Consider the following 72089-nt stretch of genomic DNA (forward strand, 5'->3'; position numbering starts at 1 on the left):
AGTCCAGGATGGGGTTATTTTAGCTCCAGTGTTTATATCATTAATACTGGGCAGAAGACCTGGACTGAGAGCAGACAGAACTGCAGAGAGACAGGAGCAGACCTGGTGATCATAACCAGCAGAGAGGAACAGGTGTGTGTGTGTGTGTGTGTCTGTGTCTGTGTGCATGTGGGTGCTTGAGGAAGACACAGAGACACAGAAAGGAACAGGTGTGTTTGTGTGTGAGAGAGAGTGCGTGACTTATTTATTCTAATTTTTCTAATTTATTTTTAATTTTACTACAAACATTGACAGGATTTTGTTACTAAACTGCGGGGTGGTGGAAAAGCTTGGATTGGTCTGAGTAACAAAGACAGCGAGAACAAGTGGAAGTGGGTGGACGATACACCACTGATCACTGGGTAAGAAATCATTGAACCAATAATTTGTTTATCATACAGTTACTAACTCTTCATTAGTCTGAGAAACACAGCAGATCCTCTGATTCTCTCCTTCAGGTTCTGGGCAAGCAGAGAACCAAACAATGCTGCAGGAGATGAGGATTGTGTTATAACTAGTGTAAGATCTGATCCTGTGGGGTACTGGGTTGATGATCCCTGTAATAGACAATATAATTGGATCTGTGAGAAGACAATCTCTGACTGAATTTCTGTGTGTGAATGAAAAGCAGTAAATTGAATGTACATGTGTATCTGTGTGTGTGAGTGTGTTGTGTCTGTAAAATCCTCATTACTGTTAATAACTCTGTAACCATCACGGTGTCACCTGTTTATCTTTCAGAGATTATTTTTCATTCAGGTTTGTTTATGAAACGCTACAGATTCTACAGTAGTGACGTGTACAAACACCAGAGCTGTGGGGTTTCATTTGGGATTTAACTGCATTTGGACGACTTTACAGTCATTCGTGTGCCAACATGGCCACCAGATTAATTTACGTTAAATCTAATTTAGGTGTTGCAACAAAATAAATGAATAAAAATTAAAATAACTAAAGTTTTCTTTTATATAGTCGACCTTGTGAAGTTGCGGTTTAGAGTTAATGGCCTCAGTCGTTCTGATATTTTTCCTTTAGAATCTAACTAATAATTGTTCACGGAAACCCCCGGAAATATCATCTGCCATTTTTAATTGCTTTTTTGTGTCAATATATAATATTTTATGCACTTTAACTCTAAACTATTAAGAACAATATAATAAACTAATTTTGTAACATAAATATTAATGTAAATTTAGCTAAATTTACATATAAAATATAATACTGTATTATTTTTTAGTTCTGTAGAGAGAACACAAAGCAACTGTAGAGGAAAATGTGGCTTGTGATAGTGAATTATAATCATATGTAGCCAGGTGGGAATAGTACATGTAATTTCTATGTCCGCCACTAGATGGCACTGCCATTTGGGGGGCACACTTGGGGATACGGAGCGGTACCGGTGAATAAGAAAAAACACAGGAAGACAGACCGTCGGCTGCAGCAATTGAAGCACTTTATGTTTCAGGTGCATCTGATTGTTTTATCAGGTAAATATGCTGGAAAGTGTGCCTGTTGCATCAAAATCTTTCGTTGACAATGTTAAAGAGTGTGTTATAAAGAAATAGTGTTGGATGTTAGTGGCTACTATTGTTGTTTATGTTGGATGCCAACAGATCTGTCCGGAAATGTTTACAGTGTGACTCGTGAAGAAGTCTGCCAACAGATAACCTGTGCTTAAGTGGATGCATGAAAAGTCAGTATTTCGGGAAGATTTTGCATTCATTGGTATAAAGTAAATTTTATACGAACACTGTGATATGTAAGAGTGTTGACAGTGGAATGTGTCATTTCTGTTGTGTTATCAGGAAGAGCCACCACAGTTATTTTTGTATGTTTTAAATGAACAGCATTTGTTTTTTCTTTTCTTTTAATGGTTTGGTGCTAGCAATTTTGGTTAGTTTCCAATTTGAAATGTATTTGTACTAGGAGCTGAGGCTCAGTTGCTACGCCTCTCAGGTTGTGATTGTGCGTATACAGTAGGGGAGGATTCCTAGAGACTATCATTTTATTTTTATGAAACCCCAATTTTTATTTTCAGAATAAAAAACCCCAAAAGACATTTCTGTGTTCTGTGCTGGTTCATTTTCGCCAGGCTACACATATTTACCCTACAGTACTGATAAAGAAAAAAAAACATGGTATACAAAAAGAAAAACTCTGGCATACAGTACATAGGGGTAACATCTGTATTTTACATTTTAGCACTGAAGGAGACACAGCAGTACAGTACTGTACAGTATACAGGTTTACCTTTGCATTTTTTAAAGGTAATGTATTCGGCTGAGTTTAAAATAAAATAAAGTGTTTGGGAAGCATATTTAGGGTTTAAACTCTAAATCTAGTAATTTACAGGCTTTTTTTTTTTTACCTTGCCCAAAATTTTTTACTTTTTTTTTTTTTTTTACAATTGGCAGGTGCCCTCAGAATGTAACTCCTGCAAATTTCAGGGGTCACCTGTATATTGTTTTGCCTGTAGCACTGATTCTGCACATACACACAGCATTTAGACGTGTATTATATGTAACAGGTAATAATAATGTAATGGGTATATATAACACCGTAATCAATATCAATATGGGCTGGTCCGACTTTCTTGAAATTAATTAAATACATTGAGTCCAGTTTATACAAAACTAATAACAGTCTGCTGTATTACACAAACAGTAAATTAGCAAATTCTCAAGGTAAAGATAAATGAATGAGTGACTTGACACAACACATGAATGTGATAAAGACAATTCAATTTAAGTTCAGAAAAAAAAAAATGAAAGTGTCCAAAAATCTGTCCCCTTGGGTATTCACAGGTGTGGTGCAAATGTGCAAATCTTTTGCACCACACCTGCGAATACCAAAGAAGATAGATTTTTTAAACCAGTTTCTTGATGATTCCTGACCTTGCAAACCAATTCCATCTTAGCTCTGCATGTCTGTTTTGGCTGCTTTAAGAACCTTGGTAAAGTGGCTCCACCTCCCAATAATTGTACTTATGTACAAATGTTTAAAGTGACGTAGGAATCTACAGTTGTTGCAGACATTCCTGCCAGGCATCACTGTGGTAGGCAATTGGACTCCTTGGACTTTACAGTTGCTCTGTGTGTTGGTCAATCTACTGAGATTGAACACTTTTGACCATTCAAACAAACAGTACCTGTCCGTTGTGCTTCTAGATGTCTCTATGCATCTCAGATGTCTCTACGCATCTTAGTTCTCTGTGTGGGAGTTGTGACTTTTAATACCGTCTGTACTCTCAGAAGAATCCTAAAACAACTTCACTTTATAAACACTAACTAAGACTAGAAGTTAAGTCTCTGTGAATGTGACTGACGCGCTAATTTCTTTTGTGTGAATCAAATTAAAAGTGCTGCTGCCAGTACAGGAAGCCAGAGGAAGTTACGGATCAAAGAAGGGGCATCAGAGGCATCAGTGGTCAACGTGGTCAAAGTGTGAAGAAGTTTGAGATGCAGCTCTATATACTGTAGAAGATCCTATTTAAGTCTAGCAGTTATGATATTGTGGCATGGGCGGGGTTTCGACTGGCAACCATCATGCCTTGCGGGAGGGGTTGTTGTGTGTTCACCCTGTTGGGGAAAGGTGTTTGGGGTGGTGGCTTCGGCCATGTTGTGTGTGTGTGGGTGTGAGGTGTGTGTTCTATTGAATGTTAGTGATTTATGCTGCGGTTAAATTGGATGTGGTTCTTTGGGAAAAGTGTTGCTAATGCTATACAGTGCTGTGCTTAATAAAGTACTCCCAGCCACTTGCATTAGGCAGCAAGATGGCTCACTTGTCTCTCCAAGTTACTTCTTAGCGGTTACAAAACGCTACATTGGTGTCAGAAGTGGGATGAAGAGTAACGGGTTGGAGCGCACCCCGGAGGACATCCGAAGAATCCAAACCGGCCGCCGAGTAGCATGGCTCCATGGCGCCACAACTGCCTTCCTACAACGGCGCCATCGAACCCCCACGCGTTCCTCGCCCAGGTGGAGCTAGCCGCTGACTTCGTGGGCTGGTCCCCAGCAGAAATAGCCAACCGGGTGGCCCTTTCGCTGGAGGGCGACGCGCTCCGGGTGCTGGAAGACCTACGGGCTGATGAGCGCAAGGACTGGGCAAAGCTGCGGGAGTGGCGCGGGTGACCGTAAGGAGGCAGCGTGCGAGGAGCTGGAGATCCGCGAGCGGCGCGCCTCCGAGCCACTGGGGGAGTTCGCCATGGACCTAAGATGTCTCACGCGCCCGGGCTACCCGGAATTCAAACACGACAAGCAGGAAGAGCTAGCTCGTCATGCGTTTCTTTGGGGACTCCGACCGCCGCGGCTCCGCAAACACATCCAGTTAGCTGCACCGGCTTCCCTGTCTGAGGCGCTGTGCGAGGCCGAGCGCGCTGAGCCCATAATGGGAGAACACCACGGTGAAAAAGCCGAGCGATCTCCCGCGGCTCGGGGTTGCTTGGTAGGTGAGGGCTACCCGTCGCGGCTAGGCGTCAAACAAGCCTCAGATTTTGTGACGACGCCGAGGCCAGGGACACAAGCATGCTATCAGCTACTTCAGCTGCGCGTTGTCTGGACCGGAGAGGAATTACTGTGTCACGCGGCGTGAGCTGCTAGTGGTCGTCGCGGTTCTTAAACATTTTAGACGTATTTATATGGGCAATCCTTCTTGCTGCAGACCGATCACGCAGACCGATCACGCTTCGCTAGCTGACAATTTTATTTGTACAAAGTATAAACTGTTATATAGCGTATCTCTGTATGTGTTTATTGTTATTGAAGTTCTGGGTTATTTCGGTAATTTAAACACATTGTTGGGTACCTTATGTTGGGTCATATGAGATGTAGTGGGTCATTTACAAATGAACACCTGGTTTGGTTATTTTGATTCAACAATTGGTTTATTCATTATTCTTTCATTTCTCCAAATGGCAGCCTGCAAAATGTTCGAAATATTACTGTTTTTGTGTCACAGGTGTATATATATATATATATATATATATATATATATATACACAGGTATACATATATATATATATATATATATATATATATATATATATGTTTTAAAAGTTGTTTAGGCAAGAATGCATGTGTATACAGCTCAAAACCTGCATCAATTATTAAAGATAGCGTCTATTTAGAAAAAATGCCCCAGCGATTTCGGAGCTTCAGAAAATCTCCCGGCGTTCTGCGCATAACACCAGGCCAACTCATGTCGGAAAGAATAAACGTTTTCTAAATGTGGGCTATTGTTTTTTTTGTTTTTTTTGTTACTTATAATATTTGTTAGTTTAATTTAAATGAGGTTTGGGCTCAGGACTTCGATTCAGCATCGTGATCTTCCTCTTTAATTCCCAACGTAGTCTCATCAGCGCTCAGCCGCACGTATAAAGTTTTACAGAGCGCACAGGCAGAAGGAGACTAATGATTATAAATGCGTCAGGAAAAACAGCAAGCAGATATATTTTTTCATGTCTGTGAGGCGAGTATACACAGAGTTTCGGTTAATTTTCTGACGCGCTTAAGTTCACAGAAAACAATACAGAACAGTGTAGCTTGGGATCTGTTGGGTTGCAGTGGATTTTACTAAGCGCTGTGAGTGCGACGCGCGCACAACAACGCGAAAGTGCGGCATGCAAGCAAGTCAAATAGAACACGGCCCAGGGACTTCAAAGAAGAAAGAGCTGGGAGGGGCCAGTCCTGCCATCCGCGGAGAGCAAAGTCAGCGCGAACGGAAGGAGGCAGGATCTGCTGTCAACGCGGGCCCATGTTGCCACTCTGTCCGCTGCTTACTGCATTAATGTTATCAAATCAAATGTTTCCTAAACTTTCTTTAAAAGCATACCACAAAATTAAATTTATGTTAGGATAAACTACACCAATAAATAAATGATGGTAGGGGAATGAGAATAATCATAGATTACTGTTACTGAAACAGCAAATTCTTATGCATTAATAACACAAGAATCATTTCCTTATTCCTCCGGCTTAAATATTACACAATCAATACAAATTATTGTTTGCTTGTTCCTGTTAATGTTGTAATAAAGATATATATTTTACAAAATTAACTTTTTAGAAAAGCGCTTGCGGGTGTGATTTACAGTACTCCCCACCGACAGCCAATCTAAACATGTTATAAATGTAAAGAGCTGGTAAACTCGGCACCCATTCTAGTCAAGGCCTTCACTTTTACCAAGTCTCCAAAGAACCTTATCATTTTCTCTGAGACTATGGTTTTTCTAAACGGTAAGAAGAAACACTTCTCCCTGTTTGATAATATTCAAGGTTATTTACAATAAGAACCTAATAAACATGTAGAACAGTTTGAGAAAAATTTACTTCTATTTTCTGTTGACTTTTCAAAACAGTTGTAAATTTACAAGTACTTTTTACTTTCAACTAATTGTTAAATTCATATTTTTTTTATTACTGAGTAAGATTGCTCGTAGGATCTTGTTACAAATTAACACAAACTTACCAGGTAATTAATTTTGTCTCATAGATGTGTGTAGTAAAATAAAACTTGTTGATAGGTTACTGTGTGAGTGTTTTACATGTTTACTGATCTTTTAGAAAATGAAATTGTTGTAATTTCCGACGACGAGGTTGAAATTACGGGGAGATGGAATTAAGTGTTTCACATATATTTTGCTTTTATATACAAATGTCGCCATTAAAAACGCACGTTTCGAGAAAAGGGATTCCGCGAAGCTGTGAAAACGCCCTTCATTACCTGTAGGGGGCAGTCGTTTTTCAGTCTGAAGTATTGTGTGTCTACTGAAGCCGAAAATGTGTTCTCTCTCTTAGGCACCCATTGAAAGCAAGCGACAGAGCTCATAAACGTGTCGAGCTCAAACTGTAAATAATGATATGCATTTATTCTTTATTTTCTTCTCTCCTTCAATAATGATACTTCGTTGACTGCGTTTTCTCTATTCAGTATTATAATTATTATTATTAGTAGTGCTCCGAATTTATTATTGTTATTATTTTTATTATTATTGTAACGCACCCGCGCATTGTGCAAAAAGACTACAAAGATGTATGATATGTTAGCCTAAAACATTATTGTTTTATTGTGTTTATGCGCTTTAAATATACACTAAACAATAAACAATGTCTTGTGAAAAGTGACAGTGAGTTGCGCATGCGGCTTTTTGATCAAAAGGCTGATAAACGCGTGCGCAGATATGAGCAGATTTATCGATAAAACAACAGACATGAAATGAAAAAAAAAAATTTACTACTCTCTGAATACGATGCGACAGCACACAGAATCCCTGGGCTTTGACTGCACTTTATTCGTTAGTACTGTAGTAGTACACTAAAAAAAATGCTGGGTTTCTGTAAACACATTATTGGGTTGTTTATGCTGGATCAAAATTCTGTGTTATTTCGGGCACTTTAATTACACTATTGGGGTGCTTTTGCTATGAATACTAAAAGTGCTGCATGAATAAAAAAAATAATAAAAACTTCTCCGTTTTGTCCCTAGATCTTTTGTTCTGGTGTTTATGCAGTAAACCCATGGGTAAACACGATGATTTAAGGATTTAATTAAACACAAATATATACTCAGCAAAAAAGAAACCTCCTTTGACTTTCAACTGTTTTTACTTTCAGTAAACTTAATGTGTAAATATTTGTATGAAGACTAAAAAAGTCAACACCATAAGACATAAACTAAAAATGTTTCACAATGTGTCCCTGAATGAGGGGGGCTCAAAATCAAAAGTACCAGTCAGTATCTGGTGTGGCCACCAGCTGCTTGAAGTACTGCAGTGCATCTCCTCCTCATGGACTGCCTATTGCGGACAGTCTGAGCACTGATGGAGGGATTGTGTGTTCCTGGTGTGACTCGGGCAGTTGTTGTGGCCATCCTGTACCTGTCACGCAGGTGTGATAATCGGATGTACCGATCCTGTGCAGGTGTTGTTACACGTGGTCTTCCACTGCGAGGATGATCAGCTGTCCTTCGTGTCTCCTTGTAGCGCTGTCTTAGGCGTCTCACAGTGCGGACATGGCAATTTATTGCCCTAGCCACATCAGCAGTCCTCCTTGGCCTCCCTGCAGCATGCCTAATGCACGTTCACGCAGATGAGCAGGGACCCTGGGCATCTTTCTTCGGGTGTTTTTCACAGTCCGTAGACAAGTCTCTTTAGTGTCCTGCTTTTTTAGAACTGTGACCTTGAATGCCTACTTTCTGTTAGCTGTTAAGGTCTTAACGACCATTCCACAGGTGCATGGTAATTAATTGATTATGAATATATTATTGAACATGCATGGAAAACATTGTTTAAACCCTTTACAATGAAGATCTGTAAAGTTATTTGGATTTTTACAACATTATTGTTGAAATACACAGTCCTGAAAAAGGGACGTTTCTTTTTTGACTGAGTATATATAGTATATATATATATATATATATATATATATATATATATACAGTTACTCGGATTACGAGTAACGTGGTTTACGAGTGTTCCAGGAGGCGAGCAAAGATTTTTAATAAATTTTGACTTAAAAAACGAGCGTTGTCATGGTTTACAAGCTCCGAGTATCATTTATAACGCATGCGCTTCTTATTTTAACACTGAGCATCGCGTCATCACAACTAAGCCAACGGTTTTTCTCTCTCTTGCGCTACGGGTATTCATCTCCCCTGCTGGGACTTAGTGCTTGTCTCTTACTGGTATAATCAACATTTGTGCACGCGTGTACTGTTAACTATAACACTGTGACTATGTGTGTGTGAAACATATTTTATTATGTGTTCGGAAGCGCGTGTACTGTTTCTTATAACACACGTGTGTGCGCGCGAGTAAGGCAAATGAAATTCTCAAAACAGAGGTTTAAAATCTATTTTCTTTCTCATCGGGTGTGTGTGTGTGCGCGCGTGCGAGCGTAATTAGACACTGTGCCGACTGTGTGTGTGTGTGTGTGTGTGTGTGTGTGAAACCCTCATTCACAAACACACGCGCGCACAGAAATGAAGGCAAAAGACACACACTCTGCTCTCCGGAGAAACTCCGTCGCAAATATTTTTTGAGGTAAGGTGCTGGGTCATTTGTTTGTTTGTTTTACTTTACAGCAGCAGATGTTTATGTTAACAGTGTAGCGGGAGAGAGACGTTGATTTATGACCCCTGTTTACGGAAGTGTAGTCCAGTGCGGGAGATGCATTATGGGTAATGCAGTCCGGTGTGTGTGAACGCGAATGTGAGATTTAAGTTAGGATATTGAGCCTGAGTTTTGTTTTTCAGTAGTTTTTTTAGTTGGATTAAATGCAGGAAAATTTGTAATATAACCTAACAATGCAGAAAATAAAAGAACGGGCATTGACGAGTTTGTCCATCTCATCATTACACGAGCATGAATTAACGGGCTGTTACGCTGTCGCGAGCAACATTAAAAAAGGCGGAGAAGCTTTAATAATTTAGGAGAAATCAACAGTCTTTCCGTTAATGTGTGTGTGAGTGTGTTTAAACGAGACAAGAAAGTTTTAATGTGTAAGATGAGGAAAGAGAGACAGGAGGGGCTGAAAGCAAGAGTCTCCACTTACTCTAGCCTCACACACACACACATGCGCACACACATACACAGCTCCTGCATGCACAAAGGGAAACGCTTATCTGCCGGAATTTTTTTTTTATTTTTTGGAAAGGTAACATGCAGGTTAATTTGTTTTATTTTTACTTAATATTTTGTATTAATTATTTTTATGCATTAATTTTTTGGGCTGTAAAACGAATAATTTAAGTTTCCAATATTTCTTATGGGAAAATTAAATTTGGTTTACGAGCGTTTTGGAATACGAGCCCACTTCCGGAACGAATTATGCTCGTAATCCGAGGTTCCACTGTATATATATAAGTGGCATTTTAATTCAAATCCAACATTTTTATGGTTAGTGTTTGGTGCAAGGGCGTCAACTCGCACGTTCTGCGACATTCCATTGTCATTCATACTGCCGTAGTTTTAGAGCCCTAAAAAAGCATTCGCCGCTAGTTAGTAAGTAAGTAAGCAAATAAAAGATAAATGAATAAATATCTTTAAATGGTACTTCAGCGTAGTAAAAGTACCATATATATACAGTGGTTACTTAAGCGGAATGTCTATGACTGCTGCGCACTCTGTCGCGACTAAACGGCAACAGCCAAAATGAATCAGTCGCAATTCAAAGTAATTTGTGAAATGACCACCAGGTGGTGAAAAGGGACATTTTGCAAAACGGCTGCAATTAATTTTGTTTAGACAGACTCTCTGTTTCTATCTGTCTATTGTTATTATTAAAGAAAACAGCACAAACAACAGCTCAAGGGCTTGTAAAGACATTTTTATTTTTAACGGTAAAAATGACAATTTTGGAGTCAGTGGTCCGAGCACAACGTAATAATCTTTGTATGATAAAATTACTTAAATTATGAATTATTTTAGCAGTTTATGTCCAGCATTTAATAATTATTTAATTATTAATAATTAAAGCTGCTCACACACGTGCGCTTTCACTTACAGTAAAAAAACAATGTAGTGTTTAATCAGCAAGTATATGTCGCCTCTCTTTATGATAGATCAATATTCTGACCGAAACAAAGCTGCTCTGTCGGCTCATATTGAGAGCATTTTAATCAAAGGGGAGATAAAAAGTAAAAGTGTGTACCAAGAACATAGCACAATGCATGTGTGTAAATGGCTAAAATGTGGTTGTGAATAAACCTTTTACTGAATGTAAAATGTTCGCGTGAACCCGCGGCACGCGTGTGCACTCTTTTCCTTTGCTCTTTTAGTTTTGATCTAAAGTCAGATGAACGCGCGCGCAGATATGAGGGATTTATAAGAGATTTATCTTTCCCAGAAGTACAACAAACACACATTTATACATGTTAATTAATCGCTGTCATTGCGGCACTGTGCAAAACGCACGCCGATGTAAGCCACTTTATTTCAGATGGTTGTGTATCAAGCGATTAAAAACAATACAAGGCGTGTTATGATAAGGAAACTTTTTATCTCTTCCATTCCAGTAATTAAAAAATGGTAAAAATGTCAATTTTGGAATCCACAGACGCTTAGTGGTCCGGTGCACAACGTAATCTACATTCTACATGTAGTCTTTGCCGTGCTGTGTGGCCCGATGTGAGCCGACTTATCTCAGTCATAATATACAAATATGTTTTAGCTGTGTAGTGGACCTCACGCGGACAACCTCTCGCGGGCGAGCCTTTCTCTAAATATGCCGTTTTAACAGGGGTGGGGATAAGAAACACCACACCAGCAGAAGTACTGTAGACTAATGATTATAAATGCGTCGGGGAAAACAGCAAGGAAACTGACTGGCCATTTTAATAATTCATTGATAAGTTGATGTCTTTTTGTTTCGGCTATGAGTGGATGCGCTCTAGTAATCCATGTTTTATTCGAATTACATAAGCTGATTTTTTTCTCAATAAGTTTATATAAAAGCAGACATTTTGCTTTCTGTAAGTATATATTTTTTTACGTCTGTGAGGCGAGTATACACTGAGTTTCGGTTAATTTTCTGACGCGCTCAAGTTCACAGAAACCGATACAGAATAGCGCTGTATCCCTGTTTGCTTTTATTATTTTACATCATAACGTTTTCTCGTCATTGTGCGTGCACTTAAATAAAAGTAAAGTCTTATAAAGGCTATGTAGCTTATATAGGTTTATAATATAATTTTTGCCCATTAATCTGACAACACCTGTGACTCACCCACGTTTTCTGAAACACACACCCAGAGTTTTCTGGCTACACGAGTGTTACACAAGATAAAATATAAAGGCTCATTTACTTTGCTTAAATTCGATGGTACTAAGAAACGCCTTTATTTAATTTAGGTTCTAAATTTGTACTGTAATTTTAGTACTGTGATAATAAATTCGTTTCATGTTTCACTTGTATTTTATAAGGTTTTTGCCAGCAGCGATACAGCGCAACAGGGGTGCTGGGATGTGAAAATGTAATTTGTTATTTTTTTTTTATTATTTATTAAAGAACATTATGATGATCATAACAGCCTACTGCATTTAATTCTTATAATAATGCAAAAACACATCGACATCTGCTGACACAGTAGGACATCCTGACAATGTTAGAATTTGTATGGTAATTTATTTTCGTTTATTTCAGGTAATAAATCTACCACAAATTTAAAGAACAAACAAAATAAAATGCACGTGCAAAGGGTTTCTGTACTCATAACCTTTTAGCGCAGTCAGTCATCCAGGCTATGTCATATGTCACTGTGCGCGAGGGATAGATGAACCCGGGCAAGGACGTAGGGGATACACGACAGAAGAAATGTGATGGCTAGGGTTGCTAGAATGTGATGACTGCTGGTTTCGGGTTGCTGGTAGGAACCACCAGCAACCTGAAACCAGCAGTCAGAAGAAACCAGCAGTCCTGCAGGGCGATGGTTGAGCGGGAAACCAACACTAAGAATCCAATGAAAGACTCTGTTCTTTCCTCTACCAACATGCAAGACAGCTGTCAGTCTGTGTACATGCAAATTCCCTTAAACCATTTCATCAGAGTATTTTACATAATCACCATATTAACCATGGGTAACTACATACAATGCTATCACCTTTACAGTCAATATCAGTAGCATTAGCACGCGATTATGCTAATCGCGATCAGCTTCAGTTAGCATTATTTTCTAGTACCAACTCTGACAAACAAACTATAAAAATGTACATAATATCTGTAAACTTACTCGGAGCTGAAATATGTCTGTTACCACTCGGTAAATTCTGCATCCACCTTGTTAAACGACACATTCATCATCCTTTAAAACACACAACATGTGCCTCGCCACTGGTCTAATCTCCACAGGTATTTCATTAACATGGCCTTGAACTCTCTTCACAGGGTTTTCTTCAAATCACGCCTCTCTGCACTAGGATTGGTCAGAACGATATTACACAACCAATGCAACTCTGTGCAAACTATGATGGACAGCTTACTTCACTTGTGGTAGGTTGCCAAATAATCATTCTTCTTAAGTGCTAACCGAATAACAAGGCATATACAGTAGTTTTGGATTTTGTTTTTTCTTAATAATAAAAACCTTTACTTAACTGCATGATGTGTTTACTTGTGTTATCTTTGACTAATATTTAAATTTGTTTGATGATCGAAAACAAAATGTGACAAACATGCAAAAAAAAAAAGAAATTAAAAAGGAGGGGAAACACTTTTTCTGTACATTTATATATTCATAGCAGATTGAATTCTGTCATTTAAACTAGTTAACATATTCCTGCAGTAGATCTGGAATAAACTTTGGGTCTCTCTTTGTAACTTAAATAGACACTCTTAGGGAAATCATGAGGGATACAGAGCTGCTGTATGTAAGGGATCAAAGGACAAACTAGTCTTACAGACACATCACAGGATTGAATGTAACTATAAATGTATTGAAAAAAACATCCTTTCCTTCACCATTTGATCGAAAAAGTAGCTGTAAATCAGAATTAAAGGGTTTTATAGTCAATTTACATCATGTCCCTCACTCTAGGAGCAAAAACAATATAAAATATCTCAATTCAGCCTTGCTTGAGTTTAGGTTTCTGCTGATTTAGACACAGAGATGGACTCTTAAATACAACCATCTCAATGATAGTGCTTTCATCATCACAGATCTAAACAGCTGTAATGAAATACAATAAAATACATAAACATTCTCCGTGCACTTTGTGTTACTGAATAATTTCTGACAAAAAACCAACACACAGAGACTTTTTCATCTTTCCGAACTTGCTCACGCACCATTAGGGGCGGAGTAACACACTCGGAGGAAAGCGCTAGCCAGTCCTTTCTGCATGCGCAAGCTCACAGACGCCCCTGATTGGCTGTAGAGCCGTGATTAATGTGGGAGCGCAGGTACTTCTCATCCCGCCCCCCTGAGAGAGCTCGGCCAATCAGCTTTCTCTGTGCCTCTGAAAACAGCATCACCCGGGGTTCAAACCAGCGATCTCCGGATGATAGGGCAAGCACTTAACCACTGCGCCACTTGGAGGCCTGTAAAATCGTTTTTTATTATAAATTAATAAACTTCACTGATGTTTCACACAGATCCAGTGTTGTTTCTCAGAGCAGTTATTGTCATTTTGATCACTATAAATCACAACACAGTCCTAATCTCCTACATCATTTGGTTTCCCTTTAGAACATAAAACCCAACGAATCAGAATCAGACTCAAATGTGAGAGGATGCAAGTTAAATCTTGATGCTCCAATTTTTAAATAGGGCTTACAGATTGTCTCATTTAAGTGTGGACATTTAACTGTTGAGCACAAATGTAATGAAAATCTCTATACATATCTACTAAAATCACAAAATGTCCTCAGGCATCCATCTCTCTCCCTCTGTATACCGACTCTCTTACATTTACATTTGGGCATTTGGCAGATGCTCTTATCCAGATATCTAATGCATTATTACTCAGGTTGTTGTAACTGGTCTGTAACTGGTCCTTTATTCAGGTTGGCAGCCAGCAAGAGAACACACAGCAGCAGCACACACACTGCCATCAGTGTGTAACATTTTCTCCACGCAGTGCTTCCGGGAACAAAAATAAATTTTTTGTCTCTCATAGCAGGAACATTGCATTACAGTTTAGTTTCAACAGACTCATGAATATCAAACACTTTCAGCAGTGAGATGGAGAATATTATTCTTTTAAGCCTTGTTAATTAATGCCAATAATAATATTAATTTAAAAAAATCAGACAGAGATAAAATAAAAATAAATCAAACATAACAAGACATTGCTATGAACAGAAATCCTGACCTGAACCGGAGAACAGTGAGACATGATGTCAGGATATGAATGCTATTAAGACACGAAGTCCAAAGCAGCTATAGCTGCTTGCCACTAGGGGGCAACTTTGACATGTTACTGTTAGTCCCTGACAATAAAGGATGTAGGACACTATATGGGGCGAAGGGGTGGCAAAATGTCAGGGTGGGTGTCATGAAAGGGAGTTATATGGGGAGTTAGCATGCATGTATTGATTACTGATTTTAAATTTTTTACCTTAATCATTCAATCCAAAATGTTATTTTACTCAGTAAAATTGTGTTTTATTGCATTAGAATTTACAGTGGCTTGCAAAAGTTTTCGGCCCCCTTGAACTTTTCCACATTTTGTCACATTACAGCCACAAACATGATGAATTTTATTTGAATTTCATGTTAAAGACCAATACAAAGTGGTGTACAAGTGAGAGGTGGAACAAAAATCATACATGATTCCAAACATTTTTTACAAATAAATAACTGAAAAGTGGGGTGTGCGTAATTATTCAGCCCCCTGAGTCAATACTTTGTAGAACCACCTTTTGCTCCAATTACAGCTGCCAGTCTTTTAGGGTATGTCTCTACCAGCTTTGCACATCTAGAGACTGAAATCCTTGCCCATTCTTCTTTGCAAAACAGCTCCAGCTCAGTCAGATTAGATGGACAGCGTTTGTGAACAGCAGTTTTCAGATCTTGCCACATATTCTCGATTGGATTTAGATCTGGACTTTGACTGGGCCATTCTATCACATGGATATTGTATGTTTTAAACCATTTCATTGTTGCCCTGGCTTTATGTTTAGGGTCGTTGTCCTGCTGGAAGGTGAACTTCCGCCCCAGTCTCAAGTCTTTTGCAGACTCCAAGAGGTTTTCTTCCAAGATGGATGGAGCCCTGTATTTGGCTCCATCCATCTTCCCATCAACTCTGACCAGCTTCCCTGTCCCTGCTGAAGAGAAGCACCCTCAGGGCATGATGCTGCCACCACCATATTTGACAGTGGGGATGGTGTGTTCAGAGTCACGTGTTAGTTAGTTTTCCGCCACTTATAGCATTTTGCATTTTGGCAAAAAAGTTCCATTTTGGTCTCATCTGACCAGAGCACCTTCTTCCACATGTTTGCTGTGTCCCCCACATGGCTTGTGGCAAACTGCAAACGGGACTTCTTATGGTTTTCTGTTAACAATGGCTTTCTTTTTGCCACACTTCCATAAAGGCCAACTTTGTGCAGTGCATGACTAATAGTTGTCCTATGGACAGATTCCCCCACCTGAGCTGTAGATCTCTGCAGCTCGTCCAAAGTCACCATGGGCCTCTTGGCTGCATTTCTGATCAGTGCTCTCCTTGTTTGGCCTGTGAGTTTAGGTGGACGGCCTTGTCTTGGTAGGTTTACAGTTGTGCCATACTCCTTCCATTTCAACAGTGCTCCGTGGGATGTTCAAGGCTTTGGAAATCTTTTTGTAGCCTAAGCCTGCTTTAAATTTCTCTAACTTTTTATCCCTGACCTGTCTGGTGTGTTTTTTGGACTTCATGGTGTTGTTGATTCCAATATTCTCTTAGACAACCTATGAGGCCGTCACAGAGCAGCTGTATTTGTACTTATATTAGACTACACACAGGTGCACTCTATTTAGTCATTAGCACTCATCAGGCAATGTCTATGGGCAACTGACTGCACTCAGACCAAAGGGGGCTGAATAATTACGTATACCCCACTTTGCAGTTATTTATTTGTAAAAAATGTTTGGAATCATGTATGATTTTTGTTCCACATCTCAAGTGTACACCACTTTGTATTGGTCTTTCGCGTGGAATTCCAATAAAATTGATTAATTTTTGTGGCTGTAATGTGACAAAATGTATAAAAGTTCAAGGAGGCCAAATACTTTTGCAAGCCACTGTATATGAACAGAAAATAAACTGGAATTACAGCAGGATCATCTGTCTCCCTGTTTAATTCAAAACCAAATTAACAAATCCGAAAACAAAATAACAAAACCAACAATAAAACTCACGCCACCCCCTCCCCCCAAAAATAAATAAATAAATAAATAAATAAAATAAACTTGGGTTTTGTTATTTGGTTTTGAATTTGTTAATTTGTTTTTCGTTTTGTTAATTTGTTTTGCACTTCAGGGCCACCGTAGGGATGACCTCAACTTTCGGTTTCAAAAACGGAGGTAACTTTCTGGGTATGTATGTAACCATAGCAACTTATTCTCTGAAGATGAGCTGCTCGGTAGCAGGTTATGTTCCAGGGTAAGTTTGTTTCAGAAGGTTATTAAGCATGGCATGCCCTTTTGATGACGATCCTGTGGAAGTGGAGGCACAAATTATACAAGTTTTTTTCCGCCAGGAGAGAGTTATAAGACCACATATTGATGTCTTTTCATTCCCTAAAAACATTCTGTGCATAGCACTTCAGTTTTTTTGCATCAGGGCATTTTTTTGTACAATGTGGGCGATGCAAAGCATTTGGGAAAAGCAACTGTGTGTACAGCCGGTCGCACAGTATGTCTGGTACCTAAACGCTTCTTACACACATTTGTACAGTTCCTTGGCCATAAACCACTGTGTGTTATTAAAGAGGAATTCCACAGAGTAGTAGGTTTGTCCTTTGTATAAAATTTTCAGGGTTTCCAAACGTAATTGGGTGCATTAATGGCACCAAAGTACAAAATGTTTCTGTTGGTGTATATATATATTTTTTTATTAATACTAATTTGTGGTGTTTAATGTTTTGTACATCTTTTCAAATTGAGACCTCATTTGTAAGTTACTGCAGTGTTTTTATTAAATATAAAATAAAAATCTCCATTTTATCCCATTTGTCTTATGCTTCCTTTCTTCACAGAATTCCGTTGACCATGGTTAATTATAATTAACCGAGGGTATTTAATTAAAATAATGAGAGGGGGGTGTTTTAATAAAACGACGTCTATCCGACATGAATCAGACTTTTGGCAGATGTATGAACATCTGATTAACATTGTCTAAAGAGCGAATCAGAGTCGTTTTAATTCATTTACATCTTAAATACGTAGGCTAAGCGTCGTTCTAACTTTGGGCACGGACGTCTCGCGACATCTGCCAGATAAGCAAACACCCTCTGCCAGACATCTGCCAGATGAAAAAGACGACGTCGCATAGACGTCTCCGCGACGGGTGCGTGCTATCTGAGAAGAAACTGATTTTCATACTCACTTTTTATTAGTCCAGGCCAAACTAGCTACCTGTCTCACATGTACAAACCAAATGAAATGTAGTGGCACACTGAAGCTCCAAGTGACACTTTGACACTCTCGTTGACCTCCAGAGCGCATGTCGGTGTCTTTCAAAGAGGCATACGACACTATTTTCGTATACGACAAAGAGGTATACGACATACGACACTCAGAAGAAGTGCAGCCATTGGTAACCAGGCAACCATTGTCTTACCAAAGGGCTTTCCCAAAAGATGTCATTTCTAAAACAGCGCACCATACAATCAGCAACGCCGTGGATGTTCACCTGGCGGTGGTGTTAGTGTTATTGCTGATCGGTGTAAATGGTAGACAACATGGAAATATAAAGGTCTCATGTGTGATTAGCTATCAAAAACAATTAATGTACTTAAATCCCCTTTCTACTTTTATTTAAGTTTAAACACTTAAATCAGTCTCCATGAAAACACAATAATGAGGGGGAAAATGCTTGTGCTTTTTTCATTTTTATATTTGCTGGGGCTTAAACAAGCACATTAGATTTTTTTCCCTAATATGACCTCACATACCACAGCTGTCTAATCTTTTTCAGAAAGGGCTGGTGTGTGTGTACAGGTTTTCATTCCAACCAAGTGAACTGTTCTTTGCTTAACAGTCTTCATAATACAAGTCCCTTTGTACCGTAGTGCTGACAGTAAATATGCCTTCCATGAGTGTAAAAATGTTTGTTCTATTTTCCTGTGTCAGAAAAAAGTAACTATAGAAATAATTTAACATCTTCTGCATGTCAATTAATTCATGGAAATTAAGTGCAAAGCAAATATACAATGTTTGCTTCAATATAAAACGGCAGTGTTATTTACTGCATATAACTGCAGGTCTTTAACAAGAACATACACACTATGTGTGAAAGTTGCAGCTCAAATGTCTTCACACTTTGACCAGAAGAAGCAGCCGATGCTACTCGTCTTGTCTCTGTTTTAACTTCCTCTGTCATTCTTTACTGGCAGCAGCACGTTTACTTCCATGTACAGAGCACAAAGCCTCAGACTGTCAGTCACGTCTAGACAGAGACCCGGTCATGTAATGTTTTAGTGAGTCTTATATAGATTAGAGATGTTTCAGTGCACGTCTAAGCAGGATGAGATGGTATCAGTTATCTATGAGTTTGTAGACAATGTTAAAGACCATGACCCCGACACAGAGGAAGAAAACGCTGACACACTAAGACGCGTAGAAACACAACACACAGGTACTGTTTTTTACTGTTTGCAAGGCCAAAAATATTAATATAGATGCAATAATTCAGATGTTTCTGTGTGTTTCTGAGTAAGTGAAGGTGATAAGGAAATGCCATTTGCTGTTGTCTCTCTTTTATTCTTGTCTTCGGCCCTGTCATGGCACTGACCAATGTGTTCAACTTTTCTGTTTCTATTTCAAGTTCAGTGGGGTTTTATTGTCATTTTTTTAATAAAATGTTTTCTCTATATAATGTATAAACTGTGGTAAGAAATGTCATTTATCCAGGACAGTGGTGCAATACCTAATGGACTCCATGAAATGCAAACAGACATGAGTGTGAGATGAATGCAGGAAAATAAATATAAAGAACATGGCAATAATACACAGGACATGAAAACACAGAACTGTAAACTATTTATTCATGTAACATCTTTAGATCTGTAGCAGTAATATGCAAAGTACTCCATAAAGTGCTTGATCCAGATTTGTGTGCAGTGGTATTGTGTCAGGCTGGTTAGGTGTTTAAACTAACTCAGGATGTTGAGTAATGTGACTGTCTCAGGGAAGTAATTGTTGAGGAATCTGCTGGTGGTGGTATGGATGCCCCTGTATCTTCTGCCAGATTGCAGGACATGAGATAAGTGAGTTTTTTAAAGGCTTCCATTGCAGTGGTTGCTGTATGGGAGATCAGTTGTGTTTAGAGAGACATCAGTCCTCTTTTCAGGTCTTCTCACTTTCCGCTGCAGAGTCTTGTACTCAAGTTGTCAAACTTTGTGTGTGTCACTTTTTTAGCCTCCAGCCTCGATAGAAATTGGAGGCAATACTTGTTTGCTTGTTTGTTTGTGTGTATGTGTATGTGTGTGTGAAAAAGAGTGTGTGTGTGTGTGTGAATGTAAGGGGTGGTCGATACTAACAGATTGCGGTTCTACTAACATTTGTAGATGTTTGTAACAAACAAATCACGGAAGCTCATATGTATGTATAAAGTTTTTTTTTTTGTTTTTTTTTTTAAGGTCACTGGTGGTCGTATAAGCATTTCAATGCATATCGTACTGTGTATTACTGTGTATGTGACAAATAAAATTTGAATTGTATTGTACAAAAAATAGACACGGTAGTGCACCAGATACCGATATTTACAATAATATTGATATTTTCAGTGTTTCCTCACTGGTTTTAATGGATCAGTCTGGGAGCACGATGATAGAAAATTGCTGTCCTGTAAAGCTGTCCTGATGGTGAATAATCCTAATTTTGGAAAATCCTCAACAAAACAGAGTTCAGAATTCCAAGAAAGTGCAAAACAGCTCCGACACAAAATGGCATCCAGGATTCCCCTCGTGATTTAAAGGTGCAGAGACAACACTGTCACATTTCACATACCAGTAATATACAGCTTGGGTTTTTGCAAATTGTGAAAAGGAATTGTGGATAACCGTCTCCCATGCTCGGTCTCAACCGTAAAGTCAAGTGGTTTGGTATGCCTTTTATTCTATATTCATGTCAAAGGTATATAAGACTCACTTTGTCACACTTAACCCTGATGTTGTGTTCGTTTGTGGCTCACACCTATGATGTTCCCGGTCACTTTTGACCGGAGCACTTTGTTTTATTATAAATCCACAGGAATACATTATGTGGTGATATGTATTACATTTTTTTTATCAACTTCAGCTCTTGAGAACATTTCATATTTCAAACTTGTATTTGCTGGGTATGTAATTATACACTAATTGTAGTCTTTGTCACTAACAGGGTGTTGTGGCAGGTGTTGAACGCCGTGGGCGGAAGGAGCAGGCATAGAGGCAGAGGGGTTGTGTAATCAAAAAGAGTCTTTTAATGGTGGCTAAACACAAAGTATAAATAAAGACACAAAGGAACAAACAAACTCAAACAATACTTAACTCTGTGCTAACAGGGGCTCTCTGGCAAGACACAGACCGGAGGACAAACACACGCCCTGTGGCGGGACACAGGCAGAGGGAGGACAAACATAACAGGACACACAGACTATGCGTGGAGCTGAGACTGGACACTAGAGGGAGACACGTAGAGACACACTAGAGGGAGACACGTAGAGACACACTAGAGGGAGACACGTAGAGACACACTAGAGGGAGACACGTAGAGACACACTAGAGGGAGACACGTAGAGACACACTAGAGGGAGACACGTAGAGACACACTAGAGGGAGACACGTAGAGACACACTAGAGGGAGACACGTAGAGACACACTAGAGGGAGACACGTAGAGACACACTAGAGGGAGACACGTAGAGACACACTAGAGGGAGACACGTAGAGACACACTAGAGGGAGACACGTAGAGACACACTAGAGGGAGACACGTAGAGACACACTAGAGGGAGACACGTAGAGACACACTAGAGGGAGACACGTAGAGACACACTAGAGGGAGACACGTAGAGACACACTAGAGGGAGACACGTAGAGACACACTAGAGGGAGACACGTAGAGACACACTAGAGGGAGACACGTAGAGACACACTAGAGGGAGACACGTAGAGACACACTAGAGGGAGACACGTAGAGACACACTAGAGGGAGACACGTAGAGACACACTAGAGGGAGACACGTAGAGACACACTAGAGGGAGACACGTAGAGACGGGACGAGGGCTAAAGACATGGCAATCAGCTAGGCATGGCTTTTAGCCAAACATGGTTAAGCTGTGCTTAACCATGGCAGTTAGCTACACATACACCTAGCTAAGCATGTCTTTAGCCCCAACATGCACTAAGCTACACTTACCTAATAGCTTAACACACACTAGGGAATGGGGGCACAGAAACACAGACAGAGGATACCCAGTGGCCAGACGAGGTGGCCCTCCAAGACTAAGCGAGGCGGCACTAACAAGCTAGTCGGTACTCCAAAGCTAGGAGGGGCGGCACTCTAAAGCTAGGCGCACTGGGACACTAGGGGGATAGGAAACACAGGACAGCTAGAGACACAGAGGGGCTATGGCTAGAAGCATGCTAGTTACTGTAACTCAACATAGATTTTAGCTAAACACGCTCCTAGCCAAACACACACCTAACTACTTACCTGACTCTAGCTAAACACACAAGAAGACAGTACTTACATACATTTAAGACAGGACTGAATCAGCTCCACTAACACAGACACACAAAACATACATAGAAACATTGCCAATAAGAGAGCCCAAGTCAACACAACTAAAATCAAAATAAACTAAACAAAAACAAACTAAAACTAAATGCCCACACAAGTGACAGTGGTGATACCAAACATGCTCGACCCAGTTTCCCAGTCTAAACATCTATTTATAGATGGATTGATGGCTACCTCGGTTCAGGTGTGCACTCGCATCACCTGACCGTGGTGCCTGCTGGGAAACTGAGTCAGCCAACAAAAACTACAAAATGAAAAACAGTGACCTCTAGTGGCGGACCCTTACAGTCTTACCCATGTAGGCCTTATTTACCTTATTTTTACATGCTATTTAACATAATTATTTATTTTAATAATAAAATGAAGTAATTTAATCACAATATTCCGCTGTATTTATTTAAAATTAAGAAAAAATCTAAACTGTATTCCGTTCATTTGTGTTCACGTACACGGGGTGCTGGACAAACGAGTGTCTAGTATGTAGTCACGTAAATTTTTAAAAAGCATGTGAAGCATCTAATTGGATTTTTCAAATCATCCTTGGGGTGCAGCACTGTGTGCCCTGAACCCTGCCACTTTCTTTCTTAGCGAATCAATATTGTTTTTAAATATTTGGGCTCATGTGATTGGACTATTCTCAATGAGTCTTATTAACGGTCAGCAGATTGTTAGTTAATGTATTAAATAGTGATTGATGTGAAAGCTAGATAAATATGAGAGAAAATGTTGTAATTTCTTTGCTAAAATACCCCTTTGCAAGGCGAAGAGCCTGGACCAGATCGACCTGATCTTCTACTTAAAGGGGTCATAGGGGCCTACATGCACTTTTTTAAGCTGTTTGGACTGAACTGTGTGTTAGGAGAGTGTGTACACAACCACTCTACGATGTTAAAGAGCTGCCCAGTGATTTTCTTTTCATTTATTAAAATAACATGCCCCTTCTGAAATCAGGCCAATCGCAAATGCCTTGCAGTGTGACGCCACACCAAAAGAGGCCGCTCCTACTATAGTTGATTGACACTGGGGTTTTAGCAAAGACCCGCCCCGAGTGAGAAGAAGCTGTCGGCCATTGTTTTTTTTCGCCGCTGGAGCAAAATGTCGCCTAAGCGAGTGTGGTGTACAGTTGTTGGGTGTAATAGCGAACACAGCAGTCGTCATTCACTACCGACATCTGAGCCGCTGAGGACCCTGTCTTGGGCCCAAGTCTCCCGGAATAGGCTCCAGGTCCCCCGCGACCCTGAATACAGGATTAAGCGGTAATGACAACAAGTGAGTGAGTGAGTGAAAATATGGCTTATTGCAGTAAAATTTACGATATACTGTATTTACGATAAAAAGGAAAACATTATTTTGTTTTCATCAATTCAAGCATTATGAATATGACATTAAGCATTATGGATGTAACATATAAACTCTCAGAGAAGGTATTTGTTACCAATATACTGAACCATCAGTTTATATTTTACTAAATCCTTGTTAAAAGAGTTTAAAAATCAAAATAATATCTGTCCAGACTTTTTTAAAATAGAAAACTAGTTCATATGCACTAGGTTTATATTTTTACGAATGGTGAAATAAACATGTCTTACGGATGTGACAGAATATTCTTTGTAAGATTTCTTTAAATTAAAATGCACAACCAAAAGCATTAATCGGCTATACCCAAATAATGAATGGATGCCTCTTCAAAGAACCAAAAATAGTTAGTTTATTTTAATTTTCTCGTGCCCATTCATGAGGAATATATACCGTTGCGATGTACTGTTACGATGTACTGTTACGATGTACCGTTACGATGACATTCCTGAAAAAGGCACTTACCTGACGATAAAAAATCATGCACTTAAAATAAAACAACTGCTTTAAAAATTTGAAGAGAGACATCACATAAGAATTTAAACCACCAGATGTTGACATCTGTGTTATTATAGTAAAGTAAAAAAACTTTGATTAAAAATTTTTAACTCGAAGATTGTTTCGCAGAATTGCCTTCAATACATATCTCATTAAAAATCATCACAGTGCGCCTGTGATAGGCATGCGCCTAATTCATATCTCACTTCAAAGCTCACTAGGTAGGCACCCTCGCCTTTTGCAGGTGTGCGAAGGGGCAGGGCTGCCGGAATGCGCATTGGCTGGTGATTATACCACACTAATTGGTCCCGGGCTTCTCCCTGCGCTATAAATACAGCGGCTGGGGGGTGCAGCACGGGAAGTTACTGAGCAGAGTCGTGCGCAGGGAAACCGGGAAAGAGTGGCACGTGAACGGGGCAATAAAACATGCCCCAGGGAAGTCGTGAATGGTATTCCGCCCGTCAATCACCACGGCGAGGACAGCCGCGAACATGCACCATTCTGCCCGCCACCATCGCCCACCAGACTTACACGTACACACCTTTCCTTCCCTTTTTCCCTCCCTCCCTCCATTAATCCCTTCCTTCCCTTGTATCCTAAATAAAATTACACTTTTTCCATAAGACCTCACCTCGTGTTTGTGTTTGTTGTGGCCCATGTGCCAAACACATTACAAAAAAACCCATACAAAAGTCCACCCTAACATTTGTATATTTAATTTTAAGAATTGAAATATTGTTTTGCTGTCTTCATTTAAAAAAAAATACATGGGACCATGCTGACGTCCAAGTTTTGAACATATTTAGATGGGTTTTGATAATTTGATTTAGGTTTGTATTCATCAATTAGTATAAAAGTACTCTTAATAGTTTCTTAACAGTAAAACCTGTTTCATGCTTAGCAAGTTCTATCTCTTCTCACTCTCAGCAAGTGTGATAAAATGAGGTTTACACCGAATTGCTGAATTAATTCACTGTGGTTATTTATGATAAAAAACAGCATATTTAATGGTTTTTCCTTAGTTTAAATAGTTTCCTGTCTGCTTTGTGAAATAATTGTAAGTTTTAACTGTAATTGTTACAACATAAACCTTTAAATTAGACAGTTCTGAGCTGTAAAAAAGATGGTTATGAGCCATAATTGTTACAATGTAAACCCTGGAATTTGATGGGTAAAAAACCAACATAAACATGTTAATTAGACAGTTATAAACCGTAAAAACAACAATTAAAGCCCGTAGAATATACAGTATAATGAGTACAATCTCATACAACCAATAACGTTGCTACCGGATTTTTTACTTTAAAGTTCTGACAACCACAGCAGATGTTTTTTATCGTAAAATTTACGGTTTATTTTTTCAGTGTAGGGGAGAACCTGTATAAAAAAACATAATCAAATATAATACAAATTTGTATGTCTCTAAACCGATATTACATTGTCTGTCCAAAACTATGTAAACACCTGACCATCACAACAATATTTAGTATTTTCCTATTATGTTGGCACAACATTTTGGAAGCAAACAACTGTATAGAATGTCTCTGTATGCTTTAGCATCGCAATCTTTATTCACTGGAACTAAGAAGTCCAACCCTGTTTGAATATGACAGTTCCCCTGTGCATCAATGCACGCTCCATGAAGACAAGATGTGTTAAGGTTGGAGTGGAAGAAGTTGAGTGTCATGATCTCAACCAAAGTGAATCCACCTTCGGGATGAACTGGACCACTGACAGAAGCTCAAGCCTTCTTGGCGTAATATTGAAAAACTGTGAATTGCTGTGAAGTTGATATACTCTAATGTATTTTTCTACATTGTACCAAAACAACAACTAAGGCTAAAATATGACGGCCCTATGTAAAGGCACAGAATAGCTCAAGATGTAATATGGTGGCTGGTGGCCACAAATAATTACTATTATTATACTGTAAAAAAAATAGCTTTACAGTATGATTTGAGGGTTGACAGAAACATTCAGAGAGAATTGCTGTCAGGGATCTGGAGGGCGCTCTGTACCCATAGTGTGTTCAGTTTATCTTGGTCTTTATGTTTGGCGCTTGGGACTTTTATGTTGACATTTATTCATTGCTTCCAATTTCATATCTGTTCACAGATGTTCAGAATGTTCTTGATTAGCTGCTTTAAGCCTCTGTTTGTTCTAGTGTCTTTGTCTTACATTTGGTATGTTGTTGTCGCAATATAGTTCTGTTCTGTTCTTAGTGTTATTGCTGATCTGGTTTTTCATCGTAATTTGATTTATTCTTGTCTTGTTTTGGTTTTGGAAGTGACCCTGTCGTAGGCGTGCAGCTCATAATAGCAGTAGCTCCTCCGCAACATTTTTTGAGCATAGAAAGAAAATAGCCCAATTTCACATCAACACACCCCAGTAAACCATAATCTTCATGTATGGCTACCCACTGCTCAGTATTATTTACAATCTATAATGACAACTGGGCTGAATGCTCTTGTGGGTGATTGAACACTAATCTCCACAGCAACAATCTAAAATCTTGTGGAAAGCTTTTTGATAGTTTATGATAACAGAAAGGGTGGAGCTGCATCTGGAATGAGATGTTCAACAATCACACACCACACCATTCCTTTGCTCCCTGCACTGGCTTCCTGTAGCTGCCCGCATCAAATTCAAAATGCTGATGCTTGACTACAAAGCTAAAAATGGCCCAGCACCCACTTACCTCTCTGCTCTAATTACACCACGTTCCCTCCGATCCTCCAGCACTGCTCGCCTCATCCCACCATCTCTCAGGGATCTAGGGCGGCATTCATCCAGGCTCTTCTCTGTTCTGGCACCTAGGTGGTGGAATGAACTTCCTGTAGATGTCCGTACAGCTGAGACTTTGACTATATTTAAACAACGACTCAAGACGCATCTGTTTCTCCAGTTCTTGGACTAACCCCCCCACCCAAAAAAAAAAAAAAAACTCTTCCCAGTTGTGTTGGACTAATGGCACTTAGTTATTAACCTAGTTAACCCAGTGTAAGTATGTATCCAATGATGTAAACTTTAAAGCACTTCTGCATAAAAGCATCTGCCAAATGCCTAAATGAAAATGTAAAATGTAAACAATCACATACTGCATGAGCGTGTTGGTCAGGTGTCTATAGGTGTCTGGCCTGATGCTAAGCAAAGTTACTCTTACTACCACAAACCTTTGGTTTTCTATAGACAATCATTCAATATTTCTTTACTACTATGTCAATTTGTCAGTATTAAAACATATTGTCATGTTTCACAGACTTAAACTTTGGATTCCTTTAGCAGCTTCTCTTTTTATTAGTCTCTTTAAAGTTAATAAAACAAAAACAACACACCAGGAAAAAAATAAACCCTAACAGTTTTAAAGTTAAAATAATAAAGATATGAAGCCCCCTTTTCATGCCTATGTATGATGTACATCTTGTTCTATGTGGTTGTTTCCATGAAGTATTTTTGACATAGCGATGTGTGAAAGAGGGCGGAGTTAATGCTGATCTTAGACCAGTGGTACTTCTGTTTTGCAACATCACAGCATATCTGCATAAAAGTTCTGAAAAAGTAAATCAACAAATAATTTTAGATCTACTGCAGGAATGTGTTGACTAATTTATATGACAGAATTTAACCTGCTATAAATACAGTATATACTGTAAATCAATCTTAAAAGCAGCAGGTGAAAAGCTTAACAGGTTTACTTTATTATAATATGAGTAACCAAAGTATGATAAATTGGTGCAATGTAACATTGTAAGATCGTTTTAACACTACCATGTATTTTTGGTATGTGTTTAACTACTATCCTTTAAAAAGAGCCTCTAATATATGAGTAAATATTGCAGCTCAAATGTCTTCACGCTTTGACCACAAGAAGCCTCAGATGTTCCTCGTCTAATGTGTAACTTCCTTTACTGTCAGCAGTACAGTCAATCCAGTGTACAGTAGGAAGGAAGTGCAGCAGTTCACTCGTGCTCACACAGAGACGCAGTAATTTAGTGTTTTAGTTGGTTTTACAAAGATTAGAAATGCTTCAGTGTTCTTCTAACAAAATGGAGATGGTGGTGGATATCTATGAGAGTGTGGATGCTTTTAGAGTTCACGATCCTGACCCTGAAGACCCTGACACAAAGGGGGACCCAGACACAGATCCTCACACACGTAAGTGTTTAGGTTTGCATAAGAGATTGGATTAGAGATGTGTAAGTGTGTTTCTGAGTGGGTGGAGATGATGGTTGCTATCGAGAAGGGTGCAGATCCTATAAAAGAAGGAGGAGAATCTGTGCAGGGTTAGCTCAGTGGTTAGACTGAACGGAAGATCATAGATTCAAACCCCAGCACCACCCAATTCCTATTGTTGGACCCTTGAGCAAGGCTCTTAAGCCTCAACTGCCCAAATGTGATAGTTGGTCTGGTTACAGGCATCTGCCACATGTTGTAAATGTAAGCAGATAAATATCTGGCTTTTAGGTTGAGAAAAGAGTCACTATTGGAATTTCAAATGATTATTCATTTGCTCTCAGTAACTAATTGTAGCTCTGACAGAAAGGAAATTAATAAGCCTATAACTAATCCGCATGTAGCATTCCCGGCTGAACATAAGCACTTTAAAAAATTCAAATTCAAATTCAAATTTCATTTGTCACATACACAGTCATACACAGTACGATATGCAGTGAAATGCTTTACTCTCTAGACTGATGTTTAGAAAAGGTTTTAATATCCAAAACACCGTAAGAGCTGAATAAAAACAAAACAAACAAACAAACAATAGACATTTGCCTGTAAATGGTATGAATCATCACCAATGTTAAGAATAAACATATACAATAATGTATACGTATTTACTATAAATTACATGAGAATGTCACTCCTTTTAATATACATTAAATTATATCCTTACTACTGTACAATATTTTAAATAGACTTATTTTAACACTGATAATGTATTTTTAAATGTATATAAAGCATTTACAACAACAAAAACAAAATATTTTAAACACTGACAACCTCTCCTTTAGAGTGCAATTAAGAAACCAATGACGAATATTATATATTATAAGAAATATACCAATGACGAAATTAACCATAACCTATAAACAATATTACAGCCAAAAACTGTACCTTGTGCCCTTTATCAGTCATGAGTTGAGAGATAGGAGAAAGCCTTAAATCAAGCAAGTTAACAAAGCTTCTTTGTGCACACCAGCCAGATGCTTATAAAGTGTAAGGTATGCTTAAAGTGACATTGACAAAAAGCGCCACTGCACTTCCCTTCATGAACTTCAAAGTAAAAGTCTGTGATATAAAATGCAAACGCAAATGTAAAACAAATAAGAATAAAGTGTCCATATTAGAATTAACATCAAGGAAGAAACAAAACACAACCATTAAAGAGTTTCTCTTATACATTTGATTAAATAAAAACCTTCCCTGTAGAACTTTTATAAGCCATCTATAGAAACACTGCCCTATATTGCTGGAGCTGAAGGTGACGTCCCACTTCTGTGTTTGGGGGGTTTAATGGTCAGTTACACCGAATGATAATATATCATTAATTAGCCACTTGCACTGAAGGAAAAACAGATTGAGTGAATTCTCTGTATTCTATTTTTAATTCAGGTCCAGTCAGATAATGTAAAAACAGACTCAACTGTTAACACAAACAGAGTGAATGCAGGAAAAATACTGTAAAAGTAAATCAGTTTATAGCTTTATGTTTATGGTTATGATTTAGACAATGCATTTAGGGATGTGTGTGTGTGTGAGATTTCTTCTTTTTTTTTGGATGTATGTGAATCTGAACCCACTCTGATGCCATAAACCAATCAGTTCCCATGATTAGTAATACAGATGATGCACCATATTGTGGCCTAGGCGGGGCAGCGGCTGACGATCATCAATCCTTGCGGTGTCAAACCCCTGGGGCCTGATGTATAAACGTTGCGTACGCCCAAAATGGGCATAGAAATATGCGTACGCATTTTTCCACGCACATATCGGGATTTATAAAAAATAAACTTGGCGTAAATAAGTGCGCACCGTAAGGATGCTCTTGACCGTGCGTACGCACTCTTTTAAAAGAGTATGTGTTTTGGCGACACCAACTGGCCCAAATAGCAATAACTATTTAAAATAGTCATCACCCAATTAATCAAATTGCATCAACCTGAATTATCATTATCAGCATTCTTAACCAAGTGCAAATACTTTGAATTTATTTTTTTTAATGAATGGGCTATAAAAAGGTATGTGCGTATATAACATATCATCATAATGGATGCTCTAGCGCTGTTAGAAGACCTTGCTAATGACGCTCTACGGAGGGAGCGTGTTTTCAGAGACCGTGAAGATTTCCTTGCTCATGATGATGATTGGCTCATGAGCCGATTTCGATTTCCAAGAGCCATTCTCTTGGAATTGTGTTCTGAATTACGGTCAGTATTGGAAAGACCCTCGCGGAGAAACCACGCGCTGTGTGTTCAAGTACAAGTGGTGTTGTCTTTTTAAGTTATTTTTTATTTGCATATGAATAAACAGGAAAATCGACTGTTTTAATAAACGTATCTTAAGGACAGCTGCATCTATTGCTAGATTTGTCACTTGGATATTTTAGGACTTTCCACTTCCGCGGAATTTGAATTGGTTAATTTAAATTATCCACAATAAAAAAGAAGAATTTTAAACAGACAAAAACTTATATAATGTGTAGATAAATCAATTACTTACCATCGTCACTGCGAATCACATCCGTATCACTTTGGAATTCTGGAAGAACTCCACTTAATCCTGTTTCCCCTATAATCGCGCCCACCCTTACATCAAAGGCTGAGAGGTCAGTGATTCCTTGACCACCACCAGTTGTTACGACACTGCGCCTGTGTGCACATATTCTTTTTTTTAACGACTACTTTTAAGTCTGACCATTTTTTTTGGTCTCTTGGACTGTGCGAGGCACCGATGTAACAGCATTGACTGCTTCTGTTATACTTGCTCCCATTCTACCATCTTTCTTTTATTTGAAATTCCCGCAGAGAGCCCACCAAATAAAACTTTTTTCGGCCCTCCACCTCAGACAGCAGTACCTCCATCTCGCAGTCGGTGAAGTTCCTTTTTTTTTTGCTTTTCGTTTCTGTTTTTCCATTTTTAGCCAACGGATCAATGACAATTATCGGTCGTATTAATATGCAGGGAGATCATACATATTCAAAATAGGCGGTCTTAACCTCCAAACATGGTTATTTCAGGAGGAGATTGGGGTAAGCTATAAGCACGTGCTCCTGCGCACAATATTCAGATAATTGTGATTTATAAAGCGAACCTTGCGCAGGTTCTGGCGTACGTACGGTTTTATAAATCTGAAAACTTTTGTGCGTACGCAAATTCTGCCTTATGTGCGTACGCACATTTTAAGGATGAAATCTACGCAAAGTTTTATACATGAGGCCCCTGGTCTGATCATTAAGTTTTTCATTTTCTTTTCTTTCTTCTTCCTTCCTCTTTCCCCCGTGTTGTTTACATGTCTATTCAAGCACATGGCGTTTGTTTTTTATACTTCGCCATGTGCCCGCGTCTCTGACATCACCACCTTCCCTCCCACTTCCTCTTTATCACTCTATCAAGATGATTGCACTCACCTGTTCCCCTCGTGTTCGTTGTAATCACTCGCCCTATTTATTCCTTCTTTTTACGTTGTTCCGTGTCGCTAACCATATCGCTTGCCCATTTCATGTCCTGTCTAGTTTGTTTTGGCTCCAAGCCAGTATCATCCGGGACTGCTTTTTCACTTTTTTTTGTGTGCGTTGCGTTGCGCTGCGGTTTTCCGTCCCGAAGCCGGCCTGCTCTCGCCCTTCTTCGCGGCCGTGCAGTTCAGCGGGCTTCGGCCCTATCGCCCCTGCTGGCCACCGACGGAACTACAGCCACGTCTCCCGGACAAGGCCTTTTTCCTCTTCCGAGTGGTTTTTGTTTGTTTTTTGTTTTCCCTCTTTTGGGACGTCAGTGCTCCGGGTTTTCCTTTTACTTAAGAAAAAGAACCGCGCAGCTGGTCACAGTTTTTATTTCTATTTTCATAATTTTGTTTTGCTTTATTATTTAAAAAGGAAAAAAAAATAATAAGGGATTGGAGGAGACCTGCACTTGTGTCCGTCCACCCTGTTGGGGAAGGTTGTTTGGGCTAATGGCTTCGGCCGTGTTTGTGTGTGTTGAGTGTGTGTGACCTGTTGAATGTGCTCTGGTTCATGCTAAGGCTGAATTGGGCCTGGTTCTGAAGTAAATGTGTTTTCCATGCTGTATGTGTACTGTGCTGTGAGGAAATAAAGCACTCCCAGCCATTTGCATTGGGAAGCAATCAAGCCAACTCGTCACTCCAAGATCGTTTCCGGCGGTAAAACACTACAATATAATGTTTGTTTGTCAACTGACTGTGTGTCTGTCAGTCATCCATTAGGGTTTATAATGTAACTATAATGTTAGAAACAGACATAACAAACACTTTGCATATACAGTCTGTGTATCAGCTTCGCACAACCTGCGCATCTCACGTCTCATGGACTAAAAGTGAGTTTACTATGGGTAAAATACAAAACACACATTTCAAAACATGACAAACATGCGTATGTGGCCATTCACCATTAGGAGGAGCCACGGCATGGAGCAGATGTTACCTTAAAATAATTTTTTTTTTTAGATAATTTATAAAGTAAAATGGATTTCATAGGTAAATAAATATTTTAATGGAAAACAAAACCTTAAAGAACAACAAATGTTACCTCAGATGTGTTAGTTTTTCTGAAAAAAGTTTCTAAAATGACATCGTACTTACACATACCCTTTACGCTTAACAGATCTTTTATACACATGGAGGTTCAGCAACAGACACCGTAAACAATTTCCTCAAATACAGTATCTTGCTAAAAGTTTATAAAAAAAAAGACTATGTAGTCAAAATTGAAAAGCATATAAACTTTATTATTCACATTTAGCTACTGTAAATACATTTTATTTATTTTATTTCTGTAAAATAGTTATATAAAAACACTTTTAAACTCGGAGCACTCCCTTTCGCGTGTACTGTACACCTGAATTCACTCATTACAGGCTGAACGCTTACACTCTACTAATGTCCACGCCCAATCCTCAGCCTAGTGTACCAGTTAGGGTGCCTCCGCATAGCTGATTGTTACACGAACAGCAATCTTAAAGAAACATGCACAATATTATCAGTCAGTATCACAGTAGTTCCAAAAACGCTACTTGGCTTAAAAAAAAAAAAATAGGGGCAATAGTTTACTCTCTTTTTAGCTGTACATAACCTTACAGGACTACATTTACAAAAAACGACTGTGTAGTCAAAATTGCAATGCATATAAAGATTTAATATTCACATTTAGTTAACCCGAACTTTTAAAATAAAGGCATTATGACACAGGGCAAAACCATAAAAAAAAACAAAAAAACATTGACTTTAACTTAGATTTTAAGAAAGGTTTGTAACAGAAGTTTACCACCTCATTGTGCATTTTTCTTTAACATACCCTCTTGTTACATCCCCACAAACACACACACAAGCATAGAAGAAAACAAGACAAAACCATAAATGACATCATGTCACATGGGGCTGTGTGTGGGCTTTGGGTAAGGCATAATCGCAGAGGTGAGTACTTAGAAAGTCTTTAATAAGGAAAACTTATAAGAACTTTAAATTTGTAAAAATTTAGAAATTTAGTGTAAAAAAAAAGTAACAAAGACTCAGGGTGTGTAAATATGCATAAAATGAGACTTATTAAAGTGTCCTGTGCAATGGTCCAAAAATGAATATATAAATATGTAAGTATAGGTGTGCATGAATGTGTTCAAAGTGTTCATGAATGTCCAGTCAATTTTGTATGTTAAAAAGATTGTATTAGTCCTGCACTGTAAATTCCAATAGCTTTGCTGACTCGCATATAAATAGTAAACTTTACCCAAAAAATTTAAACTATACTTTTTACAAGGTTTTGTTGAGTTACACTTAATTGCAGGGTGAGTAAAACAATTTATTTAACAGTTTAAGTGATGCTTACTTGCAGCACATACTGTAAGTAGCAACAAAGGAAGCAATGACGTTATTGTACCAGTGAGAGGCAGCAGTGCAACCAAGAATAATGAAGTAAAAAAAGGAGGAAGAAGAAGCAAGACTTGTGAGAGCATGCGTAATAGAATTTGTTGCTGCTCAGCTTGTAAACGGGTGAATTGGCGCCAATTTTCAGATGTTGAAAGAAGCAGCAGGAAGATTTTAACATCTGAAGCTTCGTTACGGTTTTAAGTTACATGTTAGGTTAAAATGTGTAAGAATAGTAATGATTTGGGTTAGATTTCAATTGTTCCTGACAGTGGATATTGATCGAAGTGTTAAATCTGTTGGTTTCAAATGTTACAGTCAGGTCAGTGCTTATTGTATCAGGGTCTATATGTATTTTATGTCAAATTGTAAATAGATTTATTTTACAATTAAATGGTTTGTATTTTATTTTAAAAATGTTAAAAATTGTAAAACCTAAAGTAAATATTTGAAGTAATTTTCTACCCCAATGTAAACCTAGGTGGACCATCCCTGTGCCTGTCAGTTCTTAAGATAAATAAATTGACCCTTGAATTGTCACTGCCTTAGTGTATTTGTCAAGGTGTAAGTGGATTCCTTTGTGAAATTGCGAACCACTTCTCAGTGTTTTATACGTAATAAACAATTGATGCACTTAAGTTATCGGAGTAATGTTTACTTTTTTTTTTTTTAAGGCAATCGGTTTGCATGGTTTTAATAAGTAAACTGGGTTGCTTTTAAAGTAAATTTAACTTAGAAATTCAAGTTGAATGCAGAAAATGTCAAGTTATATCAACTTGCATAAACCAGTAGTTTGGAATACATACAAAGTATCTTTCACTTGAAATTCTATAGTTGTTAAAAATAGTCATTCTGAGTAACCTGTACTAAAGATGAGTACATCTAAAGTAAGCAATCAAGTACAGTGGTGTGAAAAACTATTTGCCCCTTCCTGATTCCTTATTCTTTTGCATGTTTGTCACACTTAAATGTTTCTGTTCATCAAAAACCATTAACTATTAGTCAAAGATAACATAATTGAACACAAAATGCAGTTTTTAAATGAAGGTTTACGTTATTAAGGGAGAAAAAAAACTCCAAATCTACATGGCCCTGTGTGAAAAAGTGATTGCCCCCCTTGTTAAAAAATAGTTTAACTGTGTTCAATTTCTGTAGTCACCCCCAGGCCTGATTACTGCCACACCTGTTTCAGTCAAAAAAAATCACTTAAATAGGAGCTACCTGACACAGAGAAGTAGACCAAAAGCTAGACATCATGCCAAGATCCAAAGAAATTCAGGAACAAATGAAAACAAAAGTAATTGAGATCTATCAGTCTGGTAAAGGTTATAAAGCCATTTCTAAAGCTTTGGGACTTCAGCGAACCACAGTGAGAGCCATTATCCACAAATGGCAAAAACATGGAACAGTGGTGAACCTTCCCAGGAGTGGCCGGCCGATCAAAATTACCCCAAGAGCGCAGAGACAACTCATCTGAGAGGCCACAAAAGGCCCCCAGGACAACATCTAAAGAACTGCAGGCCTTACTTGCCTCAATTAAGGTCAGTGTTCACGACTCCACCATAAGAAAGAGACTGGGCAAAAACAGCCTGCAGGGCAGATTTCCAAGGCGCAAACCACTTTTAAGCAAAAAGAACATTAAAGCTCGTCTCAATTTTGCCAAAAAACATCTCAATGATTGCCAAGACTTTTGGAAAAAATACCTTGTGGACCGACGAGACAAAAGTTAAACTTTTTGGAAGGTGCGTGTCCCGTTACATCTGGCGTAAAAGTAACACAGCATTTCAGAAAAAGAACATCATACCAACAGTAAAATATGGTGGTGGTAGTGTGATGGTCTGGGGTTGTTTTGCTGCTTCAGGACCTGGAAGGCTTGCTGTGATAGATGGAACCATGAATTCTACTGTCTACCAAAAAATCCTGAAGGAGAATGTCCGGCCATCTGTTCGTCAACTCAAGCTGAAGCGATCTTGGGTGCTGCAGCAGGACAATGACCCAAAACACACCAGCAAATCCACCTCTGAATGGCTGAAGAAAGACAAAATCAAGACTTTGGAGTGGCCTAGTCAAAATCCTGACCTGAATCCTATTGAGATGTTGTGGCATGACCTTAAAAAGGCGGTTCATGCTAGAAAACCTTCAAATAAAGCTGAATTACAACAATTCTGCAAAGATGAGTGGGCCAAAATTCCTCCAGAGCGCTGTAAAAGACTCATTGCAAGTTATCGCAAACGCTTGATTGCAGTTATTGCTGCTAGGGGTGGCCCAGCCAGTTATTAGGTTCAGGGGGCAATTACTTATTCACACAGGGCCATGTAGGTTTGGATTTTTTTTCTCCCTAAATAATAAAAAACATCATTTAAAAACTGCATTTTGTGTTTACTTGTGTTATCTTTGACTAATAGTTAAATGTGTTTGATGATCAGAAACATTTAAGTGTGACAAACATGCAAAAGAATAAGAAATCAGGAAGGGGGCAAAAAGTTTTTCACACCACTGTATATGCTACAATTTAGCTTTAAGTTACTGGAACTCTCTTGTAAGTATATAATACTAGATAGCAGTTTGTTAATACTACAAACTATTCCCATTTAACTTTACTTGTTTTTTTTTTAAGTAAGGTTTACTAATTGGATTTTACAGTGTGTGTAGTGGTGTGGTTGAGAGACCTTATCGCATGCCGGAAGAAAGAGGAATGACGAGCCGGAGTTCACTCACACTCACACAGAGAGACAGTAGTTTAGTGTGTTACTGAGTCTTTTATAGATTAGAGATGCCTCAGCAATCTTCTCAGCAAAGGTAAATAATGGTTGATATCTGTAAGAGTAAAGAGGCTGTTAGAGGTCGCGACCCTGAAGGCACTGACACAAAGAGAGACCCAGACGCAGCACCACACACTGATAAGTGTTTAAGTTTGCATGGCCAAAGTGTTTCCACGTGGAGAGATAGAGTAATTCAGGCAGTTATAGATTATTTTTTAGCATTTCAGTGTGTTTCTGAGTGGGTGGAGATCATGCTGAATATCTGAGACTGTAAATGCTCTTAACCTTTATGTAGTGTTCCGGTCAAATTTGACTGATTTAAATGTTAATTTAATTAAACTAACTTAAGATTGCATGACTTTGTCCACAAAGATTATTTCAACAAATTGTATTAATGTGCAAGCAATTTCATGTGTTTAATGTAACTTTTGCACACACTTGGTGTTCCCAGTTAAAAAATGAAAGATATTTAGAAATATTTGCACCATGATGATGTTCTCCTCATCATCTAAATTTAATTTAAATTTAGCTCACTTATGAAAAGATTTGATATCAATAATGTGTTAAAAATGTGTTTTTGTGCCTATTTACCGCCAGGAGGAGACACTGCATGGAACAAGTGTTACAGAGTGACTGCAGTGTGTGTGGTGCTGCTGTGTGTTCTCCTGCTGTCTGCTGTCACAGTGTTGTGGATAAAAGAGAATATCCTGAACACAGAAAACATCCAGCTAAAGACCAGCAACAACAACCTGACTAAAGTGAGAAACCAGTTACAGACCAGTAATAATAACCTGACTATAGAGAGAGACCAGTTACAGACCAGTTACACCAACCTGACTAAAGAGAGAGACCAGTTACAGACCAGTTACAACAACCTGACTATAGAGAGAGACCAGTTACAGACCAGTTACAACAACCTGACTATAGAGAGAGACCAGTTACAGACCAGTTACAACAACCTGACTATAGAGAGAGACCAGTTACAGACCAGTAACAACAACCTGACTATAGAGAGAGACCAGTTACAGAGGGAGAGAGACCAGTTACCGAGGGAGAGAGATGAATACCTGGGGACATTTGTTGATTTGAGTAAGTAAATAGATTTAGCATTACATTTTCTGTCCAACAGTTAAATGTCCTGAGTGGAAATCCATGAGCCGTCTTATAACCAGAGGATTAGGATTTAAATTACAACCTCTTACATGTTTCTCCATATAATTTCATCAAGAACTTAGAATGAAACCATCTCCTTAATATTGGTGAAACTTTACAATCCTAATTCATAACTCAACTGTGTAAGGAGTAATAATTCTTCATTTACTAACATTAAGTACCAGATAATTGCTTCATTAACTAATTAGTAATCATTAGTAATTAGTTCACTATTAACTGTGCAGTGATTACTGAGTCTTAAGCAGTCTTACATTTGCCTGAGACTGAGAAATAAAAGGAGAAAATTAAAGAAACAGGGTACAAATAGTCAAACCCCAATATTTTATGTAATATTAATTACAATTAAACTGATCAGGTTAGCTTTTTTTTTAATCCCAATCAGGTAAGAGCAACCTTATGTTACATAATAATAAAGTCAGGCCATGTAAGGTAAATTATGCATATATTAAAAATGTTTATTTTCTTATATTATGCAGCATAAACAAGTAAAAATAAATAATGTCACTACACATACAATAGATCACAGAAACTGTGTGTTTGATCTGTAAATTCTCTTAATTTATCAAAGGGAAGTGTGTCAGCTTCAGCTCCAGTATTTATTTCATGTCTAATGAGAAGAAGAACTGGACTGAGAGCAGAGAGGACTGTATAAAGAGAGGAGCAGACCTGGTGATCATAAACAGCCAAGAGGAACAGGTGAGAGAGAGAGAGAGAGAGACTTAAGATATTAACAGACTTTATTAAAGAAACAATGTCAGACTTATTTACATATTTTCATGTGTCTGAGGCTATTTACATATTTACAGTGTTTTTTTTTTCAAGTAAAAAGAATTTTCACTAAGCCTCCTCCTTTTCCCCACCATTAACACTAGAAGCGCCGAGGGGGTAAAAAAAAAATAATACTTCACACTCGATCAATTTCCAGGACCCTCCTTTCATGACTTTTCCTAGTTCTGTGAGCTTAATCACCCTGTATGCTTAAATTTTTAAAATCGCACCAGTAAAAGCCAGTATAAAGCTATTTTGCTCTTATTTACGTGAAATAATGACAGCATGACGTTTCCTGTCTTTTCCAACCTGCGATTCTCATTTCTCTCAGCAGATGGCGCAAGGAATCGCGCATACTATTTATGCGTCATTCAGTGCGTATATGTAACTATATCAGGTTTCATTCCATATATGCAGTTTATATAAACTGCATATATGGAATGAAACCTGTGATAGTATATATAATAATATATATATGCTTCCGTAAAATATCGACAATTCGCCATTCGTTCTGGCGTTGATAATCAGCGATATTTTATAAGGACATATAGGGAATTTCGCTTTACTTAATTTTATAAGGTTTTGAGAAAATTAATTAGTTTGTTAGTTCTGTTAGAAGCTTCCATGAAATTATCTCTAAAACAATATTGTTTTACATATTACATATGTAATGACCCCTCCTGAGGATATAAAGCCTCATTATTGAATGTAAATAAATCAGATCTACCACAGCAGATAATAAACTATGCTATGTCATAACCGAAGCAAACACAACGATTATGCCTCGTTTCGTTCAGTGTTGCTAGGCAACGGACCACGCGCCTAATCGGCGGTAGCGTGGTTCACTTGGCCGCGGTGTATTATAAACCTGCGAATTGTTTCACTGCTTATGCTCATGTAATAAAAGCGAGGGAAATGTGAAAGTGATGTGTGGCCACTGAATGAGAACTTAATCAAAGATTTCGGTAACTACACTGAGTGTAACATCTGCATAGTGACACTAAACAGCTGAACACCTTCACTTTCCCGTTTACCTCTGAGAAAAAAAAGCTGTATGTTGTTTGTTTATATGTTTATAAAAGTACACGAAGTAGGCGCGCGCGCGCACACACAACACACACACACACACACCTCCCCTGAGCCCTCGGTCAACATATAATGACCGTCGATATGCAAATGAGTCAAGACGTAGCCTAACGTGGTGTTGTGTCGGATTCCAGCGGTCAAAAAAAGTGGAAAGACTTTGAAGCAGTTGCAGCGTTTTTCAGTTACAACAAGCACAGCGATGAGTCCACGTTGTTTCACTGGTTATGACATAGTGACACTAAACAGCTGAACAACTTCACTTTTCTGTTTACCTCTGAGAAAAAAAAGCTGTATTTAGTTTGTTTATATTCAGAGTAACACCTTCCAACCACCTCTCATAGTCTATTGTTAGTTTTAATGATTTGGCAGAAACTAATTATCACTACATAAGTACCCAACACCATTGATCATGAGTTTCAGCTGAAACTAATTCTATACATGCAACAGAAAATGTAGATGCAGATTCCAAATGTATAAAGATACATATATATATATATATATATACATATATATATATATATTCCGCTTCAGCGTGTTTCTTAATCTTTCCCTATACTTTTCAAATAAAATCGCTATTACTTGACCCTGAAGTTTAGTTTAGCACACAAAAACTGAAAAGTCCTTGATGTCCCCATGATTAGGCGCGTGGTCCGTTGCCTAGCAACACTGAACGAAACGAGACATAATCGTGGTGTTTGCTTCGGTTATGACATAGCATAGTTTATTATTTGCTGTAGTAGATCTGATTTATTCAAATTTAATATTGTTTTAGCGATAATTTCACGGAAGCGAGTTCAGAACTAAATCGCTGCTCCGAGACGTTCAGAAGCTTCAAATAGAATGAACAAACTACAAACATTTTCTCCATACGATATAAAATTAAGTAGAGCTTTCCTTTTTGTTATAGTACGAAGCCCCTAGATGGACAAAGGAGGAGAAAAAACGGCAGAAAAAAGTCAAAAACTTTATTGGTTTATAAAGTTGGTTATAATTCCAAACATGACTTGTTTTTTCCCTCTGACTTGTTTTTTCCCTCTTCGTTTGTCCCCTTAGAGACTCTGTAGTAGGTTTTCTCAGTTGAATATGAGAAAAGATACCGCTTATTATCAACGCGGGAATGAATGGCGCATTGTCCAAGTGCAAGTTGATCTTGGAGCTAAACTATTTGCTTTGGGTGAAAGCGCCATCTAGCGATCATTGTGTGTCAGCAGCAGCTTCCCATTCAAAACAATAGGCGGTCAAATGACCGCTAAACCGCGCTTTTAGTAGGTGACACTGGCACGGCGCTTCTAGTGTTAACACCTCTTTTTTCCTTTTTCTGTCCATGGATTTACAGTCCTGTTCAAAGTTTATAGTTTTGTTTACCTGCTGTCCATTTTTGTTTCCTCCTGTGTGACCGTGGTTGTTTGTTTTTTTAATATTTATTGCGTTGTTTTTTGCAGTTCCTTTGTTCAGTTCTTTTTACCAAGCGTCTTTTTTCTATTTTTAACAGTTAAAAGTAAAAAAAATAATGTTTTTGAGTACATCTGTGTGTGTGTGTGTGTGTGTGTGTGCGTGCTGCTCCTTCACTCTCCTGTACTGCGGTGCTTAGGGTCTGACAGCATGTTTTCTGTTTTGTGGTTGGTTCTGTGGTTAACGTCTCCTCTCTTTGCTTTCTTGGTTTAGCTGCAGTGTTTTCTGTTGGTGTCGGTGGTGATGTGCAGATCTGCGGTTGCTGTTCCTCCTCAGTGGATATGTTAGGGGGCGGGGTCAGCATTAGGGGAGGGTTCAGTGTCAGTGCTGACTACTTTGAGGACATCAGGTTTTACACTCGCGCTGTTTACAGTAGTGTTGGTGTTCGTATCAGCGCCGGGTGCAGTGTGTGTCCCTGTGGTCTCGGTGTGTTCTGAACTGACCTTTATGAGCGGTGTGCCGAGTAGTTGTGTCACTGCTCTGGATGTCAGTGAGACCCACTTAGACTCAGACTCCTCTGTGTTTCCAGCTGTCTGTCTCCACGTTGCTGATCCTGTTTCCCAGTTGAGTTGCCCCCCTGGGCTCCCCGGATGCACAGCTCCGTGTGGACAGCTCAGTCTTATGTGTCCTACTTCATCCCCAAACTCGAAACACCTCAGCCGCTCCATGGTGGAAAACAAACAGTGTAGCTACTATTCACCTCTTTACACTTAAAATTTAGATTAAGTGTTTCTTCTTTGTCGTTTACCCATTAAACCCTATTCAAATTTGCCTCTGGAAAAAATGTGTCTCACGTTGGAGCTTCTGCACCCAAGTAGGATAGCTCTCATGTGGCCGTCGAACTCTCCAAATCGGACGAGCTCCTTCATGATTGCCTCTTCTTTTATGAAGGGATGTTTTGACGTTTGACATTATAATGTTTGAGATCACCACATGTGTAGCAGAGACAGACAGAGGGGTAACTTGGACCGGGGATTTTTGTACACGTGTTCCACTCTTTGTCAGTGTGCTGACGAAGTTTACCTAGGTCAGAAACACCACCAACACTTTATTCATCCGTGAGGCAGAGTAGATGATCTCACACACTACCTGCTCTCCCATCGCTAAACAACACCTTCTCCACCTGTACACCGTCCTCTGGCACACACCTAATGACATGCTGGAGAGACAGCGTCTTCACACCAGCCTCACACTGCCCACTCTCTCTTACTCTAAACTCATTCTTTTTTTTTCTTTTTTTTAGTAATAGCACATGCTAAATAAAAAATAAAGTATAGAAATAAAGGGCAAACTTTAAATATTGGGCAGAACGCCAAACAGCCATCCACACGCTTGTCTCACACCCAGTTCATGCACTGAGAGAGAGAGAGAGGAAAGAGAGAGAGAGTGTATTTTAAGTGCCTTTTACACTTAAATACTTATCTATTTTAACTATTCATGACATGTCTAACCAATTTTTCACATAATAATGACAAAGAAGGACTGTCGAATTCTTTACCATTATTATGTAGTGTTTTAGCTCTGGGTCAGAGTTGTATTGAATCTTTAATGATTCGGGTTAATTTGATTAACTGAATTAAAATTTATAATGTACACTTTATTGACTAACTGTCCAGCATTTAGCTCAGTTTAATGCATCTTACCAGTTCTGCTAATCACGAGGCCAATGATGATAACACAAAATCTAGTTGTAAGAGCCATATTTCATTTTGTGATTTGTTGAGCATTAAGCATTAAGTTTATTAGTTAGGCATTTAGTGTGATAATCATAAGTTGTACTGTGACATCATTTCATACTGTGTTCTGTGATATCATTTTGTAGTTGCATAGTTGCATGTCTATCACGCACGTTAGTTGCTGTTAAGATACGCAAGTGTGGAGGATACAAGCCTTCGACCGTAATACCGTAAGCTGAAAAATATACCAAATAAGTTGTTGTAACGATAATTCACGCACACACACACATATACAAACAGTTTGGAATGTAAAAAATTAATGAAGTTATTTTAGTACTGTTTACTAGATTAACTAAAGTCACAAGAGCAGAGTCTTGGGTTTTATCTTAAGATTTAGTTATAAACCGAGCACCATTTTCAGCAAGGTATGCAGCTTTGTTTGTTTACTTGCAAGTTTCATCCTCGTCCAGTGTTTCACCTCCAGCGAAGGGAATCATGGCATTGCTGATTGGTTGGTGCGCTGTTGTAAAGATGACGTCTGTCGAGGAAGCCTTTTGGTAAGGCGGAGGTTGCCTGGTTACCGATGACTGCGCTCTGGAACTTCTTCTGAGAGTTTTTTTGTTGAGGGACTTTGGATTTCTGGCATGAAGTCGCGTTGAGAGTTCTTGAAGAGCAGATGACGTCAGCAGAGGGAGTCTAGCGCCCACAAGGGCAGAAGCTCGAGCTGCTTGGAAGAGGTTGTTGGAGGTTGCAAGTTGTAGTAGTGGTCCTTCTAGACAATTCTGCCTTTTGCCTGCTGGTTTTGAACCTTCAAAGTCCATTCATCGGTTGATTGGTCCAATCGGATGTGGTTGCGGGACTTAGCCACGCCTCATGTGGTTCTCCGTTTTGTGCATTAGCCAGGTGTTGTAGCTGATACATGGGCTCATCCGGTTGGAGTTTTAATATTTTTTATACAGTAATTTTCCATGAGCTCTGTTCATGCTACCAATTTTCTGTGCTCACCAATGTTCTTTAAATAAAGCCAACTTTAGATTGATATTAAAGATTACATATCTTACCCACTCCTTTCTTTAACTAATTAAAGGGCTTTGTAAATGCTGATTACACAATTTAAGTTATGCAGAATAATTAAACAAACACACAGGAATAAAACATACTAAGTAAATATATGTATATATGTTTTGCCCTACTGGCACACTTTAAAGATGGTTTAAAATAGTTTCCATGCCATATGCCTCTATGTTCATTGTAAGGCTTGAGCTCTGGAGGTCAACGGGAGTGTCGGAGTGTGACTTGGTGGTTCCCCCCCAACTCGGGGTGAAGCTGTAAAACTGTCCGCTTTGTTAACCGGATCGCCGATTCACACCTTTGTTTTCGGTGTTTACTTTGAGGCATCTAGTCTTACCGTGGCTCCAGACACAGCAAACTTCCTGTCCCATGCCTTGTGAAGTTTTCTGCAACATCGTTTTACAGATGCTCTTTTATGTTCGCGGATCAGATAAGATTATCGGGATGGCGACATGCAGAGGGGGGGCTCTGGAATGTGGTCGATATTGCTCTTTTTGGGAGCCATGTTCATCCTTACACTACTAACATTTAATAAATAAAGTGTTGACCTTATACATGACGAAATTTAAAATACTGTAGATAGAAAGTTAAAACTAATAAAAAGCTAAACATGTTAGAAGGATGGAGGATACATATCCATACATATACTGTTTAATGATTAAAAACCTCTGGTGATGTGGTTTTAAAGTAAGAAGTCGTACCTGGAGGGAGCGTTTCACCCATAGGACTTTGTTTCAGGTTCTGTGTTGGGATGTTGGCTAAAACCTGTCTGTTACACCTCTGTCACCTGTTTATATTGCTATTGTCTGTAGTTTGTATAGACATGGGTGTATACAGTAAATAGTCCTTGGAGCAGTAAGCAAGTTATCTCATGTCTGTTTTAACATTACCCTTTCTGTTTTGGTATGTTCAAGTCTCAGCTAATCAAACTATTGGTAGTGTTGTTCATGTTCTATATCCTGTTTCAGTTTGTGTTTAGTTTTCTTCATTAAATGTCTTTACATCCATGCCTATGCCTTGCCTGCATTCTCCCAAACCTGATTGCCTCTGTAAATAACAATATTATATAAGTCCAGGGAATATAGTAAAGTAGCTTAAAATTAAATGCAAAAATAAAATAAAAATAAAAAAATTCAGCACAACATAAATCCTTATCCTGTCCCCAAACTTTACAGAATTCCTGCAGTCTGTGTGTAATTTTAACATGAACAATTTCACCCCAGAGTCTGGCCTTTGAAAGTGTTTCCTCATCAGTTTTGGGTTCAGTGTGACACTGCCTTTCATTTGGTTTGTACATGTGAGACAGGTAGCTAGTTTGGCCTGGACTAATAAAAAATGATTATGAAAATCTGTTCTTTTTGTGCAGGTGAGTATCTCAGGCCAAGGATGTAAGTTCTCTGTCACAATTTGTCCAAATCTCACTATCAATTCTCTCAGAGTGCTAACATATGCCCAACAGTATGTGTCCACTGTTACTGTAAATAATGGTAAAAGTTCTCAAGTTGTTCTGCTATAAAATACACAGGACTTCATCACTAAACAGCTGCACGTAAGTCAAGCTTGGATTGGTCTGAGTGACAGAGACACAGAGGGAGAGTGGAAATGGGTGGACGGTACACTACTGACCTCTGGGTAAGAGACCACATGTGTGTGTGTCAACAATATATTTTTTTCTTGTGTATTTGAGACTGCAGAGTAATAAATAAATCTGGATTAATCTTTTTTCTTTGATATTTTTCTTGTTTAAAGATCATTTTGTTATGATTTGTTTGGAATCTCAGTACTGAAGACTAAATCAGATTGTCTTAGTTTTAGGAACTGGGCTTCAAGTCAACCAGATAATTTCGAACATAAAGAAGACTGTGGTGAGATTTGGAATCCTAATGGACAGCGCTGGAATGACAGCCCGTGCTCTAATAAACAAGGCTGGATCTGTGAGAAGAGAAATAAATAAATGTTTCCAAATAAATCAAGCTGAGTGTATTAATCAGTGGGGCGAGTTTTAACTTAGTTAGAACTGTGTAAATTTTAACTTGATTATCCTTTAAAATGTTACTGGCAAGAAATCTTTTACCAAGTTATTTTATTATTGTAAAGTATTACAATAATAATATTTGTTAAATTAATTTGTTGTTATGGGAAACAAATTAGTTATGTACTGTAGATAATGACCCTGATTTATTTACAAAGAATGGAACTGTACAACTTTCTACTTGACAGAAAATACAAAAATAAAACTCACAAAATGAAGAAAATTAACAAAATATTTAAACAGCAAAAAGCAGAGGAAACAAATCAAAATTATATGAAATTTAATTTTGAAAAAAGGTTTTTTTGTAACGGTTAACATGTCTGAGTGAAGAATTTAGTGCAAACTGTGAGTCATACAAAGTGCAAAACTGTAAACCTTCAGAAAACATACTGTAACTCTAAAGTAAAATGAAAATAAACCTCATAAATATGATATAAAAAGTATAATTCTGTAAAATGTAATCATTGCTCAATAAAAAAAAAACACAGGATCACAAAAGTGGCAAAATACAACAAATGCATCCTTTAAGGAGACAATAATCAAAATTCTAAATACTAACTTTCAACCCTTAGAGAGCAGCAGAGCATAGCACACAACTTCAGTGTAAACTCTTTCCTACTGTAGGTCAGTTCACTTTTTTAGGGGCAGCAGCTTTTAGAAGCTTTAAAGACTTTGAATAAATATTTTATAGCTGGATCCTCCCAAATTTCAGCAACACATTGTGTGGATCACCGAAGTTAACTTAACTTGATGGTTGTACTCTGGTGCAGGGAGTATACAATATGGGCGGAGAAAGCAGGCATAAAGGCAGAGGGGTATTTTAACAAAAAAAAAAAAAAAAAAAAAAAAGAGTCTTTCAATAATGGTTGTCACCGAAATAATGAAGACACGAAATAAAGAAAGGAACAAACAAACTCAAACAATACTTAATGACATGGGATTCAACTTGGACTCTCGGGCATGACACAGACGAAGGGACACCAACAGGCTCTAATACTTGTTACACTACTGTTATGATGTGGCGGGATAGCGCGTTGCGCTAGCGCGCCCGGCTTTCCTTTCTATAGAGCCCTGATGCAGGGCTTCGGAGGGAAAGTTGTGTATGTGAGCGGTGGGGAGTGATTGTGCACACTGACAGGAGGCTTCTCCCGTTCGGAGATAACGTGGGATTATTAATTAAAACAAAGAGCAAACCTAAGTGTATAACTTAATCCCCTGTCCCCTCCAGACAGGGTTACTTCTTATTTACCTTTAGTTCTTTCTTTTCTCTTTTCAGTTTTTCTTTTCTCTTTTTCTTTTCTTTACAGTTTTCTTTTCTTTTTCTTTTCTTTTTCTCTTTTATTTTTTTTTTTTCTTTTTTTTTTTTTTTTTTCTTTTTTTTTTTTTCTCTTTTTCTTTTCTTTTTCTCTTTTATTTTCTCTTTTCAGTTTTCTTTTCTCTTTTTCTTTTCTTTTCAGTTTTCTTTTCTCTTTTTTTTTTTTTTTTTCTTTTCAGTTTTCTTTTCTCTTTCTTTTCTTTTTCTCTTTTCCTATACCGGAGCAACGCTCCACACCCTGGTGCTTCCTAAATGTCCGCACGCCTAATGCTTTGTGTTGGGGGTCTTTATAGGCATGGAGCCAGGTGTCATGCATTCCCCTAATTGCCATCATGGCGGCGTTGCCTAGCAACTGCACCTGAGGGTGGCCGTGGGCCTGCCTGACTGGAAACCTGTGGAGTGGTTGTCTGTGGGTTTGCCTGTCGCAATACCCGCGACGTTACAGTACCCCCCCTTCTACGAACGGCCCCCGACGTTCCCATGGCCATGACCCGATTGCTGCGGAACTCTCTGATGAGCTCGGGGTCCAGTATGTGTCGGGCTGGGACCCACGAGCGTTCCTCTGGGCCGTACCCCTCCCAATCCACCAGATACTGTGTGGCTCCCTGGACACGTCGTGTGTCCAGGATTCGCCTAACTGTATATGCAGGAGCCCCATCGATAATTCGGGGCGGGGGAGGGGCGGGGGGTGATGGACCTGCCAGGGTACTACACAGGAGAGGCTTCAACCGCGAGATGTGGAAGGTAGGGTTTATCCTCATTGAGCGGGGAAGCGCAAGGCGGTATGCCACCGGATTAATTTTCCTTACCACCTTGAACGGGCCTATGTACCGCGGAGCCAACTTTTTTGCCTCTACCTTCAGCGGAAGATCCTTGGTGGATAACCAGACCCGCTGTCCCACACGAAGTTGGGGTCCTTTCTGCCTTTTCGCGTTGGCTGCAAGAGTTGCCTTTCGTGCTGCAGCACGGAGGGCAGACTTCGCTTTCCGCCATATTCGGCGGCATCGTTGCACCATGTGTTGTGCAGCGGGTACCCCCACTTCGGGTTCCTGTTCCGGGAACATTGGTGGCGGGTAGCCGAATTGGCACTCAAAGGGGGACATGCCTAGGGAAGAGTGCCACAGGGTGTTGTGGGCATATTCCACCCAGATCAAATGGTCAGCCCAGGAGGAGGGGTTGGCAGAGGCCACACACCTCAGGGAGCGCTCTAAGTCCTGGTTAACCCTCTCTGTCTGCCCGTTTGACTCTGGGTGAAAGCCTGAGGACAGGCTGGCTGTGGCCCCGATTAAACTACAGAAGGCCTTCCAGAACTGGCTGGCAAACTGTGGTCCGCGATCTGACACCAAATCAAGGGGAAGACCGTGAATGCGTACCACATGCTGTAATATTAGTTGCGCGGTTTCCTTTGCTGATGGGAGCTTTTGGAGGGAAATAAACTTGCAAGCTTTAGAAAAGCGATCAACCACGACTAATATTACAGTGTATCCCTTGGAGGGAGGCAACCCCGTTATAAAATCAAGGGAAAGGTGGGACCATGGTCTGGATGGGATGGGCAACGGGTGTAGCAGCCCATGAGGACGCGTGCGGGGCTCCTTATTTTGCGCGCACACAGGACATGCTGTCACATAGGCTCGGACATCTTTGTCCATGCCGGGCCACCATAGACGACGGCGCAGAAATTCCAGGGTTCTGGCTACTCCTGGATGGGCTGCAAAAGGGGACGTGTGACCCCAAGAAAGAGCTTGAGGTCGGACGGCGGCTGGCACGTATAGTTTGCCCAGGGGTCCACCTCCAGGGTCTGGCTCTTGTTGCTGAGCCTGAAGGATCGCCTGTTCGACTGCCCATCGCACGGGGGCTATGATCCGGGGGGCCGGTATTATTGGTTCCAAGACTGGCTCCCGAGAAGGGGGGTCCCATTGCCGTGACAAGGCATCAGGCTTCAGGTTCTTAGAGCCGGGTCTATATGACAACACAAAATCGAACCTGGTAAAAAAGAGGGACCATCTGGCCTGTCGTGGGTTGAGGCGCTTCGCTGACTGGATATACGCCAGGTTCTTGTGGTCTGTCCAGATAAGAACCTGGTGTTTGGCCCCTTCCAGCCAGTGCCTCCACTCGTCTAAAGCTAATTTTATGGCCAGGAGTTCACGGTCTCCAATGCCATAGTTTCGCTCCGCTGACGTCAGACGGTGAGAGAAGTAGGCGCAGGGGTGAATCTTTTGATCTGCCTCTGATCGTTGGGAAAGGACCGCCCCTATGCCTACATCGGATGCGTCTACCTCCACTATGAATGGTGCCTCCTCGTTGGGCAGCTGTAGGACTGGTGCAGTGGTTAGCTTGGCCTTGATCGTATCGAAGGCGCATTGGGCTTCGGTCGTCCATTTAAATCTCCCCTGATCTTTCTTGGTAAGGGCGCTGAGTGGGGCTGCCAAAGTACTAAAGTTTCTAACGAAACGACGAAAAAAGTTGGCGAACCCCAGAAAGCGCTGAACGGCACGAAGCGAGGTAGGCTGTGGCCATTGTGCCACTGCTTCTATCTTGGCCGGATCCATGCGCAGGTGTCCACAGGACACTACAAAGCCCAAGAAGGAGGTAGTGGTCACGTGGAATTGGGACTTCTCCAGCTTGACAAACAGGTTGTGCTGCAGGAGAAGCTCCAGGACCCGCCGCACGTGAACCGTATGCTCCTCTAAACTGTCACTAAAAACGAGGATATCGTCTAGGTAAACAAACGTAAAATGGTTTATCGTCTCCCGGAGCGCCTCATTTATAAACCGCTGAAAAACCGCGGGTGCATTAGTGAGACCAAAGGGCATGACTAAATATTCATAGTGGCCTGCGGGTGTGATGAATGCTGTTTTCCATTCGTCTCCTTCTTTAATGCGAACTAAGTTATACGCACTGCGAAGGTCCAATTTTGTAAAAATTTTGGCCTTTTGAAGGCATTCGAAGGCCGAGTTCATTAAAGGCAGGGGATATCGATCCTTTATGGTTACAGCATTTAGGCCACGATAATCGATACACGGCCGGAGCTCCCCATCTTTCTTTTTTACAAAAAAGAACCCCGCCCCCGCAGGAGAAGTAGAAGGCCGGATAAACCCTAATGAGAGCGCCTCCTTAATGTACTTCTCCATGGCTGAGTGCTCCGGGGAAGATAGGGAAAATAGTCTGCCCCTGGGTGGAGTGGTGCCAGGAAGCAGATTTATTGCACAGTCAAAAGGCCTGTGAGGGGGTAGTTTTTGGGCCTCCCTCTTGGAGAACACCTCTTTAAGGTCCCAGTAATCTTTGGGAACTGTGGACAGATCCACCGGTTCGGGAGAGACTGGGGAAGGTGGTTGGATCCCCTTCAGGCAGCTCTGGGAGCACCAGGACCCCCAAATGGAGACCGATCTGGTCGACCAGTCTATCCTGGGATTATGGAGCTGAAGCCAAGGAAAACCCAGCACGACTTGTAACTCTGGAATCCGTGTCACCAGAAATGACAAGCGCTCTGTGTGTTGCCCAATTCGCAACATGACCGGCCCTGTTTGTTGGGTGATGGGTCCCGATTTAAATGGCTGGCCATCCAATGATGCGACTGGGATCGGAGAGGGGAGCAGGTCAACTGGTAAGCCTAGTTTCTGAACTAGCTGGCAGTCAATAAAGTTGCCTGCCGCCCCTGAATCGACAAACGGTTTCAAGTGGGTTTCCTGAGCTCCATTCCAAGATAGAGTGGCTGGCAGAAAGAGTCCTGCATGACAGGGGTCCAATCTCCGGGTCATTACCGAGCCCCCCCCCCGGGAATGACCCTGCCCTTTTAGCTGTTCATTGAGTGAGGCTGTTTTGTGCCGTTGACTGACCCTACCACGCCCAAAGTAAGTGTCTGCGCGACCGTGTGTTGCGTCAGCTAAAGAAACGAAATCAGCCGCACCCAACTGCATGGGTTCTCCTAAGTCCCGTTGGGGTTCAGACAATTCAGATGGAGGCGAGTGATTCCGCCTGTACGAAACCCGGCCCAGACGCTCGGCACGACGCTCACGCATGCGGTTGTCAATCCGAGTTGCTAGCCTATAAAGCTGCTCTAGATCACTTGGGGGTTCCCGAGTGGCTAACTCGTCCTTAAGCCGATCTGATAGGCCTTGCACATAGGCGGCCATGAGGGCTGAAGCATTCCACCCAGAGCTCGCCGCCTGGGTCCGGAACTCAATAGTGTAATCCGCAACTGACCGAAAACCCTGACGAATGCGGAGTAATGAAGCAGTTACGCCCCCCTCCATATGGGGATGGTGAAAGGTGGCTTTAAGGGCCTCTACAAAGGTCTCCAAAGTGGTGTGATTAGACAGTGCACTCTGCCAGACCGCCGTGGCCCATTCCAGTGCTCTTCCTGTAAGCAAGGAGATCATGAAAGCAATCTTAGCTCGCTCTGTGGGGAACTGGGATGGTTGCATTTCAAACACCAGAGAGCACTGTAATATAAAGGCATTACACCTTTCAGGTTCGCCTGCATATGGCTGGGGGGGTGGTAGGCGCGTCTCGGCCACCAGAGGGGGCGATTGCGCCACTGCACCGAACACGGGAGCTGACTCCCGTGACGAGCCGTGAGAGGGTGGAGACCCGGAAGTACTACGCGCACTGAGCTGTATTTGGATCTGCTCAATGCGCTCTGATATCCCACGTATCTCCGAAATTAAGGAGGTTAGAGCATGTTCATGTTTTCCAATCACTCCTGCCTGCCCTGTTACTATGTGTTGAATTCTCTCCAAGTCCGCGGGCTCTTGGTGAGGTGCGGACATTCTGTTATGATGTGGCGGGATAGCGCGTTGCGCTAGCGCGCCCGGCTTTCCTTTCTATAGAGCCCTGATGCAGGGCTTCGGAGGGAAAGTTGTGTATGTGAGCGGTGGGGAGTGATTGTGCACACTGACAGGAGGCTTCTCCCGTTCGGAGATAACGTGGGATTATTAATTAAAACAAAGAGCAAACCTAAGTGTATAACTTAATCCCCTGTCCCCTCCAGACAGGGTTACTTCTTATTTACCTTTAGTTCTTTCTTTTCTCTTTTCAGTTTTTCTTTTCTCTTTTTCTTTTCTTTACAGTTTTCTTTTCTTTTTCTTTTCTTTTTCTTTTCTTTTTCTCTTTTCTTTTTTTTTTTTCTTTTTTTTTTTTTTTTTTTTTTTTTTTTTTTCTCTTTTTCTTTTCTTTTTCTCTTTTATTTTCTCTTTTCAGTTTTCTTTTCTCTTTTTCTTTTCTTTTCAGTTTTCTTTTCTCTTTTTTTTTTTTTTTTTCTTTTCAGTTTTCTTTTCTCTTTCTTTTCTTTTTCTCTTTTCCTATACCGGAGCAACGCTCCACACCCTGGTGCTTCCTAAATGTCCGCACGCCTAATGCTTTGTGTTGGGGGTCTTTATAGGCATGGAGCCAGGTGTCATGCATTCCCCTAATTGCCATCATGGCGGCGTTGCCTAGCAACTGCACCTGAGGGTGGCCGTGGGCCTGCCTGACTGGAAACCTGTGGAGTGGTTGTCTGTGGGTTTGCCTGTCGCAATACCCGCGACGTTACAACTACGTATAAGTTTGGTAGCGAAACACAGGCTGAAGGGTGCCTAACACACGTCCTGTGGCGAAACACAGGCAGATGGACAAAACACGTGACAGGACACACAAACTACGTGTGGAGCTGAAACAGGACACAACAAGACGAAACACCCGACGAGACGGGAAAAACGAGAAACAAGTAGAGACGGGAGACAGACAAGAAGAGAGACAAGAGAGACGGGACTAGGGCTAAAAACATGGCAATCAGCTAGACATGGCTTTTAGCTAAACACGGTTAAGAGCACTTAACCATGGCAGTTAGCAACACATTCATCTAGCTAAGCATGTCTTTAGCCCGACATGCACTAAGCTACACTTACCTAATAGCTCAACACAACACTATGGAATTGGGGCACAGAAACACAGACGGAGGATACCCAGTGGCTAGGCTAGGGGACACTCAAAGGCTAGGCTAGGGGACACTGGAAAACTAGGGAGGCAGGAAACACAGAATAGCTAGAGACACAAAGGGGCTATGGCTAGAAGCAGGTCAGTTAGCTCAACATAGATTTTAGCTAAACACACTCCTAGCCAAACACACACCTATCTACTTACCTGCTCTAGCTAAACACACAAGGAAACGGGGACAACAATCACAATACTTACAACACCACACATGACATGACTGAATCAGCTTCACAAACACAAAGAGAACATCTACAAAAAACATTGCCAAACTGAGAGCCCAAGTCAACAGAACATATTTTGACAACAGATCAAAATATAAACTAAAACAAAGAACTAAACACAAAACAAAGTGCCCATACAAATGACAGTAGTATTAACTAATAATGCTCGACCCAGTTTCCCAGACTAAACAGCTATTTATAGTTGGATTAATGGTTACCTCGGCTTAGGCGTCCACTCACATCACCTGACCGAGGTGCCTTCTGGGAAACTCAGAAAGTCAGCCAACAAAAACTACAAATGAAAAACACCTCGACCTCTAGTGGTGGTCCCTTACAAATATGACCTAGCATTTGGGTTGAATATTAAACTCATCTTGCTGGGTTAAACAAATAACCCATTTTGCTGGGTTAAATTAACCCGGCATGTAGTTAGTCCAATATTTACCCAGCAGCTGGGTTAAAAACAACCCAAACTGGGTTGTTTTTAACCTAGTATTGTTTAGGGTGTAATAGCGAGAGAGAGTATGTATGTGTGTGTGTGTGTGTTAAGGTGAGAGGAGGTGTGTGTGTGTGTGTGTGTGTGTGTGTGTGAAAAGGGACGGTGCAAGACTTATTAATTTTCCAAGTCGAAATTTATTTAAAATCTTTGCTTATCTTGCGAAACACTCGCAAACTGCGTTACACGTAATCCGAGGTTTCATTGTAAGTATATAGCTTTTGCCTTCTGCCATTGGAGGTCACAGTTGTGCAGATCATTTTACACATAGTGAAATTTTTTTAGTATTTAAATTAAATGAAATGCAGTCCTTGATCTCATGGATCTTTTTTTATTTATCCTAAGGTAGGGTCTCATGCTGCTATACTCTTTTAGAAGCTGTAGACATTTTAGAACTCTCCCACATATCAGTCAGAGCTGCATAACGCCCAATGTCTTGGAGGCTCTAGATGTACTTTCCCGCATATCCTGAAGTTGGGCCTCATGCTGCTCTGATGTTCCGGGAGCTCCATACACTATGTGCTAGCTCTGTCCCACATATCCTCAAGTCGGGCCTCACACTGCTGTACTGTTCCCGAGACTCACAAAGCTCTGATGTTCTCCCGCTGCCCAGCAAGTTGTCGGTCTTGCTCCTAGATACAGTGGATTTCTCTTTCTCTAGTAGATTTATTCTTTTTATCTAAACTTAATTTTTTTTTTTCAGGGGCATTCTAAAAATTACAAATATTAAAACAAAAAAAAAAAAAAAAAATATATATATATATATATATATATATATATATATATATATATATAAACAGTGGCTTGCAAAAGTTTCCACATTTTGTCACATTACAGCCACAAACATGAATCAATTTTATTGGAATTGCACATGAAAGACCAATAAAAAGTAGTGTATACATAAGAAGTAGAAACGAAAATCATACATGATTCCAAACATTTTTTACTAAAGTGGGGTGTGCGTAATTATTCAGCCCCCTGAGTCAATACTTTGTAAAACCACCTTTTCTGCAATTACAGCTGCCAGTCTTTTAGGGTATGTCTCTATCAGCTTTGCACATCTAGAGACTGAAATCCTTGCCCATTCTTCTTTGCAAAACAGCTCCAGCTCAGTCAGATTCGATGGACAGCGTTTGTGAACAGCAGTTTTTAGATCTTGCCACTGATTTTCAATTGGATTTAGATCTGGACTTTGACTGGGCCATTCTAACACATGGATATGTTTTGTTTTAAACCATTCCATTGTTGCCCTGGCTTTATGTTTAGGGTCGTTGTCCTGCTGAAAGGTGAACCTCCGCCCCAGTCTCAAGTCTTTTGCAGACTCCAAGAGGTTTTCTTCCAAGATTGCCCTGTATTTGGCTCCATCCATCTTCCCATCAACTCTGACCAGCTTCCCTGTCCCTGCTGAAGAGAAGCACCCCCAGAGCATGATGCTGCCACCACCATATTTGACAGTGGGGATGGTGTGTTCAGAGTAATGTGCAGTGTTAGTTTTCCGCCACACGTAGCGATTTGCATTTTGGCCAAAAAGTTCCATATTGGACTTTTCTGACCAGAGCACCTTCTTCCATATGTTTGCTGTGTCCCCCACATGGCTTGTGGCAAACTGGAAATTTCTTCAGTTGTGACATGGGCAGAAAAATGTAATAAAAATTTCCCTATTTTTTCCTCGCTGATTTTAAACTGAAAAAAAAAAAAAATACTTGAAATGGAATTAATGAATAATCAGCATTTGTTTAAATCAGCTTAATTAGACTCCAGAATGCAGTTTGTAAATTTTATTATGCACGTGTCACTAATATTAATGTATCAATTGTTAATTAAGCCTAGTCCCACTTTCTACAGTGTAGTACTACAGTATTTACAAAGGGTAAAATAATATAATTATTTTATTTATATATAATATAATAAATAGCAGTCCATCTCTTTTTTCTTTTTGGTTTACTGTATTATTCACCTCTGCACCATTTATAATAATAATAATTATATATATATATATATATATATATATATATATTAAGTATATTCGTGTGTAATTTAATTTTCAAATTACGTGTTCACATGACCAAATTACTGCACCGCTCACAAACCATTAAGATGTTGTATTTGAATTAAAATGACAATCATTTCAAGATGTAATTTGGTCATGTTGTAATTTGGTCATGTTACCCATGAGGTATATATATATATATATATATATATATATACGTCCTTTGACTTTCAACTGTTTTTACTTTCAGTAAACTTAATGTGTAAATATTTGTATGAACACTAAAAGAGTCAACACCATAAGACATAAAGTAAAAATGTTTCACAATGTGTCCCTGAATGAAGGGAGGCTGAAAATCAAAAGTACCAGTCAGTATCTGGTGTGGCCACCAGCTGCTTGAAGTACTGCAGTGCATCTCCTCCTCATGGACTGCCTATTGCGGACAGTCTGAGCACTGATGGAGGGATTGTGTGTTCCTGGTGTGACTCGGGCAGTTGTTGTGGCCATCCTGTACCTGTCACGCAGGTGTGATATTTGATGTACCGGTCCTGTGCAGGTGTCTTCCACTGCGAGGATGATCAGCTGTCCTTCCTGTCTCCCTGTAGCGCCGTCTTAGGCGTCTCACAGTGCGGACATGGCGATTTATCGCCCTAGCCACATCAGCAGTCCTCATGCCTCCCTGCAGCATGCCTAATGCACGTTCACGCAGATGAGCAGGGACCCTGGGCATCTTTCTTTGGGTGTTTTTCACATTCGGTAGACAAGTCTCTTTAGTGTCCTGCGTTTTTAGAACTGTGACCTTAAATGCCTACTTTCTGTAAGCTGTTAAGGTCTTAACGACCATTCCACAGGTGCATGTTAATTAATTGGTTATGGTTAATTGAACATGCATGGAAAACATTGTTTAAACCCTTTACAATAAAGATCTGTAAAGTTATTTGGATTTGTACAACATTATTGTTGAAATACACAGTCCTGAAAAAGGGGCGTTTCTTTTTTTGCTAAGTATATATATATATAATTCTTGAAGCATCGTGTCCTGGTGTGCATGCAATAATTTGGTCATGTTCACCTATGGGGTAAACAATGGTGGCATTTTACTTCAAATCCAACATTTTACTGGTTAGTGATTGGTGTAGACATTAACACTATTTTTTTTGGGGAAAAGAGCATTTTTATCGATAAATCGAGCGTGATTAGCAGCCTTTTGATCAAAATGCTGCCTTTTGTAAAGTGAAAGTACGAGCCGTGGGTTTCCGCACGGCGATGAACAGCTTTATTTATTCATAAGATATGTTGGCATATTCACGAATCAGGACATTCGCACATTAACACTTTCAGATTATAAGGTAGCCTACTTTTATGTAATTAAATTAATTCAAGACCATTTAAACCAAGGCATTGCCGTGTCTTTTATTAATTTGTCCCTGTTAAGACATTACAAAAACTATATAAGAAACTTTTAAAGCACGAACTTGGTCATTTTATCATTATGAAAATAATATGAAGCACATATACACACGTTCATTATGAACTCTCTGTTGTAAAACAAAATAAAATTCATGTTTGCTTCAGCACTGGAAACAATATTGTTTAAGGTTAACTTTATACACAATTCATTGTTGTACTTGGTCCGGCTTTTAGATAAAGTCCTTCCATGCGCCATCTGGCGGATATTCAGTGAAGCACAACACATTTATTTTAAATTCCCAAATGTTGCCTCCCGCAAGTCGCGTCTTAATGGCGACATCTGTATGCAAATATGTGTGTGTGTGTGTGTGTATGTGTGTGTGTGTGTGTGTGTGTGGAGAGGTTAATTACAATACTAAACAAGCAAATGTAGATTTATTTATTAATGCAATTAAATGTGTCCATCATCATCATCATCATCATCAACAACAACATCATCATGACAATTAAACAGTTCATGCTTTAAAGTTTTCTTTCTCTGGCCTAATTAGTTTCAGCTTTCAGTTCATTTGTGGATTGTATAAACAAAAAGAAGAACATCTCGGGTTACTTTGCTGTAACCCTGTTCCCTGAAAAAGCTGGAACGAGATGCTGCATGAAAATGCTATGGGAACGTCTCTTTGTTGCCCGGGCCATTGTTGAGGCCCCTCCTCCGGCCACCTGACAGAAACCTATCATCTAACTTTGAGAGTTTGGAGGATTTTTATTTTTTGTTTACGGCAAATCGAGGTGTAAGCATTCGACCGCGCGTGTTACCTCTAATAACTCGCTCATCACTACAGGAACTCTGAAGTGAAAGTTCCATCTCCGGCAAAGCTAGGGAAAGTTTCCTCCACCCCTTCACAAGAAGCGTCGGGATGCGCTTGAGAATTGGACGGTAAAGGCTCATGATCCGGCGAGAGAGAGGGAGAGAAAAAGAAGATTCCTTCTCTCGCTTCCGCTCGATCTGCACGCGAAAAATGCGTCACGGCGGCGTGGTTTGATTTTAAAGAAGGCTAGCCGAGCGCGAGGGACTTTAATAAGGAGGAGATCACAATTCTCACCTGCTCCCTGAAGCTCGAGGATTGCGTGCACTTTCCCCAAACACTGAAAACAGCCTGGAGATCACCCTCAGTGAGATATCTTTTATCCGAAGGCATCTCTTTTGTCTAACTCTGCCATCTTTCTGGTTTTCACGCAGCATCGAGTGTAGCCTTTGAAAGGGAACAGCTTTTATTATAAAGCCAGAAAATCAGTGGACTGATCATATGTTAAGAAAATATCTACAAGTATTTGAAGTATCGAAACAAAAAAATATATATAATAAAAAAGGCCTTGGAGCTGTGCATCTATATGAATTATATGAGAAAATTTATATCAAATGTGTGAATTAACATGTGGTATCATGTGAATTAAGTGGGTTTACACAAATCATATCTACAAATGTTTTCACTAAACATCACACACATTTTCTAATTCCTTTGTTTAATCTAAATTTACCACTAACACCACTTAAAAACATTTTTCTTACAGATCCACTGTGATGTAGCGGAACATGTTCTGTCATTCCATCCTGTCATATTTAAATATGTCTTAATCTCACCACAGTCTTCACTGCCACCAGAATTATTCGGTTCCCACTGAGCCCAGACCCTAAAAGCCAGAGAATCAGTATTTAGTATCTTCAGTTTCAGACCTTGAAATCATCCTTCTTACCCTGTGTTCACTGAGATTTATAACAATAACATCTTCATAACTCTGAGCAATAAGAATATAACAGGAGATAATATTAACATGGCTTCACCCATCTGCTGCAGTGCACAGGAACACTGGAAACCCACACAAGACAATGTGATGAACAAAGTTAAATTTGTGTCTTTTACCCAGTGCTGTTATTCTGCCTTGTACCGTCCAGCCATTTCCACTTTGTCTTTGTGTCGTCTTTATGCAGACCAATCCAAGCCTCTTTACTGTCACCGAGCTGTTTAATGATGAACTCCTGTGAGTGAGAGAACAAAATTACTCTGGTTTTCTCCACACACACACACACACACACACACAAACACACACACACACACACACACACACGCACACCTGTTCCTCTCTGCTGTTTATGATCACCAGGTCTGCTCCTCTCTCTCTACAGTTCTGTCTGCTCTCAGTCCAGGTCTTCTTCTCAGTAGAGATGTAGTAACAACTGGAGCTGGAGAAATTCCATCCTTGTTTAATGACATCTGATCACATAATACAACATAATGAGTGTTTCCTTAATACTCATTTTTTAAAGATTTAAAGATTCAAAGATTCAAATAACTTTATTATTACAACTTTACATTTTAAATGAACATCTCTGGCTTTTTTTTTGTTTTGTTTGTTTGTTTGTTTGTTTGTTAAATAAAACATTATTTAAAGTACTTGCTTGCATTTAATACCTGACATGTAATCAGACTGACACTGTTCTCTGTTCTTCGTCAGGTTGTTATACCAGGTCTGTAACTGGTTTCTCTCTATAGTCAGGTTGTTGTTACTGGTCTGTAACTGGTTTCTCTCTATAGTCAGGTTGTTGTTACTGGTCTGTAACTGGTTTCTCTCTATAGTCAGGTTGTTGTTACGGGTCTGTAACTGGTCTCTCTCTATAGTCAGGTTGGTGAATTTGATCCACAGCAGTGTGACGGCACACAGTAGGAGAACACACAGCAGCACTGCACACACTGCGGTCACTCTGTAACACCTGCCTCCTGTGGTGTTGAATCCTAGAACAAATAAAGAAACATGTGTTTATCTAATTTAACACATAGAAGTCCTCAAAAAACAATTAAAACACACACACACACACGCAATTAAAAAAAAATTTATAGGTAATTGGTCATGAGAGAGCTGTGTGTGTATTACAGTTTAGTGACTTTTTCTTACTTAATAAAATAATAAAGCTTCTGCAGTTTTATTAAAATGTTCAGTGTTTCTGCATCAGCATGAGTTTAAAATATGTTAGAATTTGTATCACATTGTACACATGATGAGGATGAAAATGCCGATGATGAAAATGCTGATAACAATATTATTAGAATTAACAATAATACAAGATACAATTGATCTCTCACTGCATTTATTTTGTTGGTGGTTTTTTAATTTATTAATTAATTTAATAATTAAAAGAGCTGTGACCATTAATTAATATATTTACATGCAAACTTTTACTCTGAAATTAATAATAAAAAAAAAAAAAAAACATTTATAGCGCGAAAGAAGTTCCAAGGGCTGTGATGGAGATCCAGACAAAGGAAGCCAACTAGTATTACTGCAAATGTGACCAAACAAATAAATAAAATAACAAAAAATTATGTAATCAGCAACAGATTTAAGTAATCTGAGAAAAAAATACTTTAATTCCATGGGTTTGACGAAAGCATAGCATAAACCAGTCACAAATTAAACTGTTTTTATACACATATCCCATAGATTTTGAAACAAATTGCTCATAAGCAGTGACATGGCCAGGTGTGGCCTGTTCCCTTATTAATTCATGACTTATCAAGCAGATAAAAAATCCTGCGAGGATTCTGTGTGTTACAGTACATTTGCATTTGGTAGCTGTTCATGTTCTAAACATGATGTCCAAAGACATGCCTAGGCAAGTGAAGAATGGCACAACTAGGCTGATAAATAAATATCCTACTTAATAAATATACATCACAGAGTTATGAAAAACATTAAGAAAGGCAAATACAACAGTTAGAAAGAATCCTTTCACAAGCAAAGTAAAAAAACTCCCTTGAGAGGTAGGAGTGTCAAGAGACTTCACTACAAGGTGCAAACCACTGGTAACACTCACTTACATTTCTGTAACACTGGTAAAGAAACATTATTAGAATTATGAAACCAAGATTAACTTGTACAAGAATGCTAAGGAGAGAAAAAAATATGGAGTGGGAAAGTAACAGCTCTTGATCCAAGGCAAATAACATTATGTGTTAAACATGTTTGAGGCAGTGTTCTGGCCCAAGAGTGTATGGCTACCAATAAAAAAAGCAGGATGAATTCTGAAGTATGTAGGGCTTTAAACTAGGGTTGGGTAACGAAAACCGGTGCCAATACAGCACCTATATAGCCTGTATGTACCGGACCGAAACAGAACGAGAATTTTGGTGCCTCATTTCGGTGCCACTTAAATGCCCGAACTGTCGATTGAAAATTTGTTTTCTGGGGCTATGATGACACAGTTGTAATAAAAATCAGAGTCATCAACACACATGATCGTTAGTAAAAATTTAAAAACTGCATTTATGGGGTGTCATAAATGATCAGAAAAATAAATTATTTCCTTAATTGGAAAAACTTAAGAACTTCGGAAAGCTTTAATAATACAAATCCAAAACATTGTTGCAGTAATGTTACTATCCATTTTAATTTTTGTAGATTAAAAGTTTATAAGATTAGATTAAAAAATTAAAAGCACAAATCATCAGGAAATGAGAGACCATCCGAGATGCGCATGAATGCAGCAACTAATTTTACACTTACTCTGACGGCAGCAGGTGGTCTACCGCTATCTTAGCTTGCTAAATGAAACAACTTTTGTTAAAATGCCTAAAACTAAACGGTCAAAAGTGTGGCTATATTTCACAAGAAAGGATTCTGACACCGCAACGTGCAGCAAACGTTTTACAGCAGTTTTGTGCAAAGGGGGAAACACATAAAATCTAATGAAACAGTTGAGGGCACACGGGATAAAGTTAAAAGCAGAGCGAGGCACCGTGTTTGACAGCTTGTGGACAACAGCTGGTCTTATCGGTATGGATGAACCCCAGCGCCAGTCATACCTACCGTAGCAAAAAGGAGTCCGCCGATTATGATGACGACAGCAGCCTTTCCGCAAGTTAGTCGTAGACTAATGTAATGTTAATGGCAAGATGCAAATCTTGCATTCATGCTAATAAATGGTCAAACGATTTATAAAATACTCATGTAACATGGATTTTGTTTATCATTATGGCTTTCCAGCTAGTACTAGTGATACTACAACAGTGGCTCCATTTACCATTGGTAAACTTTTAATATATTGTTCAATTTTAAGCATTCAATTTTATATTCTGTAAGGCAGACAGTTAAAGTATTAAAAGCAATCATTATATTTGTAATTACATTAGTTTAGTATGGTATGAACAAAGTGTTTGTATATAAAGGTCTTTAATAATATTTGAATGGTTTAAATGGTATACAATATTACATATAATAATTTAATATTACATACATTTATTAGATTACTGTGCAATATAAATGCTCTTGGTCATATTTAGTGTGCAATAATGTCATAATGTCATATTTAATGTATTCATTTAAGGTATTCAAAAGTTTAGTGTGCAATATGGTACTTACTGTTTTAGGACTCTTTTATTTATTATTATTATTATTATTATTATTAATAATAATAATAAAAATTATTATTATTAATAATAATAATAATAAAAAATAATAATAATAATAATAATTATTATTATTATTATTTGTAGTTATTTATAAATTTTCCTTTATACTGGATGTCACAGTGAACCTCTAGAGGGCGCCTTGCGCCCAGAGACTCTTTTTGTGTCTTTTGTGTTTTCATTAGTTTTGAACTACGTTTCCCAGAATGCACCTCGGCCAGATGATGGGAGCGCTCACCTGAACCGAGGTGGCTCATTAGTTTCCGTATAAGTAGTCGTGTATTTAGTTAGTCTGTGTCTTGAATCTGTTTTGTAAAACTGCTTTTGAGTTAAGCTGATCTGTTTTGTTGGAATTCTTGTTTTCCACTGTAACTCGATTTGTTTTGTTCATGTCTTGGAATTGTGCTTGTTTATGTTTTCTCTATATCCTATTAAACATCTTTAAAGTCTTCACCTCTGCGCTTATGCCTCGTCTGCAACCACACCATAATCGTGACACTAGATAACAACTGTGAGCAACTGTAACCATGAATAAGTAGTTTCCCTCTGGGATTAATAAAGTTTTTTGAATCTTGAACCTTGTCATTGTTTTGTCACTCAATTTTGATTTGGCCAGGAATTAAATTTTAATTATATTTTCTTGGATTTTAGTACTCTAAGTATGTCAATGTCCAGTTTAAAATAAGTTTATTGTAAAATACCCAGAAAGCCTTTGTGAAGGTACCATATCAAAAAGAGCTGGGCCTGCAGGAACTTAAATTGAGGTAGGAGGCAGAGACATTTTACTTAATGTCAATAAGTAAAAATATAACTTAATAAAATATCTAAACTAACAATATACTGATATTAATAACGTTCATATTTTATATTACTATTCTTTTTTCTTAATCTAGTAGAAAACTGTAGAAAAAATTAGAGTGAGTGTGACCAAGGAGCATGACCAAAGGATGACCTGAGGACATAAAGAAAAAAGGTAAGAAACTGTAAGGCAGACAGTTTTAGTGCAATGGAAAAGTAGTATCATTTTTGGTTCAGTTTTTTTTCTGCCAGAACACAGAACATAGATGGTCAGACTTCTCATTAAGAGTTAAGATCTGACGAGATATATGCACCCAATGGGCATAAAAGGATCAAAGTGAAATTATTTACTCACTCATCTTCTATACCACTTTATCCTGTATTCAGGGTCACGGGGACCTGGAGCTTATCCCAGGAGGCTTAGGGCATAAGGCAGGGTGTCAATCCATTGCAGGGCACACACACACACTACGGGCAATTGGGGAATGCCAATAAGCCTAACCTGCATCTCTTTGGACTGTGGGTGAGAACCGGAATACCCGGAGAAAACCCACCAAGCACGTAGGGGACATGCAAACTCCATGCACACAGAAATGGGAATCGAGCCTGGCCGGGAATCAAACTCGGACTCTGGAGGTGCAAGGCGACAGTGCTAACCACTACACCACCGTGCCACCCTGAAATAATTTAATGGACTTTAATAAAAAATTAATCCTTGATTTTAATCATAAATAAGTGCAACTATTATATGGCAATAAAATCTTAAGTTATACAATATAACTACTACTATAATACATTTCCGTGCAGCACAGCCCGTTAAACCCTCCTGAAGCCCAGCTTCACTGGAGCTCTATGGGCAGCACAGAGGAGCTTTTTTCACTGCAGAAAAGTAATTGGATAAATGCACCAAAATCGTCACTTCCAGGGAAGCTCAGGACTCTGGGCTGCTGCATGATGATTGGAGGAGCTGTTTAAAGAGCGGAACCCCTTTTTTGATTGACAGCATGTCTTAAATATACATCAGCGATACAGAGATTCGAGTTCAGTCCCATGCAGATTTGCAGGTGAAGTGGTGCGACGAACTGCTGCACTCTGTATTGTTTGCTGGTGATATAAACCGTTTTTGTTTGTACAAATCATTCTTTATATAATAATAAATAAAAAAAAACAACATATTATACCATTCTTGACTTTGCTCCTTGTTTCAGCATTGTAAAGTTAGTTCATTCATATAAGTAAAGTAGCTTGTGGCTAATATGAGCTTCCCCTGTTTCAAAAGCTAGCAGCCGCCATTGAAATGAACATATATCTATTGAATATTAAATAAAAATGTAATTTAATAAAGTGGCAACGAGAAGCAACAAGGTAGTGGTTAGGTATATAAATCATGTGAAATTAGAAAAGAGGGAATTCTTCGAGGGCTTTATGGTTAAGACTTTGTGAGGGTCTCTGTCTTTCTGACCGGTGCAAAACTGTCTATTTACTTTATTACTATTTGTCTTTAATATTTTTTTTTTTTGCTTTTTCTGTATTCGAATTTGTTTGATTTTTGTTTACAACAACACTGTAAATGTTTATTCAGTGAATTGACAGGAGGCAGTGTAGGACTACTTCTGTAAACTCGTGATCAAAATTTAGCTTTTGTCTCTTGCTCTGCATTGTGAATTAAATACATCACAGCTCCACATGGCATAACAGGAGCAAAATGTTTACATTTTCTTAATGTGAAAATTGAAAAAAACAATCTTAACTTTAAGGTTAGGCTTAAAAGCAGCTGCACTTTTAGACATCCACCATTTCTACTCACTAAGAAACACGTCTCTAATTTATAAAAGCCTGAAGTACTGCATCTCTGCACATACCAGCACTTCAAGTTTTGTAAATCTAAATACTTACCAGTGTGTGGTGCTGTGTCTGGGTCTTTCTTTGTGTCACCACCTTCAGGGTCAGAGTTGTGACCTCTAACAGCATCTGCACTCTCATAGATATCTACCACTATTTCCCTTTGCTTAGCAGAACACTGGACCATCTCTAATTAAGACTCACTAAAACACTAAACTACAGTGTCTCTGTGTGAGCACGAGTAAACTGCTGCACTTCCTCCTAGTGTCACTAATTTATATGTGCTGCTGTCAATAAAGGAAGTTACTCATCAGAAGAGGAATATCATTGGCTTTTTGTGGTCAAAATGTGAACACAATCGAACTTCATTTAAACTCACACAGGCCGTTATCTTGTTAATGTCCAGCAGTTATATACTGTACATACCAAAATACTATTGTTGTGTTATAGTAATATGTACAATGCACCAATTTATTATAATTGTGTTCCATATAATACATTTATTTACAGCAATGTTAGTCAACATGTTCCTGCAGTAGATCTGGAATTATTTGTAGATTTACTTTTTCAGAAGCTTTTATGCAGCTTTATTGTAAGGTTGTAAGACAGAAGTGCCACTGCTCTAAGATCAGCGTTAACAATCGCTCACTTTCACACATCAGTATGAGAAAAAATAGCTCACAGCAATAACATATAACACACACAGGATGTACGTTGGGCATGCAGTCTCACACATGAGCATGCAAAAGGGGCAGGACATTTACTTTGTAACCATAGTTATTTTACTGTTGTGTTGTTTGTTCCTATTAATTTTAAATGAATGAGGTAAAAGCAGTCAGTCTATACCATTATAAGCTCCACACTTCTGTAGGACTTTACACTAGATTTTAGAGGCTGTAGGGATTCATGTTCTTTTGAGTATTAGGCAAAGTCAGGTATGAATATACTTTTGACCACGTAATACATGTGTAATGTCAGTTTAAAGACATACAACTTGTTTTTATTTTATGTTTGATAATATAATTTATATATTAATACATTACAGATACTGTACAAGTAATAGAAATTGCGGATATCTATCCTGGTGTAACTAGTCCATCTTTTACCTTGTTGAATAGTGAACTACATTGAGTCTTTAATGCACAATAATAATTCCTTAATACATCTTGTAGAATTAATCCAATAATTTATTTACAAGTTATACACATTACAATAATATACATTTTTGTTTTAATAAATATTCAATATTTAATTTTAGTAAGAGTCCGTGTTGGTGATGTCACAGGTTGCTCCAAATGCAAAAATTTTTGTAAAGTTCCGAAGTTCCCAGCACAGTGAGCAGAGAGTAGGGAAGAAAGGACACTTTAAAATACACTGTGGAAGGAATGCAAGGTACGTTTGTTAATTTCATAGCCTGTAGACTGGTAGGTCCTCCTAAAAGGATAGACCGGAAATATCCGCTACTTCCAGTGTCATCATACAAGTTGTGGCTACTGCACAAAAACCCAAACATATAACATGACTTCTCCTGCTTGTTCTTCATGTGATTATTCACGATTAATGGTATATGAAAATTTTATGGTGAACAACTGAGAAATTTGAGGACAAATTTCTTGACAGATAATTAGAGAAGAATTACATATATAATCACATTAATTCTTTTAAAAATCTGACCATATTATGATCAAACATTGTATGAAGTAGTGGAAGTGTTTACATTTACATTAGTTTACTATTTCCAAGAGCACATGTAACCATGTGGTGGGTCAATAATAATAATATTAATAATAATAATAAAAGAACAAGTATAAAAAGGAGCCTGTTCCTGGATTGCAGTTGTACATATGTATGAATATGTGAATTTTCTCTCAGAACTATTTCTATGTCTATAAAAAGTATTAAATATTGCTTACTTTAACTACCAGTAATGATTAGTAGTGCAATATTGCTTTGTATTCAAGGTTGAGTTACATGGTGATCATATATGCTTTATCAACTTTACAAAGTGAAGGGACAATTTGGGGCTGTGTTTCTACCATAGTTTATGCAGAAATCAATTAAGATTGTTATTTATTATTTTGGAATCATTTGCTCATTGTTTTATCCAGTTTAAATAGGTTAATTTTAAATGACATTTGTCACAGAATTGAATGAGCTGTACTGGAATTTATACTGGCTGATATTATTTACTAAATATTTTTTGTATGATGAGCATTTTATCATAATGCTTCTGTAAACATTAGCAAATGCTAGGCGGCGACCTCGTGCCGCAGACACGCTATGCACTTGCCTTTCGGGGGCTTCACTCCACGTGCAGACATTGGCTCTGTGCCAGGTATGAGAGTGACGTCATGCTGCTCCAGTATTTGTATAAGTAGCTTCTGGAAACTTAACAAACCGCTTTTAGAAAGTCACTTTCAAAAATATATCAAAGGTTGTTTTGTATTGTTTGTGTGTCTGTCCGCAGAATATTAATTTAAATAAATAAATAAATAAATAAATAAATCTCATCGTGTTCTTGTAAGACAGATACTTAATGTGGACTGTTGAGCTGCAGAGCTGAAAATCATTAAAAAATAATATATAAAAATAAATGTTGTAAGTCAGCTGCTTCCGGCAAGGGGTCGCCACAGCGGAATACCCAGTCCGCACAACAACTAGGCACAGGTTTTATGCCAGATGCCCTTCCTGACACAACCCTCCCATTTTATTGGGACCGGCACTGCATCCAGTGGCTGGGGGGTTTGGGCACTGGCTGAAAATCGAACCCAGGCCCTCCGCATGGCAGGCGAAACACCTACCACTGAGCCACCAGTGCCCTAGAATTATATATAAAAATAAATAAATTAACTAAAAAACTTCATGTTAAGTCCTGCTAAATGTCACAACACTGCCTTCTAGTGGCAGAGACGTTTTACTTGCATTTAGTAATAATATTAAGGGTTTGATTGTACTGTATAACATCTTGGGCTTGTAAGTTAGAAACACTAAGCAGGTAATTATCATAATATGATAACTGATCCTACTCACTTCTTTATAAATGGTGACTCTACACTCTCAGAAATAAAATCACTAATCTGTTGAAGCTGTTCTAAAAAAAAAAAAAATCACACTACAAACTTTATTTTCTAATTGTTTATTTTGAGGCTTTATGTATTTAAGTATGTTCTAGTTATGACTCTTAAAGAGGTCCAATTATGCCATTTTAAAGGTTGCTAATATTGCTTAATGAGTCTCTTAAAACAGGTTTACATGTATGCAAGGTCAAAAAACACTGTAATTTTCTCCAAAAATAGATTTATTTTTACCCCATTTCTAAATGATTTATAAACGACTCGTGTAAAACAGTTTAAAGATTCAGTCTGTCTAAACCCCTCCTTTCCGTGAGCCCTCACTGCTGTGATTGGTCAGATGGCGCGGTGATTTATGATTGGTCAACCGCTACAGTGTGTTGGAAAAAGAAACACCCATTACCATAACTGAACGACGGCTCTGGAGACCCGTCAATACATAGAAAAGATGGCGTCGGTTTTAACGTGTAACGACCAGCTAATTTTATACTAAAGGGGTCATACAGGCCTACATGCACTTTTTGAAGCTGTTTGGACTGAACTGTGTGTTAGGAGAGTGCGTACACAACCACTCTACGATGATAAAGAGCCGCCCAGTGGTTTTCTTTTCATTTATTACAATAACATGCCCCTTCTGAAATCAGGCCAATCGCAAATGGCTGTTACTGTGACGCCACACCACAAGAGGCCGCTCCTACACTAGTTGATTGACACTGGTGTTTTAGCAAAGACCCGCCCCGAGTGAGAAGAAGCTGTCGGCCATTGTTTTTCGCCGCTGGAGCAAAATGCCGCCTAAGCGAGTGTGGTGTACAGTTGTTGGGTGTAATAGCGAACACAGCAGTCGTCATTCACTACCGACATCTGAGCCGCTGAGGACGCAGTGGCTGAATTTTGTTTTTAAAGCTAACGTCCCCGCTGATCTACCTAAATGCGTTAATGTTTGCACTAATTATTTTCACCAGACTGCTTTATAAACGCGGGTCAATATAAAGCAGGTTTTGCTACGAAGCTGCCCCTAAAAATGGATCTGTACTAACGCTTCGTGTTCCTGCTTCATCTTCACCAGGCTCGGTGAGTGTAATTCCTTTTTCTATGAATCTTTGCGTATCGCCTTTTCTAATAATCACGATGAATGCGGAGTGTAAGTTAACTTATACTCTCAAGAATGTCGTCTTCTCTATGTACATCTGTCTCTATATAATCCCTAATCGCCCGTTTATAATAAACAATGCATTAAGGTGATTGTCTAGTTGCAAACTGTGTACGTAGTTAGAAAACTATATTATGCTTACCTTTGTTACGTTAAATGGTTTATAACGATGTCTGTGGAAGATTAAGAAGTCATGTAAACACATCAGTAAACACATTGCGTCCGTATCTCTCTCAGTAAGCTTCTGTGCTTTATATTGTTGTTGCTCGCGGCAGCGTAACAGCCCGTTAATTCATGCCCATGCAGTGATGAGAAAGACAAATCGAGTCGATGCATGTCCATTCTTTTAATTTTTGCGTTGTCAGGCGATATTACAAACTTCCGCGTAGGTTCCGTACTTAACACTAGAAGCACCGAGCAGCGGTCATTTGACCGCAAGGGGGTAAAAAAAAAATAATACTTCACACTCGATCAAATTCCAGGACCCTCCTTTCATGACTTTTCCTAGTTCTGTGAGCTTAATATGCTTACATTTTTAAAATCGCACTAACAGTATAAAAAATCGTAAAAGCCAGTATAAAGCTATTTTGCTCTTATTTACAGAAAATCGCTGACAGCTGCGCGCCGGTCATGCCGTTTCCTGCCTTTTCCAACCTGCGATTCTCATTTCTCTCAGCAGATGGCGCAAGGAATCGCGCATACTATCCATGCGTCATTCAGTGCGTATATGTAACTATCTCAGGTTTCATTCCATATATACAGTTTATATATATCGACAACTCGCCATTCATTCTGGCATTGATAATCAGCGATATTTTATAAGGACATTTAGGGGATTTCGCTGTACTTAATTCTATAACGTTTTGAGGAAATTCATTAGTTTGTTCATTCTGTTAGAAGCTTCCGTGAAATTATCTTTAAAACAATATTGTTTTACATATTACATATGTAATGACCGCTCCTAAGGATATAAAGCCTCATTATTAAATTTGTATAAATCAGATCTACCACAGCAGATAATAAACTATGCTATGTCATAACCGAAGCAAACACCACGATTTTGCCTCGTTTCATTCAGTGTTGCTAGGCAACGAACCACGCGCCTAATCGGCGGGAACGTGGTGCACTTGGCCGCGGTGTATTATAAACCTGTGAATTGTATCACTGCTTTTGCTCATGTAATAAAAGCAAGGGAAATGTGGAAGTGATGTGTGGCCACTGAATGAGAAGTAAATCAAAGATTTCGGTAACTACACTGAGTGTAACATCTGCATAGTGACACTAAACAGCTGAACAACTTCACTTTTCCGTTTACCTCTGAGAAAAAAAAAAGCTGTATTTAGTTTGTTTATATTCAGAGTAACACCTTCCAACCACCTCTCATAGTCTATTGTTAGTTTTAATGATTTGGCAGAAACTAATTATCACTACATAAGTACCCCAACACTATTTATCATGAGTTTTAGCTGAAACTAATTCTATACATGCAACAGAAAATGTAGATTCCAAATGTATAAAGATGCATGCTATATATATTTGGTCTGTACCCACACTCAGCGGAAAAGACTTTGAAGCAGTTTATATATTAATCTAAGCTTGAACTTATCAACATTGTTTCATTCAGATTCCGCTTCAGTGTGTTTCTTAATCTTTCCTATATATATATATATATATATATATATATATATATATATATATATATATATATATATATATATAGATAGATAGATAGATATATAGATATATATATAGCAGTTTATATATACATTTCAAATAAAATCGCTATTACTTGACCCTGTAGTTTAGTTTAGCACACAAAAAAAATGAAAAGTCCTTTCTGTTAAATCAACTGCATATGTAGTTTATTTAGAGCAATACATTAAAACAATACGAGGTAAACAAAACTGTACTTTTTTTTAAAACTGTACAGTACGGGGTAAAC

The 72089-nt window shown here is 39.0% G+C and overlaps 2 protein-coding genes across 2 annotated transcripts; one reads left to right on the forward strand and one right to left on the reverse strand.

Moving 5' to 3' along the window:
* The first annotated feature begins 19066 nt into the window (after positions 1-19066).
* On the forward strand, positions 19067-46023 carry LOC128508251 (C-type lectin domain family 4 member M-like). The gene is made up of 4 exons (XM_053479478.1): positions 19067-19303; positions 37759-38250; positions 38903-39030; positions 45913-46023. Exons 1-4 carry the CDS (start codon positions 19168-19170, stop codon positions 46021-46023), a joined length of 867 nt encoding a protein of 288 aa, XP_053335453.1. The 5' UTR covers positions 19067-19167.
* Positions 46024-59663: 13640 nt separating this feature from the next.
* LOC128508253 (C-type lectin domain family 12 member B-like) lies at positions 59664-66113 on the reverse strand. Its single transcript, XM_053479482.1, has 5 exons — positions 65981-66113; positions 60296-60616; positions 59958-60097; positions 59772-59862; positions 59664-59692 (listed from the first exon to the last, which is right to left on the reverse strand). The coding sequence occupies exons 1-5, from the start codon at positions 66111-66113 to the stop codon at positions 59664-59666; spliced, it is 714 nt and encodes a 237-aa protein (XP_053335457.1).
* Positions 66114-72089: the final 5976 nt, after the last annotated feature.

This window comes from Clarias gariepinus, chromosome 20 (assembly GCF_024256425.1).
Source record: "Clarias gariepinus isolate MV-2021 ecotype Netherlands chromosome 20, CGAR_prim_01v2, whole genome shotgun sequence".
NCBI classification, from domain to species: Eukaryota; Metazoa; Chordata; class Actinopteri; order Siluriformes; family Clariidae; genus Clarias; species Clarias gariepinus.

Coding starts and splice junctions, on each gene's coding strand:
- LOC128508251 (XM_053479478.1), top strand. CDS start 19,168: ATGTTTCAGTGCACGTCTAAGCAGGATGAGATGGTATCAGTTATCTAT. Junction 38,251..38,902: donor GGGGACATTTGTTGATTTGA/GTAAGTAAATAG, acceptor AATTTATCAAAG/GGAAGTGTGTCAGCTTCAGC. Junction 39,031..45,912: donor TAAACAGCCAAGAGGAACAG/GTGAGAGAGAGA, acceptor TAAAATACACAG/GACTTCATCACTAAACAGCT.
- LOC128508253 (XM_053479482.1), bottom strand. CDS start 66,113: ATGGTCCAGTGTTCTGCTAAGCAAAGGGAAATAGTGGTAGATATCTAT. Junction 59,863..59,957: donor TAAACAGCAGAGAGGAACAG/GTGTGCGTGTGT, acceptor TCTCACTCACAG/GAGTTCATCATTAAACAGCT. Junction 59,693..59,771: donor AAAGTGGAAATGGCTGGACG/GTACAAGGCAGA, acceptor GTGGGTTTCCAG/TGTTCCTGTGCACTGCAGCA.